The sequence below is a fragment of the Malus domestica genome, chromosome 02 (genome assembly GCF_042453785.1).
Source record: "Malus domestica chromosome 02, GDT2T_hap1".
NCBI classification, from domain to species: domain Eukaryota; kingdom Viridiplantae; phylum Streptophyta; class Magnoliopsida; order Rosales; family Rosaceae; genus Malus; species Malus domestica.
This window is the reverse complement of record NC_091662.1, coordinates 13,352,649-13,424,737: the sequence shown is the minus strand read 5'-3', so window position 1 is coordinate 13,424,737 and position 72,089 is coordinate 13,352,649. Positions and strand designations below refer to the sequence as shown.

The window sequence follows — 72,089 nt, the reverse complement described above, 5'->3', positions numbered from 1 at the left end:
GTCTAATTATAAAAATACGCACACACACACATTTTTGTATGTGTGTATATATACACACATTTTGAATCAAATAACATTTTTGTACATGGTAGGTAAATTACGTTTTTTTTTATGTATTATTACATATCTTAGTTTTTTTTTTTTTTTTGTAAAATATATATATATATATATATATATATATATATATATATATATGAACTCATAATGCCAAATGCATAGAATTAAGCCAATAATTCTCATATTTGATATTAATATGAAATTGTTGCAGTCATATTTAGAATAGGAATGTGATTGTGTAAATCCTAGGGAATCTGGGAATGTATCTTATATTCCTATTAGGACTAGATTACCTATTAAATGTTGTAATCCTAAAGGGAAATGTTTTACCCTTTGTACTACTATAAATAAAGGCACAATGGGGTGAATCAAACACACCTCACAATTAAATCATTCTCTCTTCTCCCTAAAGCTTGCCGCACCCCTCTATCTCTAACCCTAGATCTCTCAATCAAATAGGCCTACAACACGTTATCAGCACGCTCTTGCCAGAAGTTAAGGAATTGATGCATTGTTGGAGGAGGCTATCATCCACCACATTCAAAGGCTTATTAGTTTTCTGCTAATTAGGTATGCTTAAAATAAAAGGAGATATTTGAAACGTCCACGAAGCATGAAAACATTCCCCATGATGCATGAACCCCTCTATGTTTCCTTTCGATGTATATATTGTATATGTTCATATATTTGTCAATATATATATATATATATATATATATATATATATATATATATATTTGCTTCATGCATCGCACAATTAAATTGTTATGTGGAATTTGTGAGTCAAAGCATAAAATTAAATTAGAAGCATGTTTAGGGTTTTCCTAAACCCTAAAGGGAATTGAAAAATAGAAAAAAAAAGGGGAATGTATTTGGTGCGGCACCGCAGCATCCCTGTGCAACCAGGACACTAGGCTTCGGCCTGGAACGTCTCTGTTGGGCCTGCAGCTCACGGCCCTCTTGGCCAGCACCCATATTTCTATGGGCCATGCCTTTTACTCAAGGTACCCCATGCCCTTTAACCCACGGCACCCATGCCCAAATTATTTTAGGGCAAATGCTATTATTTTAGCATTCTAAATAATTTAACCGGTATGTTAATATTATTTTGCTTCTACAATCCACCCCATATGGCCCGATTTATTGAATTAATTAAAAGTGACCCGCAGTTCATTAATCTGATAATGAATCCAAAATTATTGACCTGAATATCACTTTTGGACATTAACGATTCAATAATTTATTTTTATACTTGGAACCGTCACATACTTTCGTAGTAACGAAGCTCTCACACTTGAGTTCCCGCATACAACTCAAATCTAGTACACTTAGTTAGTATATTGCATTATGTGTTTCTTGCAGGAACTTGCCATTATGAACTGATTGTTCATAAAACTAAATTGAACCTGTAGTTTCAAATTTAGTGCCTTTGAAACCCGAAGTTTTCATTCAAAACATACCACATGAAACCTGTAGTTTTCATGCATAAATTAAACCACTACATGTCTATAGAACCTGTATGTTCTACGATACATGTCTATGGTTTACCATATGACTAATCATGTTTTCTCCCTCCGTTTTAGGGACATGTCGAACTTGAACAAACTCGATTTCTCCGCTCTAGAAGTCTCTGGAAGAAACTATCTGAAGTGGGTTCAAGACGTGAAGCTCCATCTCACTGCAAAAGGTATTAGAGCCACCATCGAGACACCTATCACTGACAAACCTGTTGACGAAGCTCAGAAGGCTACTGCAATGATCTTCATCCGAAGACACATTCATGATGCATTGCAGACTGAGTATCTCGTTGAGGAGGGCCCACGCACCCTCTGGCTTACTTTGGCCGACTGTTTTGATCACCAGAAAGATATATACTTGCCTGAAGCAAGACACGACTGGCAGCATCTTCGCTTTTAGGACTTTAAGTCCGTGAATGAATACAACTCTAAAGTTTGTAGAATTCGTTCTCTGTTGAAATTATGCAAAGTGGAACTAGCCTAATCAGATCTCCTGGAAAAGACCTATTCGACCTTCCATGCCACTAATATTGTCCTGTAGCAACAATATAGGGCATAGAAATTCACCAAGTTTTTGGATTTGATCTCTGTTTTACTTTTCACTGAAAAGTAGAACCAGCTTTTGATGAAGAATCATCAAGCTCGACCCATTGGCTCAAACGCCGCGCTTGAAGCGCATACGACCTATTCTAGTAGCCATAAACGATGAAAGAACCATCATGGCAGTGGCAATGGGCGGCAAGCCTAACCACGGGCTCATGGTCAACAGAGTGCCGCACCTAAGGGAAGAATTATGAGCCAGCAGCGTCCACCACTTACCCTTAAGGTCCCAAACTTCAAGAACAAGGGCAAAACTCTCGTTCAAGCTGCTTCTACTAAACTGGACATGTGCTATCGCTGTGGATCAAGGGATCATTGGTCACACGTATGCCGAGCTTCCCCTGAGGTTATTGCCAAGTATCATTCCTGTTGTGAGTCTAAGTTTGCACATGTGGATCATCCGGAAGATGCAACTACATCAATGGAGATATCGAATTTCCAGGAGGCGTCAACACTTATGGATGAATAAAATAGACATGTATTTAGGGCGTTTACCCCTAGTGGCCAAACCCACTAGGAGTGGCCGGCCCCTACCCCCCTATTTTGCTAGGATTATGGTTTAATTTTGAACAATTTTTCTAAGTATTTGGAATAATTTGTTTGGTTTTGGTTTGTTTTGAATTATGGATTGTTATTTGAATGGATATTATTTTCTCGAATTGCTTAATTAATGAATGGACTTATATTTATACATGTGACCAATTCAATCAATTTATTTCTAGGTATGTCTAGTGGGGAAGTTAGTTGTCCACGCACACCATCTTCCGTGAACGCCACTATTTTACTAACATCATACCCAAGAAAGCTCATTTGACAACTCTCTTAGGCTCATCCAACTTGATTGAAGGATATGGAAAGGCACGTATCATGTTGTCTAATGGTACAATTTTGACCATTAAGGAGGCACTCTATTCTCCACGTTCCGGAAGAACGTTACTAAGTTTTAAAGATATTCGAGATAATAAATATCATCTTGAAACTACTGAAGATCATGGTTTTGAATTTCTTTGTATCACTTCGTATGAATATGGCCAGAAGCATATTCACGAGAAGTTGGAATGCTTGCCGAGTAGGTTGTACACCACAACCATTTGCGGCATAGAAGCCCACAGTGTGGCCGGCCCTATGCCTGAGTTCCCGGACACTTTGTTGCTTTGGCATGATCATTTGGGACATCCTGGACGTGACATGATGCTCCGTATCCTCAAATCTTCACACGGGCATAAGTTACATCCCTATGTTGGACTCCCATCATGGTAAGCGTGTTCTTTAGGGAAGTTGAATACTCAACCCTCGTATACAAAGATTATTCACGACCCCCTTAAATTTCTTCAGAGGATTCAAGGGTACATTTGTGGACCTATCCAACCAACCTGTGAACCATTTAGATACTTTAAGGTGTTGGTTGATGCATCGACAAAATGGTCACATGTTTGCTTGTTGTCCACACGCAACGCTGCGTTTGCTAAACTCTTAGCTCATATCATTAAGCTAAGGGCTAACCACCCTGATTATCTGATCAAGTCAATTCGACTAGATAATGCTGGAGAGTTTACGTCACAGACTTTTGATGATTATTGCATGTCAGTAGGGATAAATGTGGAACATCCTATACCCTATGTTCACACCTAAAATGGCCTGGCAGAAGCTTTCATAAAGGGCCTTCAATTGATAGCTCAGACTTTGGTTATGTGAACCAAATTGCCGGTATCTGCCTAGGGCTATGCAATATTGCACACAGCTATGTTGGTCCGCCTGAGGCCTATCGCTACCCAACCACATTCATCGTTACAGTTGGTCACTGGATACGAGCCTAACGTCTAGCATTTACGGGTGTTTGGGTGTGCCATTTATATGCCAATAGCGCCGCCGCTACGTACCAAAATGGGTCCTTAAAGAAAAATAGGAATCTATGTCGGTTATGATTCGCCATCAATTGGTCGATACTTAGAACCCTTGATAGATCTCTTTACCGCACATTTTGTGGATTGTCACTTTGATCAGACAGTCTTCCCATCGTAGGGGGAGATAAGCATGCTAACTTTCCCATAAAACACTGCGAATTATCGTGGTATGCTCCCACTATGTCTCATTTAGATCCCTGCACTACCCGGTCTGAAACTGAAGTGCGTCGAATTATAGATCTTCAGAGTATTGCTTAAAGCATGTCAAATGCTTTTAATGATCTAGCAAAGGTAACAAGATCACATATACCCGCTTCAAACACACCTGTAAGGATAGATGTACCCCATGTACGTCAACAACCTGCTTGGGAAGGCTGGATCGTCCTCGAAGGAGGGGAGGCTGCACCTTCTATACGGCAAGGTACATTGGTGGCTAGCCAATCATCTGTTCCGACCCTGAAGCGTGGCAGACCCCTTGGTTCAAAGGATTCACAACCTTGGAAGAGGAAAATGGCACCAACTAGTGACCCTAGTTTGAATCCGACCATTGCTCACTCATCCGTTCCAACGCATTAGGTTATTTTGGATTACGATGATGCTTCAGATGAAACATGCTAGCCTCTCTAAAATCACGAGATTTCGGTCCATTACACAATATTGGATGAGGTTTGGAATAGGAATGAGATGATCGTCGACGATACATTCTCGAACTCAGTAGCTACTGACCTCATGCTTAGCGATGACATTGAACCACGTTCCGTCGATGAATGCCGACGTAGAACCGATTGGTCAAACTGGAAACAAGCAACCCAGGTCGAACTCGATTCGCTCGCGAAACATAAGGTATTTGGACCTATCATTCCTACACCACCACTCGTGAAGCCCGTTGGCTACAAGAGGGTTTTCGTGAGGAAGCGTAATGAGCAGAATGAAATAGTACGATACAAAGAACACCTCGTAGCGCAAGGTTTCTCTCAACGCCCAGGGATTGATTATAAGGAGACGTATTATCCCGTAATGGACGTTATAACGTTCCGCTACCTAATCAGTTTGGTAGTTTCCAAAAAACTGAATATGCAACTTATGGATGTGGTAACCGCGTATCTCTATGGGGATATAGATACGGAAATTTATATGAAAGTTCCAGAAGGACTTCCATTGACTGGCTCAAATAGTTCTAGACCACGGAACACTCTCTCAATTAGGTTGAGAAGGTCACTCTACGGATTAAAACAATCTGGGCGGATGTTGTATAACCGTCTGAGTGAATATTTGACAAGTCAGGGTTATGTGAACAATGAACTATGCCCATGCGTGTTCATAAAGAAGTCACATTCCGGATTTGCAATCGTTGCAGTGTATGTCGATGACATGAACCTCATTGGGACTCCCGTAGAGCTTGAGGAAATTGCTACACTTAAAATCGGAATTTGAGATGAAAGATCTTGGGAAAACTCGATACTGTCTCGGCCTGGAGATCGGGCATTGTTCGGATGGAATCCTAGTACATCAATCGAACTACACCCAAAAGGTGTTGCGATGTTTTAATGAGGATAAAGCAAAGCCTTCGAGTACACCTGTGGTCGTTTGAACTCTAGATGCTAAACGAGATCCCTTCCGTCCAAATAAGGATGAGGAAAAGATTTTGGAACCCAAAGTTCCTTACCTAAGTGCAATTGGGGCTTTATTGTACTTGGCTCAGTGCACTAGACCCAACATCTCCTTCGCTGTGAATTTATTGGCTAGATACAGCAATGCGCCCACACGTAGGCACTGGATTGGTGTTAAAGATATTTTCTGCTACCTCAAAGGTACTACGGATTCGGCTTATTCTATACCCGTGAATCTCCAAGTGTTGCCGCCCTTTATGGCCCTCGGATTGATTCTCGCCTTGTTGGTTACGCAGATGCTGAATATCTGTCTGACCCACATAGAGCACATTCTCAAATGGTTTATGTCTTTACCGTTGGAGACACCGCTATATCTTAGAGGTCTACCAAGCAAACGCTAGTTGCGACTTCATCTAACCATGCTGAGATTCTCACCCTACATGAAGCATCGCGTGAGTGCTTTTAGTTGAGAGAAGATATGGAATATATTCGAAGCACTAGTGGTCTTACATCAGTCGTTAATCTTCCTACGACAGACAATGCAGTATGTATCAAGCAGCTGAAGAAGGGATACATCAAGGGAGACAAGACCAAGCACATAGCGCCGAAGTTCTTTTACTCACACCAGCAACAGCAGCATCAAAACATTGAAGTCAAGCAAATCCGTTCCCAGGACAACCTGGCTGATCTCTTTACCAAGTCATTGCCCAAGTCTACATTTCAGAAGCTTGTCCAAGGAATCGATATGCGTAAATTATTTGAGTTGAATCGCTTGTAGTTCTTTTATTTAGAAGTTATGTCTAACTCAAGGGGAGTATCTAGAAGCATATTCACATTATCTTAATGTACTCTTTTTCCTACGATTAGGAGCATTTTTTCCACTGAGTTTTTGCTACCTAACGAGGTTTTAATGAGGCACCCATCCTGGGATGATCATACTCCGATAAGTTCACTACCTTTGTCCAATTTGACGAATGTTTAGACATTATGCATATTTTCTTATTTTTCTCCTTAGTCTATGGGTTTTCCCCATTCCTTGGGTTTTACCATAGCAAGGTTTTTGTGAGATTTTACAAATGCATACTTGAAAGTAAATTTGAGACTCGAGATCACCTGTTGTGCCGATGACTTCATCAACTATTCTACTTTATCTGCTGAAGATCTGATGCGATGGTTTGTTGAGTATTTACACACTCAAGGGAGAGTGTTGCAGTTATATTTAGAATAGGAATGTAATTGTGTAAATCCTAGGGAATATGGGAATGTATCTTATATTCCTATTAGGACTAGATTACCTATTAAATGTTGTAATCCTAAAGGGAAAGGTTTTACCCTTTCTACTACTATAAATAAAGGCACAATGGGGTGAATCAAACACACCTCACAATTAAATCATTCTCTCTTCTCCCTAAAGCTTGCCGTACCCCTTTCTCTCTCTAACCCTAGATCGCTCAATCAAATAGGCCTACAACAGAAATGAATTTTTTAACATTAATGTCATATTTTTCTTTTTGCAAAATCATTAACTCTTTCCTTACAATCTATATAGAATTATTTGTGCACATCAAATATGCAATAAGGGTATTTTAGGCATCTAAAAAAGTAAAATGTGTAAAGTAATATGTAATTAATGAATTCACTTAGGTGGATCCTAGTCACTTGGTTTTTTATGAGTAAAAAAATTATGTCGGGTTTTATATGGAAAAAATTGAATTTGAGGGATTAAAGTCATATTTTCAGTTTTTATGCTCTTAATCCTTATAACATTCCTCGACAAATTCCGATAACGAAGGGAGTTGCTCTACCTGAATCGGGTTGATCCCGGATGCTCCCAAGTCTAGAGCTGTGACCCGGTGACCTGAGTCATTCAAGAGAGTGGCCACCTGATACCAGCTCCATGCTCCATGACAGCCTCCATGTATCAACACAAAATGTTTTGGACGTTGAGTTTGGTTGTGAATGTTGGGGAGCGGGGATGGCGTTGAGGTACTAGCTTTTGCTAAGCAAATAAATAAAAGGAAAAACGAAAGGAGCATTTCTGTCATGTTCTCCATTTTCTGTATCATTAACTCTCAATTTCCTTGATTTGGTTTCCAGCTCTCGTCTCGTCTTGCTTTTATATGTAGAAATCAGTAAGAGAACAAAGCATTGACTCAAAAGTCAAGAATCTCGATTAGAGAATAAATAATTGGCTCAAACGTCTATTTGGTCAAGAACAAAAGTTAAAAGTCTATATGTATTTGTTTGTACCCAATTTTACGTCATTAGCTCGAGTAATTGAGGCCGTTGATTGAGGAAGGTTCTAGACCATTGGACGATAAAGTAGTTGAGATAATTTTCGATTATTATTGTGGGATAATATTGTGTTAATCATAATAATTATCTTTCAGCAATATATTAAATTATTTAAACCTAATATTTGTCTAAATCCCAATTGATTTGAATGATGATGGAATATGGGGATATGCATTAAGGCACGTCATTGGATAATGAAGCATGCAAGATGAGATGGTTATCATTGAAGAAAATTGAGATTCTTGTAATATAGTTAATTGCAGAAATAAGCAAATCACAAATACAATTAACCACTAACCTTGTGAAGCCATTGTAGTAGAAAAACTAGAGCTCTTCTAGACTCAACAATACTATATGCAATTAACAAACAATGGGGCTTGTTCTCTCTATTTTTCATAAATAGTGTGAATCCAGGGACCTCTATTATATATCCTTAGTGGTGGTATTTGATTAGGTTACTTCCCATCATGTAATCCAAATCAAATTGTATAAACAAATAACCTTATCACCACAAACCAAAGTTATCATATCAGAATAGTTAAACCTATTCATACTAGGATTACTTTCAGCTTTATATCCGATCAAATGCATTCTCTGATAGCTTTACAAGTCTAGTCTATCCCAATCTCTTATGACTTCAATCCCTTAAGCACGTGATAAACTTAGTGTGCATCTCTAATTAGATTACATTCTCCCACTAGAGCTAACACTTGTTTTTCACACATGCCACCATATAAGGAATCATACTTCAGTGGCCAAGAGAATAAGAGCGACAAAATTCCAGTAACAAGTTTCTGTCATATGCCAGCATTCATGAAGAATAAAAGGGAGTCATGTCCTTAAAACATAAACAATATCCCCTGAATCACTATCATGAAACTATCATACACATGAAACTCCAACAAGACATGAAAAATTAATACAACATGCATGCTTGAATGTTTCTATAATGCACCTCGTATTATAGTCCACCTTTAATAAAACTAGTAAACTAGTCTTCTTCATTGTCTCACATTTGCCTTCTGTAATAACAATTAAATATAAATTGTTTTCCAAATAACACATTAAAAAATGTATTGTATCATAACTATAAACTGCAAACATGGGAAACTTCTGCAACCAGTAGTTTATTACTTTATTAGCTCAGATAAACTGTAAACTTTAATGCATGTATCAAATAACTAAGGCTAAAAAGTAGAACATAATGTAATCAAACCATAGGCTCCCAATAGTCCACGATATCAAGGCTCTCTAAAACCCCCATCTTCTATATGTGCTTCTTAAAGACCACCACTGGAACTGGCTTGGTTAATGGATCAGCAATCATGGAATGTTTCCATGTAATCTATTTTAACCAAACCCTCTACCACCTTCTCACGAGCAACAAGGAACTTAATATCCAAATTTTTGGTAGCATTGGACCTTTTGTTATTCTTGGTAAAGAATATGGCTGCATTGCATTGTTGTCACAATAAAGTTGTATTGGTCTTGAGATCAAGTTGACTATTTTGAGACCTGTGATAAAATTCTTCAACCAGACACCTTAATTAATTACATCACAACATGACAAGTACTCAGCCACCATTGTTGACGATGTCACTATATCTTGTTTAACACTCATCCAAAAGATAGCTCAACCACCCATCATGAACACATAACCATAAGTTGACTTCAAATCATCGGGACAACCTGCAAAATCTGCATCACTGTATCCTTCTAGAACCAGTTGATCATCAGTTCTTTTGTAGACTAACATGTGTGATTTAGTCTTCTGAAGGCACCTTAATACTCTTTTACCTGCATTTCAATGTGCCTCACCAACGTTGGACTGAAACCTCCCCAAAACACTAATTGTAAAAGCAAGATCAGGTCTTGTACATACCTTTGCATACATCATGCTCCTAACTAGTGATGTATATGGCTTGTCTTGCATGACTTCTTTCTCTAAGTTATTTGTAGGACACCGTTCTTTACTCAATTTGTCTCCCTTGGATATTGGCATTTCTGTAGTTCCACACATTGACATATTGAATCTTTTCAACACTTTTTCTATATATCCCTTCTGCGACAACCCTAGTAACCCTCTCTTCCTGTCCCTTTTAATCTCGATACCCAAAACATATATAGCCTCACCCAAATCTTTCATTTCAAAATGGTTTTGCATGAAAGACTTAGTGTCATCTAAGAGACTCATACTGTTCGTGGCCAATAAAATGTCATCTACGTAGAGCACCAAAATAACAAAGTTTCTCCCAATAATTTTCAAGTAAATGCATGCATAAAAGGGATTCTCAACAAAACCATGCTCCCTTATAACTCGATGGAATTTTAAATACCCCCGCCTCGACGCTTGCTTTAATCCATAAATGGATTTCTTCAATTTACAAAATACTAGTGTTCTTTCCTTTCCTCCATAAAACCCTCTGGTTGAGCCATGTATATGTCTTCTTCTAAATGACCATTCAAGAACTATTTTTACATCCATTTGATGTAAAAGCAAGTCAAAATGCGCCACCATTGCCATAATAACTCTGAATGCATCATTCGTCGATACCGAACTGAATGTGTCTTTATAATCAACCCTTTCTCTTTAAGTAAATCCCTTTGCAACTAGCCTTACCTTATGCCTTTCGATGCTTCATTTCGAATCTCTTTTTGTCTTAAACACCCACTTACACCCTATCAGTTTGATGCCTTGAAATGGTTTTACTAATTCCCAAACATTGTTGCTTTCCATGGAACTCAATTCATTTTTCACTGCCTCAATCCACTTGTCGGAGTTGCCACTAGCCATGGCTTCCTTGAATGAGTTAGGATCTTTGAATTCTGACAAGTGTGATTCACTTTCAGCAAAATAAACAAAATCTTCCAGAGTGTTAGACTTTCTTACCCTAGTTGATTTTCTCAATGAAATAATAGGTTGCTACATTAATATGTATGCATGCTGCATGATTGGTTGCGCATTATTGGTGACATCTGCATGCACTTCAATCTCATTTTGAACCTCTACATTTTCACTTTCTTCATAATTATTGTGTAGTTGATCTTCATGGTTGTCATCAACATCAATATCAGTCATTTGCCCAGGAATATCAACCATGGTAGTCACTTTATTATGATCATCAATCTTTGCCCCATTCTCGATAACCACATCTTCTCCTTCCTCGAACACGAAATTGTTTGGATTGGAAGTGAAGTCATCATCACCTTGAGTGTGTTCCAAGAAGATTGCCCTTGCAGTCTCAACGATTTTCATGCTGTAATTAGGGCAATAAAATCTATAGCCCTTGGATCTGTCTACATAAGCCACGAAGTAATAGCTGATGATCTTGGAATCTAATTTCTTACTATTAGGATTGTAGACTTATGCTTTTGCTTGGCAACCCTAAACATGAATGTGTTTTAAACTAGGCTTTCTCCCAGCCCATAACTCAAAAAGACTCCCTTCCACAACTTTGCTAGGAACCCTATTAAGAATGTAACTCGCTGTCTTCAGTGCCTCACCCCACAAAAAAAATTTGGAAGTTTTACCTTGCTTATCATGCTTTGAACCATGTCAAGAAGTATTCAATTTCTTCTTTCTGCCACCCCGTTTTGCTCGGGAGTTCCTGGAGTGGTATATTGAGCAACAATACCATGATTTTGCAAGAAAGAAGCAAAAGGACCTGGATGTCTACCTGTTTGATCATACTTTCCATAGTACTCACCTCCCCTATCAGACCTAACAACCTTAATTTTTCTTTCCAATTGGATTTCAACTTCCTTTTTGTAAATTTCAAAAACTTCTAGGGCTTTCGATTTTTCAAAAATTAAATAAACATAACAAAATCTTGAAAAATTATCAATAAAGGTGATAAAATATTTATTTCCTTCAATAGTTTGAGTGGGAAAAAGACCACAAATGTCCGTATGAATGAGTTCCAAAAGTTGTTTGCTTCATGTGGAACCTTCCTTCCTAGACTTAGTTAATTTTCCTTTGATGCACTCCACACAAAAATCAAAATCATTAAAATTTAATGGAGGCAAGATTTCATCCTTCACTAAGAGTTCCATCCTTGGTTTTGAAATATGACAAAGCCTTTTATACAACAATTTTTATGAATGAAGTGACTTTGTTTCTTTGCTATCAGTACTAAAGAAAACTTGATTATTCTTAAGTGAAAACCGAAACATTCCATCAACCAAAAATCTGGTACCAATATGGGAATGGTTATAAAAAATATTGAAGCCAATCTTATTCATAGTAAAATAAAACCCTAACAAAACTAATCTTGAAACTAAAACTGAAACAAGTTTCCTTCTCATCCAAGGTACATAAACGACATTTTCCAAATCTAATTGAAAACCATAATCCAAATTAAGCCTAACTGTGCCTAGAACCTTGACTTCAACCCTTCTTCCATTGCCAACAGATACCTTGACTTCATCTTTATTTAGAATTCTTCTTGTTATGAAGTCCTACAATGAGTTCGTAACATGAACATAAGAGCCAGAGTTAAGCCACCAAGCATTACTAGGTATATCAATCAAGGGACATTTTGGATGCGGTCCCTATCTATCAATATTCTTTGATTGAAACCTTATTAGTTTTTAGTTTTTAATTGAGGTCCCTGACATTAATTTAATAATGTAAGTTACTATATTTTTTAAATTAAATATTAAAAATTGAAATTTGTAATTGTTTATATTAATGAGATTTTAAATAAAACCCATAATTTATGGGATTAAAAATAAGAAAATATAAATTATACTCTCTATTATATTGTGTGTGTGTGTGTGTGTATACATATATGTATGGGTACATTAACCAAAATTAACAAAAAAAGTTATTGTACCAAAACATGGATACATTCTCAAATCAACTAAAAAGAATGTACCCATATAAGTTTAAACATGGATTAAAAATTTTGAATGGATTTTATATTAAAAAAAGGGTACATTTTACATATAACAAGTTGATATATTTGAGAATGGGTACATTTAAGATTAAAAAAATTGAAAAATTATATGAATGGGTACATTTAAGATTAAAAAATTGAGAATCTTTTAATATATAAAAAAAAACTAATAGGTACAAACTTAATTTAATTTAATTTTTTATTATTTTGGAAATGTTTGAATTGAAAATTAATTAGAAGTTTAATAGAGGTGTGAGTATTAAACCCTAAATTAATTACTAATTTTTTTATTAAAAAATTATATAATAAACATGTAAATTCAATATCACATTAATGCTAGGGACTTGAATCAAAATTTGAGAAGTAATAAGGTCTTAGTCAATGAACAGTAAGAACTAGGGACCGGATACTAATTTTTCCATCAATCAAATTACTTTCAAAACAAGCAAAAATCTTTTTACCTTTTTTAGCTTCTTGTTTAGCAAGCCATGCTTTATATTTAGGACAATTTCTCTTCATATGGCCGACCTTTTTACAAAAGTAACATTTGAAAACCAAAGGTTTGTTAGGTTTAAAAACCCTCTTGGAAGATGAGTGAACATTTCTAGTATGATCTTTCCTGATGGCATCTGAGTTTGATGCCTTGACATCCTTATTGCTGCTTTGAACAAAATTAACCATTTCACCCTTTTTTTTGTCCATTTTCTCATTTTTCATCCCAACCTCCTCACTGACATAGATGGAGATTAACTCATTGACATCCCGTTTCTCACGTAAAGCATTGTAAGACACTTTGATTTGAGTATATGTATCAGGGAGTGAATTCATAATAACATGCACAAGGAAAGTTTCAGATATACACCTCTAGTGTTTTCAGTTTTCCAGCAACATCGATCATTTTCAAAATATACTCACGCACACTCTCAACACCATCATGCCTCATGGTTGTCAATAAATTCTTAAGGTTCCCAGTTTCACTCTTGTCTGACTCCTTGTACTTTTCTTCAATGGATTTTAAGAAGTCCTTTGCATTTGATGTCTCTGGAAAACCACCCTGCACCACATCAGTCATTGATCTCTTAATAATCATCAGCAAATTCTGTTGGACCTTTCCCATTTCTCATACTTCGATCTCTGTGCTTCCATCAGTAGGCACCGATGGTTCCTCAGTTCTCAATGCTAGATCCTAGTCCATCACACCAGTCACCATCTCCAAATCTTGTTTCCACTTTTTGTAATTAACTCCAGTTAGGGGTTCCATTGTATTCAGGCTCATGGAGTTGGGGTTCATCACTGAATACACAACATGAAAAAAAAACTTTAATCTTTATGCCCCAATATCTTATGTCACAAGTCTGTACATTTTTTAATTGAAGAGAACTCGTGAACCTTTTTTTTAATCATAATACTATCATAGTTTTGTTTGAATTTCTTTAACCATATCAACATGCCTTTGTGGTTAGTAAACATGGTTGGATTCTAATGAGAACGTATAACATATTATGCCACTTGAAAACCAAAAATACGAAAGATAAGTTTCTTTAGATAATTATCGGTCATGTTTCCAATATTCAGTGCAAGTACTAGTGTTCCAGTCCTTTTTACAACATATGAGCAAGAAAAGCTTTAGCTAATACATGCTGATAATTTATTTCTTTATGGACTGGAACCTGTCCGTATTTTGCAAAAGAAAGAAGACAATTTCTTGTGCTTTCCACATAGGGTTAAAAGATATGAGGAAGGCTCTGATACCAAATGTAATATAGTTAATAGCGGAAATAAGCAAATCACAAATACAATTAACCACTAACCTTGTGAAGCCATTGTAGCAGAAAAACTAGAACTCTTATATACTCAACACTACTGTATGCAATTAACAAACAATGGGGCTTGTTCTCTCTGTTTTGTGTAAACAGTGTGAATGCAGGGACCTCTATTATATATCCTTAGTGGTGGTATTTGATTAGGTTACGTCCCATCATGTAATCCTAATCAAATTGTATAAACAAATAACCTTATCACCACAAACCAAAGTTATCATATTAGAACAGTTAAACCTATTTATACCAGGATTACTTTCAACTTTATATCCGATCAAATACATTTCCTGATAGCTTTACAAGTCTAGTCTATCCCAATTTCTTATGACTTCAATCCCTTAAGCATGTGATTAACTTACCGTGCAGATTTAATTAGATTACAGTTCCACCATAGAACCAATTGGTTATATAAGGAGTAGCCCAACTTACTTATAAAAATTTCCCTCCTCCCATCAATGTTGTGTTAGAGTATGAGCGTGATTCTTATAACACTTGTGATAATTATGGATGCAAATTTCTTTCTCCTTGATCTTGAACAAAATTGCACCTACAAAACAACTAACACCTTTGGTTAAGGCCAAAAGCCTCACGCGCTCACATTGAATGGGGAGGCTTTGGCTGAAGAACCTCCGATGCTAAAGTTAGAATTTAGAGAGAAAAGTGTTTACAGAGTTTTTGGGAGCTTTGCAAGAGTGTTGGAACTAGGCTTTTAGAGAAAATGGGGTTCAATATATAGAGCATGGCCGGTGCTCTTGGGAGAGAGAGGGGCCGGCCATTTGGGTAATTTTTTAGTGTAATGGGTGATTTATTTGGCAATTAATGGATTAATAATTGGCCAATTAACTCAATTTATAAGGAATGTTTTGAAGGTTATGGAATAATTACCTTGTAGGGAATATAAAATGAGGATGGATGAAATAATTTTGAATTTGTTACCCCTTTTAGGCACTTTTGATTTGATTGAGGGATGATTGTCCGCTGCTCGCGTGTAGGAAATCCGATGTGCCTCAAGTGTAATTTTGTCCTTTTAACCCAAAAATCCACGTGTCACCTTGTGATTATTTTTGGCTCCACAAATGCCCCCACACCTATTAGGCTGCTCACAGGAAATGGCAGCAGGTGTAGAGATCTCCTTGCTTTAGGAAGCATATGATTGCTTCCTATTTTGATGTAAATTCCTTCTTTAATTGGAAATTAGATCCTTCTAGGAAAGGGAAATAAATTTCTCTCAAATCTTATTTAAGTCCACCTTAAGTGGATTATTAAATCAACTTTGGAGAGCAATTTATTCTACCCTACATGAGAGAGAAAGCTAGAGAATATTTGTTCCCCCTCCCCTAGCAATCTTCTACACTTGCCCATGCAAAGGACCGTCTTTCGTTGCTTTCTTTGTCTTTTCCGCACCGCACCAAGATAAGAAAAAAAATTAATTTTCCTTATCTTCTTCTTGGATAGCGCTACCACGGGGCAGCCCTCAGGGTGGTACGGCATGTCGACTAGACATGGGTTGAGGAAATGTTGTGGCAGAGACCACTGTTTAAGCTGCTTGGTTTGGCTAAAGCCAAGGGCAGTTGTTCGGCTAAGGTCGCAGATTGAGGCACTAGGGCCCAGTGCTAGGTAAGCCGCATGACTCATGTCATTTGAGATAAACGAGGAGGTCGCGGGCCTAATAGGCTGCTGAAATGCTGGGCATATAGGCCTCCTGCCTGCTAGTCCGAGAGAAAAATGAGGGAAAAGTCGGTATGGGTAAGCCCCCTATTGAGTACTGTGAATGGCATTGGCTACTTAATATTATTCGCTGGGAGAAAGGTAGGCTTTTCCCTAGAGATGAGGTAAAGAAGATCAAGGCAAATGCATTGGCTCATCTGAATGCTGTCGTGGACCCTAATATGAATGAAGGTGGAAAGAAGAGATTTTCCCCACCTGCTTAAGAGATGCCAGTTGAGAAAAACTGAAGACTTCATCCGCTGCTTGTGAAGGTTCGCCTGCTGCCGAAAGGCCTATGATTGACATAACTTCTTCCAATGGGAAGAAAAATAAGGTGCTAGATTTGAGTATATGGTGCCTGCCATGTCGAGAATGGCTTGTACAATTACTGATAGTATTGCTTAGTGTAGAGGTCTTGTCATGCCCCTAGTGTCGAAGTTTGTGCCAAGACGTCCATTGGGCGCTAAGTCTGGTACTCTTTCAGAAAGGCTTGCTATTATAAAGAGCAATAAGGTGGACTCTGCTGCTAAAATGGCGCTAAGGCCCACTCCCTTTGCTGCTGAGACTATTTGCCTGTTGGGAAGAAGGAGACTACTTATGTGGGCAGCTATGAGAAATCCATTAAGCCTGCTTTTAGGAAGGCTACTGAGATCTGTGTGCTCTTGAAACTCTGCTTGAGGACATAGATGCTTGTGCCAAGTTTATTGATGGCGTTTAGAAAGGTTTGTTTGCCCAAGTTCCTTTGTGAAGCATACGAACCAATATAGAATGATTGATTTGCATGCTATGATGCATATATAGCAAGGTTGCCAAGGAGGTGGCAAAGATTATGGCAGTTAAAGCTTATTACTCGACCGAGGAGATCAAAAGGTTAGATTATGAGCTTATTGCTTTGAAGGGGTCTAATATTTCTTCCCCCACTTCTCTCATATTCAAGATCTTGAGTTTATAGTTTACGAGCTTCATTTCGTTGCTTATGCAAAGGATGAAGAGTCGATTACAGCTTATAATTAAGTGATCCACTTCAAGAAGGTCGTTGATAGGCTTAAACCCCAAGTTTTCAAACTTCAAGGTTTACTGAAGATCAACAAAAGTCTGAAGAAGGAAGTGTATGAGTTGTAGCGCGTCCGTGTTGGTCTGCTGGAGGAGGATGAACAGTTAAAGTGTGAGAATGATGGGCTCGAGGTTTCGAGACCTTCTCTATTTCTCCCGAATACTTGCTTGCTTTTACTTTTGAGGCTTCCATTGGTGAAGTAGTTATAGAAGTTGGTGCCCAGGCTGGGGCAGCCAGAGGTGAAGCGGTGGATGATGCCACTACTAAGAGCGTCGTGGCTACTGAAGGTGTGGTGACCAAGTAGTCATGGGATGTCCAAGCTACTGAAGTGTAGTCTTTAGATAGCCTTTAGGATTTTCTTTGTTTTTCCTTATAGCTCATTTTTTGCATAAACTCCTTCGGCCTTTGCTAGTTGTTTATAAACATGTTTACTTCGTTTTTCTTCATCTTCACTTCTTTTGTTCATGCCCTAACCTTTAGACTTTATATACCAATGGTAAGCATGCTACTTTTCTATAAGCAGATAGGCCCGCGTAGCCTATGCAGCTGTAGGTGTTGGTGTAGAACTTTGCAAAGTTGCTAGTCATAGGGTTAGCAGCCGGATGCCTTACTTACAGAAGTAGATAAGTCCGCATAACCACTAGGCTGTTAACCTTGGCTTTCTCCAATTCTGTAGGTTACGTAGCAAGTATCATAACACTTTAAGACTTGGTGTAGGTTGTTCTGCGTTTGGCAGAGGTGAAGCATATCAACTAAGTAGCATGTAGGCAGTGGATAAAGCTTCGTATATGCATGTTAGCTTGTTTAACATTTCAAAAGAATGTGCGGTTGTATAAGTCTAGCGTGATTTTACTGCTCGAAGAGCAAGCCGTAGGCAGTCTTCCAGAAATCGTAGGCTATTTTAGTGCACTCGGTCGTAGCTTTAGAGTTCCAGGGCAGCTGTTTGTAGGGCATACTGCATAATGTGCCCCCTCCGTTTCTAGGGCTCGGTTCCCCACAGATTAGGCCAAGAGACCCAAAATCCTTATGTTAGCTAAGCTTTGAAAAAGACCATTGTGGCTACTTCTAGGAATCCCAACGCAAGCCATCATGCATCTAGTTATACTAAGGCATATAGGCTTATCCACGTCTGGATATTCAGAGTGTAGAGTTTATTCTCCCGTCTTGGAAAGCTTACCCATGTGGGTCTCGAGGAATTGGTTTACCCTCTCACACTGAAGAGCAATTAGTTTACCCTTTTACACTAGAGAGCATGGTCTTTCGGGGGGCGCAATTCCTCGATGAGTCCCTAAGAAAGGCCCGGTCTTCTTTTGAAGTGCAAAAGTGATCAGTTGTTGTAAGTATGCAGCTGAGCCAAGTTGTGATTACTTCTGAATTCCTCATTAAAAAACGAGTAAAACAAATGAGAACTTAGTTGTAAGGTAGGAACTGCATAACAATTGGATAGTCATCGGCTTATGATGCGGTGCCCATCGAGCTGCTTGAGTCTTCAGGTTTTGATGTAGCGGGATGTCACACATGGTACTTCTTCAAATTATAGGTGTTCCATTGCTTTTCGATCTTTTTATCGTTTCATGGTGGCGAGGGTGTCCGCCTACTCTGCTGATCTTGTACGGACCTTCCCAGATGAGATCCATCTTTTTGGAGCATTCTCTGCAGGCAGTGACGAAGGCTTTTCTTAGGACTAGATCTTTGGGCTGGAATTGCCTGATCTTGGCCCTTTTGTTGTAGCTGGAGAGGAGCTGCTACTAGTAGGCTGCGATACGGGTGATGGTCTGCTCGCGCTTCTCCTCTACCAGATCTAAACTTGTGGCCATGTCCTTACTGTTGTACTTAATGCTTGGAAGTAGAACGGTGATACTTGGCTTGATGACATTGGGATGAATGATTGCTTTTGAGCCAAATGCCAAAGAGAAAGAGGTCTAACCGATTGCTCGTCTTGTGGTGGTGCGATATGCCCATAGACATCCGGAGAGTTTGTCTGGCCATTTTCCCTTCTTGTTGCTGAGGGATTTCTTGAGGCAGTCGAGGATCATCTTGTTGGATGCTTCGGCTCGCCTATTACCTTGAGGATATCTTGGCATGGACATGTGCTGCTTGATGCCAAATTTTTTAAAGAGCTTCGCCAAATCTTTGCCCAAGAATTACGGGTCGTTGTCAGTGACGATGGATTAAATGATGCCAAATCGACAAATGATATTCCTTCATATAGAGCGCTCTATGTTCGTCTGAGTTGTAGTTGTCATAGGCTTTGCCTCTAACCATTTGGTGAAGTAGTCGGTTGCCACGATCATAATGCCTCTACCTCTAGTAGCAGGTGATATAGGTCCTACCAGGTTGATTGCCCATTGCGTGAATGCCCAAGGATTCGTCTGCGAGTGTAGCTCCCTGGCAGACAGTGATCGTATTGACTTGTAACGTTGGCAACGGTCGCACTTTATACTAACTCATTAGCATCTTGGTGTATGGTAAGCCAGCAGTAGCCTGCGTTAAGAGCCTTCTATGCTAAGGATTGACCTCTAAAGTGATTTCCATAAACGTCTTCGTGGATTGAGCTTAGAACCTTCAGGTTATTGGGAAGTGCTAGGCAGCAGAGATCTGTGACACCTCGGCTGCTGGCTTCGCCTCTATACTTGGCTTATCTCGATACTCCATCGAAATAACACGTTTGAGTTGGTGGTCGAAGGCGGAGCCTAGGCTGGCTAGTGCTTCCACGTGAGCATTGTTTGGTTGTGGAACTTGAGTGATGGTGTAAGTTTGAAACGCTTCAAGTAATTTGGCTAGTGATTAGTTGGGAATCATAATGAATTGTGAGCTTTTTCACTGCCAAGTCCTTTTCTATTCAGATGACTGCTAGTAGGGTCTCGTACTCTGCTTCATTGTTGGATGCTTTAAAGCCTAAAGTGATTGCCTGTTCGAGTATTGAATCGTTTGGGGTGACAAGGACTATGCATGCTTTCGAACCTTTGTAGTTGGTTGCGTCGTCGACATGCAAATGCCAGAAGTCTCTATTGGGTGGAGCAAGTGCAGCTAGGGTGTGCTTAACTACTTTCGGGGAGTCGTTGGGCCACTTTATTGCATCATGAATGCTTGGTAGAGAGTTGTGGAGCTAGGACCATGTTACAGGTAGCAGGAAATGCTTAACTACTGGTATTGGACCACTCTAGAGCTAAATTATGGAGCAAGGGTCAGCTAGGGTTGTGTGACGTGCAACAGGAGGTGGTGGTCAATTGACGATACATATTGCTCCTATGTAGAATCTTTTCGGGAGACGAAGATAAAACTTGCTTTCAAATGTGTCCTTCCAGTGTTTGTCTGCCTTTGACGTGTCTTTTGGGCTAAGTTGTTGAGTTCGTCAGAAAATTTTGCATCCACCAGGGTCTACATCTTTATCGTCGAATGTCTAGATTAGGCGGAATAATACGTCATGAGGATGATTGAGTGTGTTTGAAGGCAAAACTTGAGCTTCCGGGTTGTAACAACTATCGCCAAAGTTAGCTTTTGAATTTCTGATAGCATCAAGGAGAGCTTTTGAATTGTGGAATAAAGGTAGTCGGGCCCCCAGCTCTTCTCGTATGATGGTAGAGCTTATTGCTGCTTTAGATACCGTTAAACATGCGAAAAAGTCATCCGCTGCTTCCGGTTTGGATAGTACGGAGGTGATGTCGAGTACTTCTTCAAGTTCTTGAGTTAGATCTTTTTTCACCAAAGTGCATGCTTTTCTGCAAGAGCAAAAAAGTCTGCTAGAGTTAGATCTTCGTTCATGATCAATTTTTCGAATAGCGGGTGGTCTATTGGAAGTCATTTTTGGAAGACTGCTATAACTATCGAGTCATTGCACCTAACTATCCTTGCCTTCTCTGCTTTAAACCTCTTCACATAGTCGCAAGGTGACTCATTTGGGTACTTCTTGACGTTGAACAAATGGTCGGACTTCTTCTTGATTTAGTGATAGGATGAATATTCTTTGGTGAAAATCAAATAAAGTTCGTCGAAACTCCGGATGGATTGTGGAGGCAAGGTGTTGAACCAATCTTGCGCCTCGCCTTGTAAAGTGGTGGCAAATATCTTGCACATGAGATCGTCGTTGTTTCGATAGAGGATCATTGTGCTTCGGTAGTGCTTTAAGTGTCTCTCCAGTTCCTCATCCCCTTTGAAAGATGTGAAATGTGGCATGCTGAACTCACATGAAGGTTTTGCCTGCTCCATCTCGTCCTTGAAGGGTGACCTGCTTATGTTGGTCATGTTCCGTCGTAGTGCCTTGTTGGTGACCTCGTTGCGTTGGAAATTGCACAATCACTTGGTCAAGAGTCTTTCTATTTCTTCCTGAATTTGCCTTTGTTAAGGTAGTGAAGCTCTTAGCTGCCCCTAATCGTGGCTTGTTGGTCTAGGCTGCTCTTCCATATGTTTGGCTCGTCTATGTCGTGGATGCGGTGCGTGTAGCGTGTTCCTAGCAGGTAAACGAGTTATTCACAGGCTTCCGATTGAACTTGAGCCGGATTGAGTGACCGCTTCTCTCCATCCGTCGTGTTGCCTACTTCGATGTGAGGTGGATGATGCTCCTTGCGGGCTTAGCCGCGAATGAACACTTTGCCTGGAAGGTTGCTCATGTTAACATTCGGAGTGTGACCCCAACCGTGAATATATGCTCGTCTATGGGCCTAATCGAGAGTGCACGCTCATCCGCCTTCTAAGACGGGAATATACGCTATCTCAGGGGCCCAATTGGGAGTGTATATTACCTGAACGCTTGATTCGTGGCTGGTCGAGTGGTTGCTTGCTAGGACGTTGCTAGAGAGGTTCTTTGTCTGCCCTTGTCCTACTTCGGGACACCTCATCTGGGGCACGTTGCATCTCGGTGCGCTGCAAAAGCTGGTTCACCAAGGTCATCTGCTGTGCGAGGGCGCTCGTCAATTCTATGACTTGTTGTGACAAGTGTTATTCTCCATTTGGGTTGGAATAGCTTGGAAGGAATGCATTTTCTTGAGCAATGGAAGTGTGGTAGACTCCAGGCGTAAGATTTGAGTTGGAAAATGCCAAATTTACAGAAAAATATGGTGAAAATACTCCTGGTTTGATCGTCAGTATGGAAATTTAGAGCCGGGATAGTTGAATTAATCTTGGATCAATTTGGGATGCTTGGAATGCCATGGGAGTAGGCTGGGCCATGAGAACAAATTGGGCCACGAAAGTGGGCTGCTCGGCGGAAGCAAGCTAGTTCACTAGAGTGGGCCGCTCAGCTGAAGCAGGCTGGGCTATGAGAGCAGGCTGGGCCACAATAGTGGACTACTCGGCTAGAGCAGGCTTGGCCATTAGAGTGGGCTGCTCGATTGGAGCAGGCTGGGCCACAAGAATACGCTGCTCGGCATGTGGTGCACGTGGGTGCGAGGCCAGGGCTCGGCTTGGCAACACATTGGGCTCGCGTTGAGCTTAGGGTGACATGGCTTGGGCCATGGCTTAGGTGTCGTGGGCCTTGGATGACATGGCTTGGGCTTGCTTAGATGGCACGGCTCGGGCTGTGGTGGTGGTGCCATGGACCTCGCAGTGGGTTGTTACCGTGGTGGTCACCGCGGTGGTTGCCATGGTGGAGCCTTGTAGTGGTGGTGTCGCTCCACTTATTCTCATATTTAGCCTCATGGATCGCCACGGTCCCAACTCTTAAATATTGAAATTTTCACTTGTGGAATTTTCTAAATTTCTAGCCATTGTATTTCTCTTTTACATTTTATCAAAGAATCATTGCAAATAAAAATTCTAATAATAAGAACGTACAAAAAATATACAAATGGACAAGAAAAAATAGAGAAAAACGTTTTATGCGAGAGTCTTCTACGAGTGTGTATACTTCAACTCTCAATGAAAGCACCAATTTGTGGATGCAAATTTCTTCCTCCTTGATCTTGGACAAAATTGCACCTACAAGACAACTAACACCTTTGGTTAAGGCCAAAAGCCTTACGCGCCCACGATGAATTGGGGGGGGCTTTGGCCGAAGAAGCTCCGATGCCAAAGTTAGAATTTAGAGAGAAAAGTGTTTAGAGAGTTTTTGGGAGTTTTGCACGAGTGTTGGAAGTAGGTTTTTAGAGAAAATGGGGTTCAATATATAGAGCATGGCCGGCGCTCTTGGGAGAGAGAGTGACTGGCCATTTGGGTAATTTTTTAGTGTAATGGGTGATTTATTTGGCAATTAATGGATTAATAATTGGCCAATTAACTCAATTTATAAGGAATGTTTTGAACGTTATGGAATAATTACCTTGTAGGGAATATAAGATGAGGATGAATGAAATAATTTTGAATTTATTACCTTTTCTGGGCACTTTTGACTTGATTGAGTGATGATTGTCCGCTGCTCGCGCATAGGAAATCCGATGTGCCTCAAGGGTAGTGTTGTCATTTTTACCAAAAAATCCACGTGTTGCCTTGTGATTATTTTTGGCTCCACAATAATCATTAAGTGAATCGAATTAGTATGAAGTAGTCTGTACAAAGTGTTGGAGTTGTTCTAGTCATTATAGATTGAAACTTATTTTTGCTCGGAATAGATCTCATACTTGGACAGGGATTACAGTTTGGTATTCCTGATAAGACTGTAATAGGGCAATCTAATTGTTTTAGTACATATAGCATGGGCTGCTGCTCTCACAATTACAAACTCTTTTGAGAATCATATACCTATTATTTGATTGAGTATTGAGATCTTACCAGAGAGGAGAAGTTTTTGTGTTTTCAAGATCAAATGGCTTCTGCATCATCCTTCTCATCTACAGGTCAGTTTGTATTTTTCTTGTTTTTAATTAAACAAATGGGTTGTGGTTTAATAGCTTGAACGATCTCAACTTATGAACTTGGTGTATAATCTTAATATGTCAAGTCTCATCTAAAATGCAGGACTCATTCTCAACATGCCCTTTGTTCATGGCTAGAATTTCCATCGGGGATGTCTCCTAGCCGACGAGCACACAGCTCCCCGAGAGGTTGGCGCCGGTTGATGCTTTCTGTCGGGCTTCTGCTTCACTGGCGGGCTTATCGGGCAAGGCTTGTTGGGCAAAGCTGAAAGAGAAGGACAAAGTTAACGTTGAAATGTGCCTTCGTGGGGCCTTAGGTGTAGGCCTTGAGGCTCACAATCAAGATTAACTTTTAAGTGCTCAGGCGTGCCACTGCCATCTTCAGCATGGCATATGTAAAACGGATATTGAGTTTTAGTTGTATATATATATCCGAGAGACTATGTTAGTTATGACATGTGCCTTTGTGGGGCTTTAGGTGTAGGCCTTGAGGCTTCCAGTCAGTAACTGACTCAGTATTCGCACATATAATGTTCGTTTCATTGATTGTATGAGTCTTATAACCATTATACTTCTGATTACCTGAGCTCGAAGAGCAGAATGAATCCAAATAGGTGCCTTTGTAGGGCTTTGGGTGTAGGCTTTGAGGCTTCTTATCAGAATTCATTCCATACTCAAACGTTCTAGCCCGATGAATAGAATGAATCCAAATAGGTGCCTTTGTAGGGCCTTAGGTGTAGGCCTTGAGGCTTCCTATCAGAATTCATTCCATACTCAAACGTTATATGGTAATCATAATATAATAGAAATAAAACTAAGGGATAGGTCGATTACTTGCACCCCAAGTAACTTCGGACTTCTGTTATCAAAGCTTGTCGTGGATGGGTTAAGTCCACATAAGGTTCTTTTTTATGCCTTGAGGCCAAGGACATTTAAATGATCAATCTTACATGCCCGAGAGCTTAGAACTTAGATCTGGTTTGAACTGTGAGGACATATTTAAATCGGATTCAAGAGTTGAGAGAGTCTTTTAATAGTTATCTTACTAGAAATAACTTAAATACAACTTGACGTATACAATATATTGCTAGGTTAATGAATGAAAAAACAGAAACAAAGAGGGTCGGGCAAAGTTTAACCTTGTCGGGCAAGGCTGATCGTCTTGCAACTTCCTATCTTTGTGGTTTATCGAGGGAGTTGAGAGCTTATAGAAAAGGGGTAGGGAGATGAGTTTACAAAAAGAAATCGATACTACATCAGGTTGTTGACAAGGTAGCAAAGCTATTACAAAGGGTTTATCCCGAGATGAATGAAGGCTTGGGCTGACTACAGCTTCGTTTTGAAGGCAAATCTGGCTTTGAGCAGAGTTTGTGCTTGTATTTGTTTGTTTGATTGAGTGTCCTCAACTCTGATTTCTCTTTCTTCTTTTATAGACACTTTGGCTTGGCCTCCTGTAGCAGTAATCTTGCCCGAATGCAGTTTGAAGGATAGTGACTCATCAGCTATTTACTTGTACTGCCACTGTAAAGTACTTTTGGGCTGATTAATTGGCTAGTCTACACCACTTGGTCTTTGGGTAGGTGGGCAAGTGGTGCAAATGATCTGCACCTAGTCGAGAAAGGCCTTTTCTGCCTTCTGGGCTTGGGTTGGACTTCGGGCTTCTCTCCTCCTTTTGGGCCAACTCCCTTTTGAGCCCAAAGTTGAAGTTTTAACCCAAACAGTGCCCCCTTCAATCAATATTCAGATTGGAATTCCAGGCACCAGTATTGATTGAATATCCGCATGCTTGTATACCTACCCTTGGAACTTGTGTTTTCTAGACAGGATATCTACGATCTTGTGTCTCTTGCTCTTCTCACAATCTTTGGGCTATCCTATGAGGTTTCTATAAATTCAGGCTTGAAATTGCTTCTGTTCAGCCAATAGACCTCCCTCAGCCTTCGCTTTTATTAACCCTGAGTACTTCTGCCTTTTTAGTTTTCTTCCCAAAACTATGAAATGAGTTCTTCAGGATTCAAGTGGGGTTTCCTAAAACTTCCTTTTCGTGAGAAAAAGAGTTTTCATCAGATAACCACTATCTCCAACACCTTTGGTCAAACACCCCATTATCTCCAACACCCTTGGTCAGGGGTTTTCCTCATAAAGACTTGCCTTCCTGCTCGTCGTCATGATAAATCAGGCTTCACCATCATATATGGTGATGACTCTGCCTGAGGATCCTTTACCAAGCTCATCTTGGCTACACAACCTGATCACCTGATCGGATTCTATCCATGAAGACATCGGAAAACCAGCTGAGACGTCATTGCAACTGGAAGGAATAGAACGTAGTACATTGGAATTGAATATGTTGTAAACTTCACCAATTTGTCGAAACGAAATAAACATTATCTTAGCAGCTTTATGTCTTTCTATCTTCTCGAATAATAGATGAACATAAACTGCACTTTAATATCTCGAAGCCTGCTTTACTGTGCATCTTCTTCAATATAACAATCTCTAACATCCCATAATTTAGGACAATACTTTTTCAAGATTTTAACATTAATAGGATGTTTCTGCCAATTTCCTTCGAGGTCCGCTAAGTAATATCCTCCTTTGTCTAATACTCGACTAATCATGAAATGACCTTTCCATGTCGGGCTCCATTTTCCAAAGCCCCTAAGCTGAGCTCCTAGAGGAAGGACTGTCTTCCACACCAAATCTCATTCCTTGAAAGACTTTATCTTCACCTTTTTGTTATAAGCTCGGGCAACAACTTTCTTCCCTTCCTGAATCTGGTTCAAGGCTTCAATTCGGGCTACATCTAGTTCTTCAATCCCTTGACACATGGCTTCGATATACTCCTCACTGTGTAACCTAAACTGATTTTGAATTCTGACAGAACTTACATTGATTTCCATGGGAAGCACTGCATCTTGCCTGAAAGTTAAAGCATAAGGAGTTGCCCTTGTTCCTGCCCTTTTGGAAGTTCTGTATGCCCACAAAGTATTCCCCAGCTTTTCATGCCACTTTTTTCGGACTATCTATCACCATTCTTTTGATAATGTTTACCAAAATCTTGTTGCTGGATTCTGCCTGGCCATTTGACTGCGGGTAGTAAGGACTGGACTGGATCATCTTTATTTTGTATTTGCTTGCAAACTCTTCAACTTCTTTTGAAATAAAAGATGGCCTACGATCCGTTACTATGGTTTCGGGCACTCCAAATCTATACAGAATCTTGGTCTCAATAAAAATTTTAACTGCAGCCGAAGTTATGGATTTCACGGCCGAGGCCTCTACCCATTTGGTAAATTAATCTGTTGCTACAATGATAAAAGTGTGCCCCTTGCTAGAAGCTGGATAGATCTGGCCGATGAAGTTCATTGCCCATCATCTGAAGGGCCAAGGCTTGACCACTAGATTTAAAGGTACTGAGGGTACATGTTGGAGAAGACCATGCCTCTGACATTCTTCACAGCCTCGGGCATAAGATTTGCAATATTTTTCCAAATCGAGCCAGAAATAACCATACCTTCTAAGCAACCACCTCATCTTCGTTCCAGCCTGATGTGCTCCGCAAATTCCTTCATGTACTTCGGCCATTACTCTCATAGATTCCTCTTGGCCTAAGCATTTCAATAATAACCCGTCTGGAGTTTTCCTTAGCACGTCATTCGCCCATAAGACATACTTAGTTGCTTGCTGTCTATCCTTCTTGCTTGTGGGTGAAGAGGGATCTCTTAAATAATGAATGATGGGCGACCTCCAATCTTCTATCTTCGTTTCTAGAACCATTACATCCAGACTAAATCCTTTTTCCAGGACAAAAGGAAGGTTTCTTCTTTGAATCTCGACATCCAACCCATATTTTCTTTCCTGTATTAGCATGCCTGAAGCTAATTGCGCCATCTCGTTGGCTGCTAGGTTGGATCCTCTGGGAACATAACTAACTGATATCTCAGAATCCCAATAACTCAGCAATTACGTGGCCGCCAAGTAATATTCAGCCATAGTGATATGTCTACACTTGAACTCCCCATTTAGCTGGTTTATTACTAACTCTGAATCGCCAAAGACCTCTACCTCCATTTCCCCCAGATCCATCAAGATTTCCAAACCAATTATTAAGGCCTCATACTCTGCCCGATTATTGGTATTCCCTTGGTAATCTAAGAAAAATGAGTAATAATGATAAACCCCTTGAGGGTTGATAATTATAATCCCAGCTTCTGAAGCCTTATGAGTGTGGGAACCATCAAAATATAGCTTCCAAGGAGTAATCCATAGACCAGCCACTATTTTTATCTCTTGCTGGACCTACTCCTCTTTGCCCGAGACACCTTTGCTTGGCGGGATCCAAACACTAGTAACTTCCAGGGTTCCCGGGATATTGATTATCTCATCTTGAGACTCTTGATGCTCCACCAAGAAGTCAGCAATTGCTTGGCCTTTGACTGCCCTTTGGGGTACATACTGAAAGCTGAATTCTGATAATGTTAGAATCCACTTCCCAATCCTTCCTGTTAGCATTGGCTTTGATAACATGTACTTTATCACATCTGTCTTGGCGATGATGTGCACGTGACAAGGTAACATGTAATGCCTCAGCTTATTGGCAGTAAAATACAGAGCTAAGCATAATCTTTCTACTGAAGAATATCTTGTTTCTACCTCGGTCAGAATTCTACTGAGGTAGTACATTGCCTGCTCTTTCCTGCCTTCATTATTTTAAGCTAGCAAACTTCCGATTGATTTATCTGAAGCGGAGATATATAGCTTTAAGGGTTTTCCCCTTTGAGGTGGTACCAACACTGGCGGAGAAGTCAAATAAGCTTTGATACTGTCGAAAGCCTTCTGGTGTGGTGGTCCCCACTCGAAATTCTCCTTATCCTTCAGTCTTAGCAAAGGAGTCAGCGGCTGGATCTTGCCTGCTAAATTGGCAATGAATCTTCTCAAGAAATTAATTTTGCCTAGCAGCTTCTGGAGTTTCACCTTGTTGGTGGGTGAAGGCGACTCCATTATTGCCCGCGATTTGTTCTTGTCCACTTCTACACCTCTTTGATGAACCAGGAATCCCAAAAAGTTGCTCGCTCTCACTCCAAACGCGTACTTCTTTTTATTCATCTTCAATTTGTGGACCCTCATTCTTGTCAATGCCTGCCTGAGGTCTATCAGATGCTGCTCTTCTGTCTTGGATTTCACCACGATGTCATCAATATACACCTCCATATTATGGCCAATCAGATCATGAAAGATGGCATTCATCGCCCTTTGGTAGGTCTCACCAGCATTCTTGAGCCCGAATGGCATGACCAGATATTCATATGCCCCCACATGCCCAGGACACCTAAAAGTTGTTTTATGTATATCTTATGGAGCCATCTTTATCTGATTATACCCGGCATTTCCATCCATAAAAGATAAGACTTTGTGTTTTGCTATTGCATCTATGGATAGATCTGCCATGGGCATAGGATACTCATCTTTCGGTGTAGCGCCATTAATATTTCTGTAATCAACACAACATCATAATGCTTTTGTTATGGCCTTTAAAACGGGTACAATGTTGGCTAACCACTCCACATATTTGGTTGGCCTGATGAATCCGGCTTTTACTAGCCTCCCAATCTCTTCTTTGACCTTCTCTTCTATCTTCTTCGACATCCTTCGCGGTGTTTGCTTAACAGGTTTATATCCTTCCTTGATGGGCATTCTGTGTTCCACCAAGGTTGCATCTAAACCTAGCATCTCAGTATAATGCCAAGTAAAACAATCTTTGAATTCTTGCAAAAGACAGATAATTTTTGCCCGATCATCAATCTCCAATAAACCACTAATTTGTATTGGTCTTGGATCTTCCTCTGTCCCTAGATCAATAACTTCCAGATGATCTTGGACCTCTGGTTGTGGCTTATCAGGTTTTGCACACAAAAATTCGACTAGCTCCGGGTTCTCGGGCAGGTCATCGGGCCCATCTAGGTCATATATGCACTCGTCCATTTGAATGGTCATTTCCAATTCTTCTCGACAAGATTCCTCCCTGCTTTCATCTTGGCTGGTTGAAGCTCCTACCTGCCATTCCTGCTCTTCTCTGTCTAAGAGCTCATTTTCTTGTCTTCTTCCTTTCCCATACACCAATAGTCGTTTAATCAGGGATCTGACTACCATTACATGATCCTTCATTTTTTGTACTGTCATTGATGATGTAGGGGCGTTAGGATAATACAAGGTCTATCCCACTCCTCTCTAGTAAGGAGCATTCCTTGTTCTAGAAGCTTTTGGGCCGTCACCTTGGTAGGGCGGCTGTTCTCATTTGCTCTTGAACATTTCAAAATTCCTACGTTGGGATTGTAGAAACTTGTTTCAGCAACATTGGTTGTGGGAAGAAATGGCCGTGATTCGGCCTCTACTATCTCCCAAAAGCCTGGTCCCTCTGCGCCTGCCTCATGATAAACAGCCACTTGTTGATGTAGAGTGGAGGGTATGGCAAGACTTTGGTGGATCCAATCTCTTTGGAGTAAGGCTCCATAAGTGGAAGTGCAGTCCACCACAAAGAATGCCAGCATGATCTATTTAGACCTCAAATCCACTTCTAAAGGCAATATCCCATAAGTCTTAGTGATAGCGCCCGAGAAGCTAGAAACCGTGAGGTCTGTAGGAATAAGATCTTCTGTGCCTCTCCCCAACTTTTTCATTTGCTTGGCCGGTAATACATTAACAACTGCTCCTCCATCAATTAAAATCCTTTTGAAGGGCACCCTCTCCAAATGAGCTGTAACATATATGGGCTTCAAATGATTGGTAAGCGAAATGTTCGGGTGGCTGAACACCATCTTATCTATATAGATCCGTAAATGACCATCTTTGGATGCTTTAGATGATTCAGCTTTTCCCAATTCTCCCTCTTCAGCTACCTCCACACTGACATGGGCCATCATTGGCTCAGTTGTCACATAGTCTCATTCCATTGTGGCAGGCTGATTAGGTCTGGCACTAAACATGGCGGATAGCACGTACGCCATGTTGATATGAAAGTTGCTAGGCTCTGGTAGTTCTTCTTTCTTACTCCCAATCTGGTCCATGAACTCATCTAACCAAGCCATCGTATCTGTTGGAAGCAGTGGTTCTGGTGCCCCCTCTTGCTGATTCACGCCTGAATACGGTGTTTGCTTTGGAACTTCCCCGAAAGAATCCACTAATGATGGAGAATGTGGTTTTCTTTCAGGTGAAACAGTTCCAAAACAAATAGGCTGTTCTGTCTTCCATCCGGGAGTTAGCACCATGATCATATCTTCTTGAGCTCTCCTCAAAATCCTATACTTCCCAGGGTGTAGGCTTTGTGGCACATGGTTTCCCTCACCTTCAGCCTTGCTATTAGCCTTTTCCACCTTTTTTTTACTCCTCCAACGGAGCTGACTACTCCCTCCAGATGACGTTTTCTCCAACTTTTAATTCTTGGATGCTTCCGACGTCGCAGGGGTTTTTAAGGAGTTCATGTAGGCTTTGTGTTGCCTTTGAACCCTTCTGACCATGGAAACTCCCATTTGTTTAACGGGCTATCCATTTTTCCCAACCACGTACCATTTTCGCCCGAGGCGGGCAGGGTTATCTTTTTTGATAGGATTTGTTATCCTGTCATTTCGCCTGACTTCTCTTCCCATATGGCTGTACTGAGAGTGTTGTACACTCCTCTCCTTCGGCTTCTTGGCATCTTTATCTTCTGCCTCCTCAGAAACTTCATGATTGCGAAATATCTCTGATAAAGCCCTAGGTTGGGAATCGCCTCCTAACCGCTGAAAAACACTTCGGGAGGTATCCCTTCTTGCAGTCCGCCGAGCTTTCTCATGTGCATTTCTTCTCTTTTCTTCTTCATTCCTCCTGATCAGTTCATGATCTATGAGGGCTCCTATGGGTGGTATTTCGAGCTCACACTCGCATTGGCCCTTACTGCACAACACCATCCCTTTAATTATAGCTGCTCTTGGATATTCGGGCAAGTTGACCACCCTTTTTGTGGGTTCATCAACCAATCTTCTTTCTTCCTCCCTTGTGACTTTTTTTCCTCTTCTCAGCCCAGGCCATACTGATCATATTTATTGGGGCCCCTGAGAAGGGATCCGTAGGTTTATCCATCACTGCTTCCTCTGGCTGGTTGGTTTTAAATCCCCTATTCTCCCTATCATCTTTTTCCCCAAGTTGAGGTAAAGATATAGGAATAGTTGGTCTTATATCCGGGTCAGCTTCCTTCCTGGAGCCTGTGGAGGTGTTCTCCAATCTTTGTAGCATTTGCAACAAAGCAATTTGCAAATCTTCTGATCGTTGTGACATATCTCTTTTGATCAAATGGGTCCCACTAGGCGTGCCAAAACTATGTTCGTGGCTAGAATTTTCGTCGAGGATGTCTCATAGCCGACGAACACACAGCTCCCCGAGAGGTTGGTGCCGGTTGATGCTTTCTGTCGGGCTTTTGCTTCACTGGCGGGCTTATCGGGCCAGGCTTATCGGACAAGGCTTGTCGGGCAAAGCTGAAAGAGAAGGACAGAGTTAACGTTGAAATGTGCATTCGTGGGGCCTTAGGTGTAGGCCTTGAGGCTCACAATCAAGATTAACTTTTAAGTGCTCAGGCGTGTCACTGCCATCTTCAGCATGGCAGATGTAAAACGGATGTTGAGTTTTAGTTGTATATATATCCGAGAGACTATGTTAGTTATGATAGGTGCCTTTGTGGGGCCTTAGGCGTAGACCTTGAGGCTTCCAGTCAGTAACTGACTCAGTACTCGCACATATAATGTTCGTTTCATTGATTGTATGAGTCTTATAACCATTATACTTCTGATTACCTGAGCCCGAAGAGCAGAATGAATCCAAATAGGTGCCTTTGTAGGGCCTTAGGTGTAAGCCTTGAGGCTTCCTATCAGAATTCATTCTATACTCAAACGTTCTATGGTAATCATAATATAATAGAAATAAAACTAAGGGATAGGTCGATTACTTGCGCCCCAAGTAACTTCGGACTTCTGTTATCAAAACTTGTCGTGGATGGGTTAAGTCCACATAAGGTTCTTTTTAATGCCTTGAGGCCAAGGACTTTTAAGTGATCAATCTTACATGCCCGAGAGCTTAGAACTTAGATCTGGTTTAAACTGTGAGGACATATTCAAATCGGATTCAAGAGCTGAGAGAGTCTTTTAATAGTCATCTTACTAGAAATAACTTGAATACAACTTGACGTATATAACATATTGCTAGGTTAATGAATGAAAAGACAGAAACAAAGAAGGTCGGACAAGGTTTAACCTTGTCGGGCAAGGCTGATCGTCTTGCAACTTCCTATCTTTGTGGTTTGTCGAGGGGGTTGAGAGCTTTTAGAAAAGGGGTAGGGAGATGAGTTTACATAAAGAAATCGATACTACACCAGGTTCTTGACAAGGTAGCAGAGCTATTACAAAGGGTTTATCCCGAGAGGGATGAAGGCTTGGGCTGACTACAGCTTCGTTTTGAAGGCAAATCTGGCTTAGAGCAGAGTTTGTGCTTGTATTTGTTTGTTTGATTGAGTGTCCTCAACTCTGATTTCTCTTTCTTCTTTTATAGACACTTTGGCTTGGCCTCCTGTAGCAGTAATCTTGCCCGAATGCAGTTTGAAGTATAGTGACTCATCAGTTATTTACTTGTATTGCCACTGTAAAGTACTTTTGGGCTGATTAACTGGCTGGTCTACACCACTTGGTCTTTAGGTAGGTGGGCAAGTGGTGTAAATGATCTGCACCTAGTCGAGAAGGGCCTTTTCTGCCTTCTGGGCTTGGGCTGGACTTCGGGCTTCTCTCATCCTTTTGGGCCAACTCCTTTTTAAGCCCAAAGTTTAAGTTTTAACCCAAACACCCTTCACACGTAGGACAACCTATTTTGATACAATGAAGAAAGTTGAGGTTCCACTATAGAACCAATTGGCTATATGGGGAGTAGCCCAACTTACTTATAAATCCATGCAAGGTCCCTCTTCCCATCAATGTGAGACTCATTCTCAACAATCATATAAGCACAAATGGCATATGCCTTTTAATGTTGTTTTGGTCACGTTGAATGCTTCAGCTGGAGATTTTGACTCCTTATGCAAGTATGGATTTGATGGATATGTTATAGATTGGATTTGATCAAATGTAAACGATGGGATTATATTCCATTTTATTATGCATGCATGGATGCACATGGACCAACGTGGTGGAAATAGAGAAGTTCTAGTTGGAATAGGAAGCACAGTCTGAGGGCACGGTTTCTTTTGAGGCATGCAAAACATAATGAAGGAAACATGGGCTATTTGAATAATGGTGATGATATTGTAGCAGAGTTAGATGATGGCATTCTGTCATATGCTAAAAGATAGGCTCTCGCTTATCTTGAGAAGTCTTTGACTGAAGCTCTAGTTAACGGGTATGGCGGCATAATATCTTAGGTTATCTGCATAGATCAATTCATGAGTTTGAATTGAAATCAAATTCTACACAAGTGTGAAGCCGCGCATAACAACATTTGCTTCTATAAATACAAAGCCGCAAATAACATTCAAAACTCTTGCTCTACGTGAAATCTCTTTTGAGAAAACATTGTTCTAACCTCGTTGAGCACACCTTCAGTTAATCATAACAACACTATAGTTGACAATAGGTGACACCTTCAGTTAGTCTTAACAGCACTGGAGCCGTAGAATTAGGTGATCGAGGAGCATCTTCAGTTAGTCTTAACAGCACTGGAGCCGTAGAATTAGGTGATCGAGGAGCATCTTCAGTTAGTCTTAACAACACTTATTCGAGTTCGGCTAGTTATTTATCTCCATCTCGGCCTGTAAGGGGTCTTTGAGCCCTTATTGGAAGAGGTCACTTCATTAGCCTTCTCAGCAAAGTGAAATGTTACCAGTTTACCTCGCTCAGCACATCGAAAGCCGAGTTTATTTTATGATTGGATATTTGCAAGTGCATTTCAGAGTTCGACATTCAGACGACCGAATCATATTTACAATCAAGACACTTATCTTTTTTAAGTATTTGTGTCCATACAGTCTGGTACTTTGGTGTACTTATATTTGCATAAATATAATTATGGAGACTGAACCCGGCACCGACGATTCATGAATTTCGAAGAAACTAGCATCCTTGTCTTCAGGCTCTAGAACCTAGAGGCCGAGACGGATTCCTTCCTCGGTCGTAGTCGCAAGACATAGAAATCAACAGTGCATTCGACACCACCACCACATTCATTCACTCATTGATCGAGCTCGGCTATCGAGTTCGCACGCCCCGCATTCAACAAAAAACGTAATTAGCTCATTAGTTATTCAGCCTACACATCACGTAGGCTTGTTAGTTTTTAGAGTAAATAGTATTTAAAGTTGAAGAGTATTTCCCAACTCTAATTTGCTAGATAAGTAATTTGCTAACCTAGAGCCACATATTTGGACAAGAACAAAACCACGACATACGTGAAACGATGAATAAAGTTTGTTTAAATTTTAAAGAGACGGATTGAGGTTTACCATTATCGTATTAATATTCTTTTTATTAAATCCTTGTGTAATTAATAAGTGTGAACCTTTTATACAAAAAAACCCTTTGTTGTAATTTAAAATTAAAATAATATAAGTTGTAGTTTGTTTTTTTATGCTCATAATCCTTAGAGCAAGTCCACCCCTAAAAAAATATGCCAGTATCCAGCCCATTTAATCTACTCAGTGAACAGTGATAGACCCCAATGAACAGTAATAGGCCAAATGCATAAAATAATTTCGGATAGGATTTCCGCTAAGATTTTCAACCAATCTTGTCACGCCAATAAATAAGAAATTACATAAAGTACTAAAAATAAATAAGAAATTACATAAAGTACTAAAAATAAATAAGAAATTACATAAAGTACTCAAAAATTAAGACGAAATTAAATAAAGTACTACAAATAAATATGAAATTATATAAAGTCTATGGAGCTAGGATATGTAGTGCTAGGATCTTCGTTGCTAGGATCTATGTAGCTAGAACCCCCTCGACTTGTTTGACTTGTTTCCGCATCTCTTGCACGCCTCCTTCGCACCACATCTCTTTTTTCCGATGTCCATAAATATTTTGAATTTGGAGACAGTCCTACTAAAGGCTTGTTCATAGTGTCATGATCTGCTTAAGCCATTCTTTCTTCTTTTAGCATCTCATTTTCTTGATTAAGTGCTTCTCTAATCATCTTGTTTTCTTGATTAAGTATTTCTCTTTGTCTCTCAGCCACCACATCACGTCTCTCAATAGCTGCTAATATTGCTGTCATAACAACAACTTTTTCCTCATCTCTAACTACTTCTCGGGCCATGTTCAATTCAACTTGACGAGCAAGTTCGTCCATATATTTAGTGTAGTCATTTTTGGAAGAACTACCTTTTTTCTTTGATGCCTTTTTACCTTGAGGCCTGAGGGACTAACGAGTTGGTTAGGTCTCTGACACTTCTTCAGGCGTCCCTTCCATCTCTTCAAATGTGTCGCCTTATTGTTCGACCGTGTCTGCTTCTGGCAAACTGTGTAGACCCATGCTGTGCATGACAACTTCTGGACTGGTTGCCACAATTATGTATCTGGGGCAATCTTTGACAATTTGCCAACATTCCCATTTGCTGAATGATTTGTTGTGGTTCTTCGCATTGTAGAATGCTTGTGCTTGTAGTGTCTATAAAATGCGGGTATAACACAAATAAATAAATTAAAATATTGATGTGGGTGGAATACATATAAATAAATAAAAATATTGTCACCTGATTCGCTAAACTTGTCCCACTATGCAGATTACCGGAAGCATGAGAGATAGCGTTTTTCCAACAAGTAAAGAATGATTTGAGTTTTTTCCAATGACCTTGAAGACCTTGAGAACTTCTGGCGTCTTTTCCATGTACATCACAAAATGGTTTCATAATTTTACTCCACATTTCTTGCTTATCCATCTCATTACCCGTAATCAGGTCTTGAGTAGTGTGAACCCAACATTCACACAATGTAACATCTTCGATGAGCTTCCACGTAGTCATTTTTTTCTCTCAAAAATTATATGAAAGCTTTGCTAGAAATTGTTGAAAATATTGAAATGTGGTGTAAGGTGGAATAGAAGAACAAATATTTAAAATATTTCATAATTTTGATTAATTTTTTATAAATTTTAATTTAGTTAATTAATCTAGATCGTTAGATTTGAAAAAGATTCAAATCTAACAACCTATAAGTTGACACGTGGCCAACTGTCATAATTATGACCGTTGTGCCCTTTTTTTTAAATGTTTGGGGGAAAAACATGGACCGTTGATCTGTGGATCGAACGGTCCAAATCAAGCCACGTCACTAGCCGTTGGATGTCAAATTCAAATTTTTTTTTTTTACTGTTGGAAATCCAACAGTCTAGAAACCTAGCCATTGGAAATCCAACGACGCTTGACGGGCCACGTGGGCTACCCATCTGTTCGCTGAGTGTGCCTACACATGCGGGCCCCAGCTCTGAATTTTTGTCGACCACGCACACCCAGTCGCACATGCTTCCCAAGCGCCTGGCGTAAAAAAAAATTGAAATGCCCTCTGACGCCATGCTAGTGTCAGCATGACGTCAGATGGGCCGTCCCATGGGTCTGTCGATTCTGGGCCGGCCTATGGCCTGGCTTGGGCTGGGTGCCAGCTTATTAGGCTGGGGTGGAGCAAAAAATAGGGAGGCCGGTCCATTTTTCAAGCTGGGTGCCAGCCTAATAGCATGGGGTTGAACTGCTCTTATAACATTCCTTTTACATGGGTCAACCTACATTTAATTATAGGGAACTTTTACGAAAAGCTTTCGGTACTGTTCACTTTAACAAAAAACCACATTTTTACTCTAAAAGTCAATCCTGATGCTATTCACTTACAAAACCTTTTTGTCATTTTCGTTAAAACTCAAAATTTTCAAGCCATTTTCATTAGTTTTCCTTTAATTATATGCAACGGAAATGAAATGAAATAGCCAAATAGCTAGGTCATGCTCCAGCAACACCTAAAGGGAGAGAGGGTAGATAGGGACCTAGGGTTTTAAACCTAACAATTGCTAGGATGGACAAAATTCTTGGTGTTGAGGTAGCGAGAGATTTTTTAGTATGATCAAAACACGGAGTGATACACTATGTGTTATTATACAAATGATGGGATATGTATGCTAAAAAGTTAATAAGTTAAAAAATAAAATTTCCACCACTTATATAAAAACACGTGATGTACATTCCGATCACAATGATAAATTTCTCCTAGCATAGATCACGTCCCTTGATAAAGCTATGCAGGCATGTGGATTGGTGGTTATTGGATAGCAGAAGAACTTACAATAATGAGTGATTAAAGAGCTTTTAGGCAGAATCTCCTCCCCCATCACTGAAAATATTTGAGATTTGAGAGTTGAGACGCCAACTTTCGTTGTTATTCAACAAGATTTTCTTTGTTTTGTTTTTTAAAAGAGAGATAATTTGTGATTAGCCACGATTATTTACTCCGCTCAAACTCGAAGAGGTTATGAGAAATTTCGTCCTGCCTATGGCCTAGAAATTTTTTTGGACCATACACTCGTTTTGTATCACTTGTGATTATTTTGATTAAATAATTATTTTTATATTTTGATTCATTTGTTACAATATACTTCAAAAATGCAGATTGATATTAATTTGGGGTCGTTTTGAAAAACTAAAATGGTTATTAAACAAGCTCTAGTTTTTATTTTGGCTTTCTAAATTTTTTGTGTGATGGAAATCAAAGTTCTTGAAAAGGACCCCGGCGGAGTCGTTATTGGATTGCCAATTTACATTTGGACAAAATAACCCGGAAAATCAGTTGACTTCAATTATGTTTGGTTCACAATATATGGCAGCCAAATTGTACCAGCACTGCAAACCAGAGGCTAGTTTTCTTACCTTAACCCAAATTAAATTCTAGTGTCCCAGTTGTTGATTAAAACACAGTCGTATTTGTTTTACCTTTGCATGCAGGATCTGGAATTAGCTAAAATGTTGATAAGGCCATCTGGGATGTTCTTGGAAGACATGAACAAGGAAGGGTTGCTTACAGAAGCGAAATTCGGGTCGGTAACTAGGATTTTTGTAGTGTGTGAAGAAGATGAGGTGATGAAAGAAGAATTTCAACGGTGGATGATTGAGAATGGTCTGAATGCAGAAGTGAGATTGATTAGAGAAGCTGGCCATATGGTCATGCTAACAAAGCCTATAGAACTTTGCCAATGCTTTTGTGTTGGAAGAATAATGCAAGCTTTTGTCTAGTTTTGATGGATAACAGCTCAGCTTAGGCAGCTTTCGGATAGTCTTAGTGCTAGTGTTAGCTATTTGTTTTAGTCATGGTGTTTAATGCTTACTTTAGGCATACTTAAGTGATAATATTACCTCATCATTGTAAAGCTAGTTAGTGGCTTCAGTTAGAGAGAGTGGAGGTCATCATTATGCTTGCTTAGCTGCCATTGTCCTCTACCTTTTGTCCTCCATTTTTCTTTCCCGTTTCTTCTTCTATATATGTTTGATCTTGTAACTATTTTATATATAAAATATACATAAAAAATTCAATATGGTATCAGAGCAAGAACTCTAAATTCCTGACTCTAGTAATTGTTTCCGCTAAGTTTCTTTTGCTCTAAGCCAAGATGGCTGAAGAACTCTCTGAAACTGAAAGCTCGATGGATGCTCCAGCATTTTATAACGTTGAGGTCAATCCTAATCAACGTCTCAGTTCTGTTTTGTTGAATGAATTCAACTACCTTCCCTGGAGTCGTGCAATATCTCTTGCACTTGGAGGAAGATCAAAGCTTGGCTATGTAAATGGTGCTATTGAAGCTCCAGTAGTCACTTTTTCTACATACGAGTCGTGGCTGTGCAAAGATCAGTTGATCATGTCTTGGTTGCTCAATTCAATGGAGCGAAGGATTGCTAAAATTTTCAGTTATTCCGAGTCATCCATGCATCTCTGGAAGCAAGTAAAAGAGATGTATGGAAATCAAAATAATGCTGCCTGTGTCTTCCAGCTTAAGAAGAATTTGGCAAGTCTACAAAAAGGAAGCAAAGCATTTGTTCAACACCTTGGCAGTCTTACAAACATGTGGAATGAGCTCGATGTTTATCATCCTCATACCACTGATGCCACTGTGTTGATCAAGAGAGCAGAAGAAGACAAGATTTTTCAACTCTTAGCAAGCTTAGGTCCAGAGTTCGAAGACCTTAGAAGTCACATCTTAATGAATGCTGAACTCCCTTCCTTCACTGGTGTGTGTGCCATAATCCAAAGGGAAGAAGTAAGGATGAAAGTCATGAATCAAGAGACTAAAGACAGCGTTTCTGAGACTAGGGCTTATGTCTCTAGCAACAAACATCCTGAAAGCAAAGTTTACAAGGGAAAAAGACCAGATGTAAAGTGCAACTACTGTGATTCTCTTGGCCATATAAAAGATAGATGTTGGATTCTTCATCCGGAATTGAAGTCTAAGTTCTTGAAGGAGACAAAAGGTCCAGAGATAAAGGGTACACAAAAATATCTAAACAACAATAGCTACAAGGCCAACCATGCAGCTACCTTGTCGACAGAAGGAATGGTGAATTTCACTACCAATCCTGCTACATTAATCAATGATTTTGCAGCATATCTCCACAACAAACAGGTGCTTAACAATAGAGATAAAGCTCCCGTAGCTGAAGAGAAGAATCACACAGCTTTACTTGGAAAATTTGCTAGTTTTCTGGCTAAACATGACCATGTTTCACAGAAAGATATCCCAGGTATTTTCAGTGCCTTCTCTACTACCCTAAATGCTAGTAATGAACATGATTATTGGATCATTGACTCAGGAGTCACGGATCACATGACAAATAAATTAATAACTTACATGATTTTACAAAAATGAAAAAAATTTCTCATGTGTCAGTAGCTAATGGGAAGGGTGCCACGGTTGTAGGAAAAATAAAAATCAACTTATTGTCAAAACACATAGAGTCAGCAGCCCTTTACATACCTTCTTTTCCTTTTCAACTTCTATCAGTAGGAGCTATCACCAATTCTCTAAACTGTCTAGTCATTTTCTCCCCTCACAATGTCATTTTCAGGATATCATCACCAAGAGAACGATTGGTGAAGGTTTCTTGTTGAATGGGCTTTACTACTTGGCTAAAGACACTAAGAATCCCAAGTTTTTTCAAGTCAATTCAAGTGTTTTTCAAGACCAACAACTTTGGCATCAACGTTTGGCACATCCTTCTAATAAAGTAATGTCTTTTTTGTTTCCAAAAATATGTAAGGACAAGTTAAAGTGTGATGTTTGTCACTTGTCTAAGTTTTCTAGGTTGCCTTTTGATTCTTCCACTTCTAGAGCTAGCCATCCTTTTGAAATCATTCATTCAGACATTTGGGGTCTAATACTAGAGTCCTTTGATGGATATAAATACTTTGTAACCTTTGTTGATGATTTTACAAGGATGACTTGGTTGTATCTTTTGAAATTTAAGAGTGAACTTTCAAATGTTTTTCAAGATTTTCACAAACTAGTTGGTACTCAATTTGCATAAATATATGTCCCATAACATGTATCAATATCTTAGTATTCATGGCATACTGCACCAAACAACATGTGTTGGCACACCCTAACAAAATGGGATTGCTGAAAGAAGAGAAAGAATAGAGACCTTCTTGAGAAGACAAGATCAATCATGTTTCATATGAATGTGCCAAAGAAATTTTGGTCACAAGGAGTACTTACAGCTGCCTACCTAATCAATAGATTGCCTAGTAAAGTACTTAGTTTCAAGTCTCCATGTGAAATGTTGAAAGACAGACAAAATGATCTCTCACACTTAAGAGTTTTTGGGTCCACTTGCTTTGTTCACAACCAATCTCTCCACCGTGATAAACTGGATCCTCGAGCAACCAAATGTGTTTTCTTTGGTTACTCATCTACCCAAAAGTACTACAAGTGTTACAACCCAATCACAAAGAAAATAATGGTTTCAAGGGATGTGAGATTTGATGAAAACATGCCCTACTTCTCTAAGAAACTAAGTGATGCAGATCAGGGGGAGTTTTTGAGTGACATGTTTCCATTACCTAGTGTTCCTCTCTATCAAGAAAGTCCCATTTCACGTAACCCACCAACTCTATTGCATGAGCTACCTTCATCTCAAACCACAAATATTGAACCTTACGTTCCAACTCGTCGAATCCCTTCTAGGGTTCGACAGCCTCCACTTCGACTACATGATTATGTCACCTACACTTCTAGGTATCCTCTTACAAACTTTGTTTCCTTTAAGCAGTTTTCCCCCTCTCATACTTCTGTTCTTAGTACTTTGGACAATACTCATGAACCACAAACATTTCAAGAAAGCAAATGAACTTAGTACTTTGGACAATACTCATGAACCACAAACATTTCAAGAAGAAAATGAACTTGAAATTTGGCAAAAAGCGATGAGGGATGAACTGCAAGCTCTTCATGACAACCGAACCTGGAGTGTAGTTAAACTTCCCGAAGGGAAGAAATCAGTTGGCAGCCGTTGGGTGTACAAGACTAAGTTCAACTCAGAATGGACGATTGAAAGGCACAAAGCTCGTTTGGTAGCTCGTGGATTTACTCAGACTTATGGCTTGGATTACAAGGAAACATTTGCTCCCGTAGCCAAAATGAACACTGTAAGGGTTCTATTATCAATTGCCGTAAATAAGTCTTGGCCTCTTTATCAAATGGATGTAAAGAATGCTTTTTTGCATGGGGAATTAGAGGAGGAGGTGTACATGAAACTACCACCCGGACATCCTCAATCAGATGACCCCGACATGGTTTGTAAATTGCATAAATCCATTTATGGATTGAAACAGTCTCCACGTGCATGGTATGCAAAACTGAGCTCCATTCTTGAAAAGTTTGGCTTTCAAAGAAATAGTGCTGATTCCTCACTATTTGTTCGTGATGGCTTAGTTGGAAAAGTAATTGTTTTAATCTACGTTGATGATCTTATAGTGACAGGTGACAATGCTGAAGAAATTCACTCTCTCAAGCTCGCTCTTCAAAACAAATCTGCAATCAAAGATTTAGGACGTCTCAAATATTTCCTAGGTATTGAGCTTGCAAATTCACAGGAAGGCCTATTTCTTAATCAAAGGAAATACATTCTTGATCTTTTGAAGGACTCTGGCTTAATAGATAGTAAACCTGCACGTACTCCTTTGGATAGCAAGCTACAACTTAGTACTCACAGTGAAGCTCTCTCTGATATTACTAAGTATCAAAGACTTGTAGGAAAGCTTATTTACCTCACAATCACGCGTCCTGATATCTCTTATGCCGTGAGTATTGTGAGTCAATTTATGCATGCTCCTACATTAGCTCATATGAAAATTGTGAAGAGAATTCTTCGTTATCTAAAAGGGTCTATTGGTCGAGGACTCCTTATGACAAAAAATGATAGCACTGCCCACATGGGATATACAGATGCTGATTGGGCTGAAAATTCTCTTGATCGCAAGTCAACAACAGGTTTTTACACCTTTGTAGGTGGCAATTTGGTAACATGGCGCAACAAGAAGCAAACTGTAGTAGCTCGATCCAGTGCAAAGGCCGAGTATCGAGCTATGGCCTCCACTGCGTGTGAACTTATTTGGCTGAAAAGCCATCTGTTGGATCTAGGCTTTCCCAGCAATGAACCTATGTCTATGTTTTATGACAATCAAGCTGCCATGCACATTGTTTCCAATCCAGTCTTCCACGAGAGAACGAAGCATATTGAAGTGGGTTGTCATTATGTTCAAGCACAAGTTCAATTCAAAATCATAACCACCTACTATACTCGCAGTCATGATCAGTTGGCTAACATTTTTACCAAATCTCTTCCTACGGTTCCGTTTCTGTGCATTCTGTCCAAGCTTGGCTCAAGGGATCCCCTAGATCCAGCTTGAGGGGGGGTGTTGGAAGAATAATGCAAGCTTTTGTCTAGTTTTGATGGATAACAGCTCAGCTTAGGTAGCTTTCGGCTAGTCTTAGTGCTAGTGTTAGCTGTTTGTTTTAGTCATGGTGTTTAATGCTTACTTTAGGCATACTTAAGTGATAATATTCCCTCATCATTGTAAAGCTAGTTAGTGGCTTAAGTTAGAGATAGTGGAGGTCATCATTATGCTTGCTTAGCTGCCATTGTCCTGTACCTTTTGTCCTCCATTTTTCTTTCCTGTTTCTTCTTCTATATATGTTTGATCTTGTAACTGTTTTATATATATAATATACATAAAAAATTCAATATTTTGTAAAGTGGCTATGAAAACACCATAAGATGTTTTCAAATCTTCAATAAACCCAAATCTGTTCCCTTTTTTAACTATTGTAAAGGGCACACTCTTTTGTTTCCAAGTTTTATCACATTGCTACTCAACGTATTATCAATTTCAAACTTCTGGCGTTTTTTATTGTATATTTTTCTATTAAATGCTTATGTAACTTTTCCGTTAACTACTTATGTGCCTCACTTCCAAAAGGCAATCAAACACCACAACATCTCGTTAAGGGGATTTTTTGTAAGAAATTTACTTCCCCTGCACAATTTTGGTCTAACACAAAGCGTAATTGTCAAGGCAATTACCTAGAATATGAAAGATTTACGTCATGGCCATTTTCAAAAATCATTTAAAACATGAAGTATATTTTCAGATATCTCCTTTTTTGTGTGGATGGGGGAAATAACAACTACACACTTTTTAGCTCTTGTACACACTTATCTTTATTTTGGTCATCAAATTGAATAAACAAAAAAAAAATAACACATAAAATTAAATAATGGTGTGTAGAAAGAGAAAAGAGCAGTGTGAATATGATTTTCCTTTCAATATATATTGTAATCTCTACTATGTAGTGTGTTGTTTAGGTACATATAATGAAATTATGAAAATTTGGCAGTTGAAAGATACAGAACAAGAGCATGATCATGTGACAAAATGCTATTTTCATCTTAGTCTCTTTCCAGTGTTGGTGCATGCACCAAATAGCTAGGTTGCATTGAGGCCACTGATTTTATATGGATAACATCATAAGAAAAAAGAAAAAAAAAAAGATAGTGACAAATACATGTGTCACGCACATAATTTTAATAAACGGAAATGGTAAAACATATTGGGTCTACGAAAAGCACTTTAGGTCTATTAATGGATCCAACAATTGTCACATGTATAAAAAGCAATTGTCACATATATAAGCATGTGACTTAGAGTGTTTATTATTCCAATTTAAAGTTGAGAATATTATTCTACGTCAAAAAATAAAGTATTATTTTAATCGTTGTTAATTGATTGGAGTTAAATGCTCACATTTTAATATTAGCGTTCCAAGTCAAATAATGTTTTAAACTTTTTAGTGAAGGATTGTGAAAGTGGGAAGAAAATTAAAACGTGTAGTTTTATTCGGAAGTGCGTCTCTTCTTTGCGATCGTTGATGGGTTGAAGAAGTCACTACGTGGTGTCCAGTAACAACATGACGTAGGAACCATTATTTAGCTGCCAGCACAATGGACAAAGATAATGTGATGGAAAATCTTATCGTCAAAAGAATTGTGAGTTGGAAATTTTTCGTTTGGGTTTGGGACACCGGCCTCATCTTATCAAAAGAAAATTTCAAAGAAAATCAGATGATGCTTGGGTATTTATTGACTACGTAATTTGAAGATGATGTGAGGTTGGGGTTTTCGAAAGGAGCTTAGTTTAAATTGGGCTTTCGAAAAGAGACGTTAATTTCGAGAATTATGATTTGTTAGTCAGGCTTTGGAAAAGAGGGTTTGTCTAGTTGGTCTTTCAAAAAGATTATCGCTAGTTCTAGTTGGGCTCGAAAAGAGGCATTATTACCGACATATTATGATTTGTTAAGCATTCGAAAAGATTAGCGTTAGCATATCAGTGAAGATTTCATGCACATGTGACTCACTAAATGCATGGTACCGGGTGAGGGGGATTTTGAATTTATTGAGTTCGAAATTAGGTTTTATTTCCTTCTTGATAAACTCATGATTCCACATCATGAGTTTGAGGGTGTTGGAAAATATTAAAGGAAAATAGGCTAAATTTTTTTCATGGTCCTTATGGTGAGACCTTAGTTTTAATATGGCCCCAGCTAAGGTGAAAAAACTATTAATCATGACCCAATGGTCAAGTCTTTTAGAAATCGTAGGCCGAATTATAATTTCTTTCAAAACTCTATCCCCATTAAATGGGTTAAAAGGTCAATTCTGTTCATTGTTATAGAAAACTAAAAAGAAAATGCACCCAACCATCTCAGCAACGAAACTGTTGGAGTATGCCCAAAAAGCAATTGACGCTACAACACATAATTGGTTATTTGTGATAACCTAATGTTGAGTCGTCAATGATAAAGGAAAGTGAGAGCATATGTCGGTCAAACACATGACCTTACTGCGGATTAAGAAGGTTCATTAGTGATTGGGGCAAGTCTAAGGAATACCTTAAGTTATAGGGACAAGATTGCAAAGAGGATTCGCACATTGCAGATCTTAAGTCCTAATGACGTTCCCAACCATAACATGGAGATACATGAATGCACGACAAGGAACCTATCACCTTCTAGGTGATAAAGGTAGATATTCCTGGAGCCCATAGAAAATCTACCTCCAGAAGTCTTTGACCAAAGCAATATACTTGAGATAAATCGGAGTGATCATGTCTATATATGTAGAGTTTGACAATTAGTTCCATGCTCTAAATTACACGATCTGAATATAGCAGACAAAAGAATAGAATTGCATTGTAACCATAAGAACCATAACTAAGGTTCAAAATATATGTTGTATGAATTCAAACATATTTTGATTAATCTAGCTACCTCGAAAACCATTACTAGATGTTACTATTTAGTTTGTACATAAAGGTAAATTAGAATGGTTTCTAATTATGTAAAATCTATGAAGAACTTATGAGAAAGATGGTTTTGGAGATGTGTATATATATACATGTTGTGATTATACGCCAAAAGTGAAGAACATTGCGCTTTTTCATGGTCGAAGATTTTTGAAAAATTATGGGACTGGCACTGTAGTAATTCGCGCGGAGCATCTACAACTTTGCATGGGGAAAAGCATGACTGATAATAACAAGTTTATTCAAATATGAATTAGAGAAGCACTTTTGTGCTTTATCTATCAAATTGTCTATGATCCTTGCTTCGAAAAGTCGCAATGTTTAACTTTATAAGGTATGGAAACATCGAAATCCACAGAATTGATGTTGGGATTCTAGTAGGGCTGGTTTCGGTTCAGCAACCGAACCTAAAAGTGGTTATCAAAAATTGAACAAAAATGTCGGAATAAGAGGAACCAAAAAAGATCCCAAATCGAAAATCGGTAATCCTGAATTTTTTTTCTAGGTTTTTTTTGGGTTTGTAAACCAAGATCTCTTAGGCCAAATTCGAAAATCATTCCCCAATTCTGTAATTCATCCCCAAAATCGAAAATTAAAAACCCTGAATCTTAAAATAGAGGGGGAGTGAGTTGCAGAGAGATATAGAGAAGATAGAGAGAGAGACGGACATTGACGATCGAATCGTGAGAATTGACGGAGCTCTACGTTGACGACTGAAATGAAAGGGGTTTTCATTGAGCTGTTGGCGGACGAGAGAGAGGTGGCCGACGATAAATTGATAGAGGAATGGATGGTGGAAGGTCGACAAGGAAAGAGAGTGTGTGCAAGCCGGAGGTGGAAGATGATTTGGTGGGACTGAACAATGAATTTGACGATGCGGTGTCGCTGGAGAAGATGAATTTGGAGGTGTGGCGTAGTGTGGTGTGGATTCGCCGGAGAATAAACAAAGAGAGGGTCAGGACTCAGGGTCGTCGAGGAGTGGGATGGGCAGTGTTATCCATTGATTCATTTTTACTTTTTACATATTTTTCTTAATTTTTTATTGTCAAATTTAAATAATTGAAAAAAAAATCAATAAAAAAATTAAAATGTATACAACAACAACAACAACAACAAAGCCTTTTCCCACTAAGTGGGGTCGGCTATATGAATCCTAGAACGTCATTGCGCTTGGTTTTGTGTCATGTCCTCCGTTAGATCCAAGTACTCAAGTCTTTTCTTAGGGTCTCTTCCAAAGTTTTCCTAGGTCTTCCTCTACCCCTTCGGCCCTGAACCTCTGTCCCGTAGTCACATTTTCGAACCGGAGGGTCAGTAGGCCTTCTTTGCACATGTCCAAACCACCGGAACCGATTTTCTCTCATATTTCCTTCAATTTTGGCTACTCCTACTTTACCTCGGATATCCTCATTCCCAATCTTATCCTTTCTCGTGTGCCCATACATCCCACGAAGCATCCTCATCTCCGCTACACCCATTTTGTGTATGTATTGATGCTTCACCGCCCAACATTCTGTGCCATACAACATCGCTGGCCTTATTGCCGTCCTATAAAATTTTCCCTTGAGCTTCAGTGGCCTACGACGATCACACAACACGCCGGATGCACTCTTACACTTCATCGATCCAGCTTGTATTCTATGGTTGAGATCTCCATCTAATTCTCCGTTCTCTTGCAAGATAGATCCTAGGTAGCGAAAACAGTCACTTTTTGTGATCTTCGCTAGATTGCTCCGGTCATTAGTGTTGATAAGTATATAAATGGATAGAGATAGGAAAGCAAACACAAGATGTACGTGGTTCACCCAGATTGGCTACGTCCACAGAATAGAGGAGTTCTCATTAATTGTGAAGGGTTTACACAAGTACATAGGTTCAAGCTCTTGTTTAGTGAGTACAAGTGAATGATTTAGTACAAATGATGTTTGTGATTAGAATTTTTCTATAAGAATTTGAGTATAGATCCTGAACTCGTGGAAAACAAAAATGACTGGGCTGGGCCAACCTATCCAGTCTCCCACGTAGATCCGTGCTTGGTTGATGTTTGGGTTGTAAAACTTGGGAAGACATGGCCGTGTGGTGGAAAATTATTAGTTTGTAATTAGAGAGGGGCATTTTCGTATAGACATGCATTTAGGATTAGGGCAGCCTAACTTTCTCATCTTTCGTAGGAATTATTTTGCCCTTTGCTTTGATATATCAATTCCCAATTATATGCTATGGTATTCCTTTGTTCTATGACAACGTTTTAGATGCACTGCTTTCTTTTCTTGTCATGCAATATGCAAGGATCATGTTTTATTAAATATGATATTATTCGCATGCTAAACTGAAACCTTAAGTATTATTTTTCCCCCTTTCATAAAAGTATTTTTAAATAGATTGGCGGTGTCTCAATTCGGTGATAGGGGATGGAAAAATATTATGTGAGCTAGCTCACTCGTTTCCTATCAAGGTCTGGATAAATTAGAACTTGTTGATGCACAAAATCAGTGAGGACTTTGGTACAATAGAAAATGTTAAGTTTGTGACCTTCGCTAGATTGCTTCGGTCAGTAGTCTGGATAAGTGTAAATGGATAGGGACAGGGAAGCAAACATAAGATGTATATGGTTCACCCAGATTGGCTACGTCCACGGAATAAAGAAGTTATTATTAATTGTGAAGGGTTTACACAAGTACATAGGTTCAAGCTTTTCTTTAGTGAATACTAGTGAATGATTTAGTACAAATGAAATTAGGAAATATTGTGAGAGAATGATCTCTATTTATAGAAGAGAGTTTCTAGTTTCATTATGACATTGACACGTGTCGTGTTGTGATTGACTTCTGATGTTGACACGTGTCGTGTTGTGATTGGCTTCTGATGTTGACATGTGTCACTGTGTGATTGGCCTCCTGGTTTAAGGGAAACTCTTCTGGGTCCTTGACGGTATAACGTTGATCGGTGCTCAGTAGTTTCGGGATTGGTCAAGTATGGTACAAACAGTGCTCCCCTAAGTTCCCGAGTAAGGGAAGCTCCTAGGTTGAGGACTTGCAAGATCCAAGCCATTGAGTAATCACGAAACTTCTAAGTACCGAAGTGTGGTATCATTTTCACTTGCCTTATCTGTCTCATATGTAGATGTGGCATCTTCTCTAGAAGTACTTTTCCTCCATCCAGGGGTGGTATCTTTAATCGATGAAGATGCACAAGGTAATGTATCAATTTCACTTGAAGCTTACTTGTAGTTTCAGGCTTGGTCAAGTGCAATACAAACCCTATAGTAAGAGTCCTCCAAGTCGTCGAGCTAGGAGATTTGCCGAAGGAGGTAACAGACAAGGTAAGCAATCAGACTTCCAAGCAAGCAATCTGGATCAGAGGTTCAACTTCGGCTTCCGGTTGATTGTTCTTCTTCTCCTTGTGTCGTAAACAGCAACAAGGATAAGGAGAAGCAAATGGAGAAGAGATGATATAAGATACTTTTGATTTTGAAGAAGTAACTTTCCACAGGCTTATTCTTGAACTCGGCTGGAGGGTTTTCTGGTTTCCTCCAGAGTATAAGGCCGACTCAAGAATTTGAGGGTTAAAACAAGTCCATCAAATCTAGAGTACGTTCGACCTTGATGATATGAGATACTTTTTCTGTTGACAAAGTAGTGGATGTATTGGCACGTGTTCTGTTACGCTTGTCTCAACATGCTTTTTTGTATCCTTCTCACTTGCCCTATCTGTTCCTCAGGCAGATGTGGTATCTTCTCTGGAAGCATAAGATGTTTAATATGAGTACCCGAGAGCAATGCCAGGTAAGTAATCAGACAAGGGGTTCTAGGCAATCAATTTCTGACTGGAAGCTTGATTCCAAATGCTAACTGATTACTTTCTTTCTCCTTGTCTTGCAGGTAAGAACAAGGCCAAAGGAAAAGACAAGGAAAAAGCATGATATGGAATACTCTTACTTTTAACTCTGATGATATGAGATATTCTTGCTCTGGTGTGGCTTGTTTGCATAGGTATTATCGGGGGAAAAAAGAAGCTGAGTATTTCGAGAAACTCTGCTGAAAGTGCCCTTTCAGATGTGAAGAAAAGTTGAGCATTTTTTTATTTGCAGGTATGCCTGGCTATGGAGGATGCAGGTCGACATATATAGGAGTCTCCCTAACAACAAGTAGTAGTGTTATTCATTTACCCTTCTTGGTCATAGCAAGATAGTGGGAGTTACAAGCTTCACGTGTTTTAACTTTGTCAGAGCATTGTGAAAACGTGGTCTGTGGTATCTAGAAAGCTGATGTTGCGTGTGAAGATTGCAGACAAGCTTTATCTAAGGAAATCTGGCTCTTGAAGTTCGGAGAGTGGTGCCTCTTTGGTTTTCGAACAAGCAATCTTGTAGGGGATCTGACTCTCGAGATTCAGAGAACGATACCTATTCAATTTTTGAGAAAGCAATCCTGTTAGGAGTCTAACTCTTGAGATTCGGAGAGTAGCGTCTCTTCGATTTTTGAGAAAGTGGTCGGTGGTATCTGGAAAGCTGATGTTGTGTGTGAAGATTGCATACAAGCTTTATCCAAGGAAATCTGGCTTCGAAGTTTGGAGAGCGGTGCCTCTTCGGTTTTTGATCAAGCAATCCTGTCAGGGATCTGGCTCTCAAGATTCAGAGAACGGTGCCTCTTCGATTTTTGAGAAAGCAATCATGTTGGGAGTCTGACTTTTGAGATTCGGAGAGCAGTGTCTCTTCGATTTTTGAGAAAGTAATCCTGTTGTGAGTCTGGCTCTCGAGATTCGAAGGGCGATGCCTCTTCGATTTTTGAGCACGTAACGAGTCTGGCTCTCAAGATTCGAAGAGCAGTGCCTCTTCGATTTTTGAGCAAGCAATCTTGTTGGGAGTGTTTTCTCGAATGTGAGTAAAGGTTGGGCCTTTTTGCCAGTCTACCTTGCCACGGAGCACGGAGGTTGACACACATTGGGACTTTCTAGTTATCAAGCAGTGGTGCTGTTCTTTTGGTGCTATTCTTTTACCCTTGTGGGTAATAGTAGGGTAGCTGAACCTTCAAAATTTATGTGTCTAAACTTTGTCAGAGATCTTTGGCAAAGTTATATATGGTACCCGATGAGCTGATGTTGCATGTGGAGAGTGGTGCTTCTTCAAAATCCGAAGAGTGGTGCATCTTCGATTTTTGAACCAACGGCCCTGTTACCCTTTCTTTTATAAGGGCACCAATTGTGTGCAAGAAGTACATTAAGAGAGTTATTGCTTGTAGGAATTTTCCCCTTATTTTTGTCCTTAAGAGATTTATTGCACCTCATTTCTCCTTCATCATTTCTGAGAATGTCTGGCCCATCCAATCGTCATTTTGACCTAAACTTTGGTGAAGAGGTAGCCATGCTTTCTCAAGACAACATATGGCGCCCATCCTTCTTATCCCCTATTGGTTCTCGTACCGTTGGGGACTCTATGATGAAGAATGATATGACCACTGGGGTGGTGGCCATGAACCTTCTCACTTCTAAAGATAAGAAACTATTTTCCAAACGGTCTGATGAGTTGGCTGTTAAGGATTCTCTGGCTCTTAGTGTTCAATATGCAGGTTTTGTGTCTAATATGACCCAACTCCTATTTGCTCAAACCTGCCAAGTTGAATCATTGGCGGCTGAAGTGATAAGTCTCAAACAGGATATCAGAGGGCTCAAGCATGAGAATAAACAGTTGCACAGGCTTGCACATGACTATGCTACAAACAAGAAGAGGAAGCTTGACCAGCCGCAGGAATCTGATGGTCAGATTTTACATAATCATCAGAGGTTTGTGGGTTTGTTCCAAAGGCATTTATTGCCTTTGTCATCTGAGGCAGTACCGCGTAATGAAGCTCCAAATGATCAACCTTCGGTGCCTCATCCTTCTGGGGTTCTGCCTAGTACTGAGGCTCCGAATGATCACCCTCTGGTGCCTACTCTTTCTGGGGCTCTGCCGACTGTTGAAACTTCTCATGAGCAACCTTTGTGAAGGCTCCCTCTTGTTTGTTTATTTTGATTCATGTATATGTACATATTTGTAACTTATCGAAGATATCAATAAACAAGTTTTGCTTCATTTCAACATATTGTGTTTAATACACCAAGGCCTTCTTCACTAAGTTCTTTGAATGTTTCCTTTGGTTGAAGCTTTGTGAGTGAAGCATGTAAGTTGAGGTAGTGCTCCCTTAATTTCCCGAGTGAGGAAAACTTCTCGGTTGGAGAGTTGAAAAAATCCAAGTTACTAAGTAGTCGTGAGACTTCCGAGTATCAAGGTGCAGTAGCATATGATAGGAGTCCCTCAAGTCTCCAGTCGAGAGAGTTGACGAAAGAGGTGTCTTGCTAGTAGCCAAGTTTCTAAAGTAACAAAACTTCATCATTTTTCTTTCTAAGTGGTAGCTCAAAACTCTTCCTTCATATATATTTGTTATGAAAGTTGTTAAGCCCAAAGAAGATGAGGCCTAGGCATTTTTTTTTAATTTTCGATTTTTTTTTTATTTTTGAATTTTTGAATTTTCAAATTTCTGAATATATATATATATATATATATTTTAAGCTTTATAGGTGAAGTTTTGTAGGTGAAGCTTTGAGGTTGAGGCTTTGTTGGGTACCATGAATTGATTTTGCTTCACACTATCTTGATCAAGATAGTGTGAAACTTTTATAGGTGGAGTTTTTGTGTTGAAGTTTTGTAAGTGAAGCTTTTGTATGGTGGGTGAAGCTTTTGTGGTGGGGGAAGCTTTTTTGGGTGAAACTTTTATGGTGGGGGAAGCTTTTGTGGGTGAATCTTTTGTGGTGAGTGAAGCTTTTGTTGGTGAAGCTTTTATGGGTGAAGCTTTTGTGGGTGAAGCTATTGTGGGTGAAGCTATTGTGGGTGAAGCTTTTGTTGGTGAAGCTTTTATAGGTGAAGCTTTTGTAGGTGAAGCTTTTATAAGCGAAGCTTTTGTAGGTGAAGCTATTGTGGGTGAAGCTTTTGTGGTGGGTGAAGTTTTTGTGGGTGAAGCTTTTGTTGTGGGTGAAGCTTTTATGGGTCAAGCTTTTGTGGGTCAAGCTTTTATGGGTGAAGCTTTTGTGGGTGAACCTTTTATGGGTGAAGCTTTTGTGGGTGAAGCTTTTGTGGGTGAAGCTATTGTGGGTGAAGCTTTTGTAGATAAAGTTTTGGAGTTGAAGCTTTGTAGGTGAAGCTTTGGAGTTGAAGATTTTGTTGGGTACTATGAATTGATTTTGCTTCACACTATCTTGATCAAAATAGTGTGAAGCTTTTGAGAATTTGTAGTTGTCCTCCATTGATGAAGCTTTTGTTGGTGAAGCTTTGTTAGGTACCATGCATTGATTTTGCTTCACACTATCTTGATCAAGATAGTAAGAAGCTTTTGAGAATTTGTAGTTGTCCTCCATTGATGAAGCTTTTGTGGTAAAGCTTCGTAGAATTTCCCAATTTCCTTTTTCTTTTTTTTGGGAAAAGTAGAAATTTGAAAATGTGGGAGCGACAACATATACAAATTTTGCTTCCACACTGTTGAGCAAGAGATTGTGATGCAAGCCACACCTTGTAGTAGTTGAAGGTTTGGATGAACCATATAAATTGAATTTGCTTCGAACGGTCATGATTAAGAGTGTGTGAAGCTTTCTACAAGTTGTAATTGCCCTTCATTGATGAAGCTTTTGTTGGCACCATAAATTGGTTTTGCTTCACACTGTCTTGATCAAAAGTGTGTGAAGCTTTTAAGAATTGTGGTTGAACTCATTTGATGAGGCTTTTGTTGGCACCATAAATTGGTTTTGCTTTACACTATCTTGATCAAGAGTGTGTGAAGCTTTTGAGAATTATGGTTGCCCTTTATTGATGAAGCTCTTGTTGGCACCATACATTGGTTTTGCTTAACACTGTCTTGATCAAGAGTGTGTGAAGCTTTTGAGAATTGTGGTTGCCCTCCTTTGATGAATCTCTTGTTGGCACCTAGTTTTGCTTCACACTGTCTTGATCAAGAGTGTGTGAAGCTTTTGAGAATTGTGGTTACCCTCCATTGATGAAGTTCTTGTTGGCACCATAAATTGGTTTTGCTTCACATTGTCTTGATCAAGAGTGCGTGAAGCTTTTGAGAATTATGGTTGAACTTCTTTAATGAAGCTCTTGTTAGCACCATAAATTGGTTTTGCTTCACACTGTCTTGATCAAAAGTGTGTGAAGCTTTCTACGAGCTGTAGTGTTTGTATTGTTACAGAGGGGAAATGTCTGAAGCAGATGCAAAAGGGCTGAATAGCTTGATCTTCATATGCCATGCATTGAAGTTGTTGTTGGCTTGCAATAAGACTTTGTTGGTGACTATAACTCTTGTTGGGCATAAGTGCTCCCCTAGTTAAGTTGTCAAGCTTGAAGGTTTTTTATTATTTGTGAATGCTAGGAGTTCACATGTACAAGTTGTATCACTCGTCTTCTGGTAGGTGGAATGAATGCTGAGTTGCTTTCATCACTTAGTTGGTGGTACGAAGGTGAGTTCCTTCATCACCTTTCATCACATTTCATCACCTGGTTGGTTGCACGAGGATGAGTTTCTTCTTCACCTGGTTAGTGGCATGAATGTCAAATTGCTAAATGATATTAAAGTACGGGTTGTACATTTCATCACCTAGTTGGTGGCATGAAAAAGATTACAGGTTGTACATTTCATCACCTGGTTGGTAGCATGAAGATGAGTTCCTTCTTCACCTGGTTGGTGGCATGAGTGGCAAGTTGCCAAATGATATTAGAGTACGGGTTGTACATTTCATCACCTGGTTGGTGGCATGAATGAGAGTACGGGTTGCACATTTCATCACCTGGTTGGTGGCATGAATGGCAAGTTGCCAAATGATATTAGAGTACGGGTTGTACATTTCATCACCTGGTTGGTAGCATAAAGGAGAGTACGGGTTGTACATTTCATCACCTGGTTGGTGGCATGAAGATGAGTTCCTTCTTCACCTGGTTGGTGGCATGAAGGAGAGTACGGGTTGTACATTTCATCACCTGGTTGGTGGCATGAAAATGAGTTCCTTCTTTACATTTCATCACCTGGTTGGTGAGAATAAGGGCAATGTGTCTAGGCACATTGTAGTAAGTGTGGAATGACACAAAGTATATTGAACCCTTTCAAAGCATGGTTGGCTTATGTATGAATGTGTTGGAATGTATGATTGAACGAATATACTGTGAAGCTGTTCGTTTATTTGTATAATCTTGTTGACATATACTTAGACTTTGTTTCATGTTAGAAGCATTCATGTTGAAGCTTTGAACCCGAGTGTTTCATTGCTAGGAATGTAAGAGGATTAAGACCGAGTTGTCTAAATCACCTCTTTATTGAATTCATGCCAAATAGTCTTCGTTACATAGGATGCCGAACGGCTGAAGCTTAACATTTGTACAATGTGAGTTTACTTGTAATAGTACTTCAAGTGATCAGCGTTCTATGGATGGCCAAGGGTCTTGCCATCGAAGCTTCTAAGCTTGTAGGAGCCAGGGCGACTGATGCCAACAACTTCAAACGGTCCATCCCAGTTTAGACTAAGTGTTCCTTCACTAGGGACTCTGTCGCAGAGTAATATTTTCTTCAATACCCAGTCCCCCACTTTGAAAGAATTTGGTTTGACTGTTGAGTCATAGTAGTTGGAGATGCGCTGCTTGTAGGCGACATTCCTCAAGTAAGCCTGGTTTTTGTGTTCCTTGACTAGATCTAAGTTGAGGGTAAGTTGTTTGTCATTTTCGCTTTGCACGTAATTCTGAACTCGGAACATTACTTGTTCAAGCTTAACTGGGACAACTGTCTCTGTACCAAAGGCAAGTGAGAATGGGGTTTCTCCTCTTGATGTCCGATACGAGTGCGGTATGACCAAAGAACTTGGGGTACAAATTCTGGCCAACAACCTTTAGCCTTGTCCAAGCTGGTTTTCAAAGTTAACTTGATTATTTTGTTGATGTCTTCAACTTGTCCATTAGACTGAGGATGAGCTGGGGAGGCAAAACATAAATTGATGTTAAACTTAGAGCATAACATCTTGAACTTATTGTTGTCGAATTGTCGCTCGTTGTCAGTGACTATCGCATTGGGAATGACGAATCTGCAAAGGATGTTCTTCCATACGAAGTCTTCTATTTTTGCCTCAGTAATGGTTGCCAAGGGTTCTACTTCGGCCCATTTTGTGAAGTAATCAACTGCAACGATTGCATAGCAAACCTTGCCCTTCCCTGCAGGCATTTGGCCGATCAAATCAAGTCCCTATTGGGCGAAGGGCCAAGGACTGATCATAGAAGTGAGCGGCTCGGGAGGGTAGTGAGGAATAATTGCGTAACGTTGACACTTATCACAAGAGCGGGATATTCTAATGGCATCTTGGTGGGGTGTTGGCCAGTAATATCCTTGGCGAAAAGCCTTGTGTGCTAGGGATCGAGATCCAACATGATCTTCGCAGACTCCTTCATGTATTTCCCAAATGACAGTTTCCGCTCACCGGGTGTAAGGCATCTTAGGTATGGTAGGTTAAAACCCCGCTTGTAGAGTTGGTTATTAACGATCAAGTGACGGGTAACCTTGTATCGAATTTGCTTAGCTTGGACTTTGTCATTTGGAAGGGTGCCATGAGCAAGGAATCTATAAATCGGGGTAATCCAACTATCCCCCTGTTGTAAGTTGCACACTTCCGCAGCCATGGTACTTGGTGCTGCTAACATTTCGACTTGAATTTTTCTCCCAATCTTGTCTTCCACCACTGAGGCGAGGTGAGCCAAAGCATCTACATGACTGTTTGCCGCTCGAGGAATTTGGGTGATCTGGTAGTGGAAGTGCTTGAGCAACAATTGTGTTTGTGCCAGATATGTTGCCATGGAGTTATCATTAGCGTCAAAGTTGTTCGTGACCTGGTTAACCACCAATTGGGAGTCACTGAAGATATCAGTTCGTTTAACCCCAAGGTGTTTGGCCAAACGTAAGCCTGCTAAGAGAGCTTCATATTCGGCCTTATTGTTCGACGCCTTGAATTTGAAACGAAGAGCATACTCCATCACCACTTTGTCAGGTGTCGTAAGGACTAGTCCTGCTCCACAACCCTGTTGGTTGGACGAGCCATCAACATATAGACTCCATGCTAGGGCTGTTGGTTCTATTTTCTGAGATTCCGAGGGTAATGAAACCACTTCTTTAAGCGTAGAAACAATGTCAACAGGATATGTGAAGTCGACGATGAAGTCTGCCACTGCTTGGCCCTTCTCAGCTGGCTTTGGTTGGTAGGAGATGTCAAACTCACCCAATGTTATCGCCAATTTGATCATTCACCCGGAAATGTCAGGACTATGGAGTATCTGTCGAGGAGGATGATTGGTAAGCACGATGGTGGAGTGTGTTTGGAAGTAAGGGCGAAGTTTTCGAGCAGACATGACCAATGCTAAAGCCAATTTCTCAATGTTGGAGTATCGTGTATTTGCATCTTGTAAGGCCTTGCTAGCGTAGTAGACAGGCCGTTCGACATTACCATCATTTCGAATGAGAACGGAACTTACTGCTAAAGCCGATATCGACAGATAAATAATGAGAGTGTCACCAACCTCAAGTTTGGAGAGCAGAGGGGCTTCACTCATGTAGTCTTTGAGGTTCTTGAATGCCTCAGCACATTCATCAGTCCATGTAATGTACTTCTTACTTCCCTTAAGTGCTTTGAAGAAATGAGCACATCTGTCTGTGGCCTTAGAGATGGCTGCTACCTTGCCAGTAAGGCTGTGGATGTCTTTTGAAGTTACCAGTTCCTTCATGTCGAGGATTTCTTTGATCTTCTTGGGATTAGCCTCAATGCCTCGTTGGCTTATCATGAAGCCTAAGAATTTTTCAGAGCCTACGCCGAAGGCACATTTGTTGGGGTTTAACCTCATTCGATACCTCTTCAGAATGGTGAAAGTTTTAGATAGGTTGGTGATGTGTTGGTCAGCATGTTTGCTCTTGACTAGCATATCATCAACGTAAACTTCCATGCTCTTCCCAATCTGTTCGACAAACATTGAATTGACCAATCTCTGATAAGTTGCTCCTGCATTCTTTAGGCCAAAGGGCATGACTTTATAGCAATATAGTCCCCTATTAGTAATGAAGGTTGTATGTTCTTGGTCCGGAGGGTTCATGAGGATTTGGTTGTATCTTGAGTAAGCATCCATGAAGCTAAGAAGTTCACACCCTGCCGTAGAGTCTATAAGTTTGTCTATGAGAGGAAGAGGAAAGCTATCCTTCGGGCATCCTTTGTTTAGGTCGGTGTAATCGACACACATTCTCCACAAGACCTTTTGGAGCAGGAAACTTTCCTTGGTCGGATTCTTCTTAACGAGGACAACATTTGCTACCTACGTTGGATAATTGACTTCACGAACGAAGCCTATGCCTTTGAGTTTTTCAACTTCTGCCTTCATTGCCTCGTACCGTTTAGCGTCATAAGATCTTCGCTTCTGTCTCATTGGCTTGGTCTTGGGGTCAATACTTAAGCAATGACAGATGATATTGGGAGAGATGCCTGGCATGTCCTCGTATGACCAGGCAAAGACCTCAGTGTTCTCTTGCAAAAAAGAGATCAATGCCAACCGAATAGATGGTGACAAGGTGGTGCCAATCTTCATCATGCTATCCGAATAATCTTTTGAGACAAAGACTTTATCCAACTCTTCAGCGAGTTGTGCTTGCTGGGTGAAAGAGTCATCTCGAGGATCGTTGGGTTAACTGTTGCCACCGTGAAGATCCAAGTTGGCTTTGTCTGGACTGGTCTTTATGACTTGGTCATGTATAGAAAGGGTTTCCTTAGGCACATGCAAACTGTTGCTTGACCGAATTGTTGTAACATGATCATGCACTAAGTTGATCTTCTATGATGTAACCATTGCCACAGAGGGTTGGAAATTTCATCAACAACATATACGTGGATACCATGGCCTTGAGATCATTGATGCATGTGCGTCCAAAGATAACATTGTATGTCGTTGGGCAATCAACCACCAGGAAGTTAGTGGTAATGGTAGCTGTGTAAGGGCCTGTACCAATGGTAAAAGGTAAGTGTATGCTTCCTAAAGGTTGCACGATATCACCGGAGAAGCTTATCAGATGAGAAATCGAGCAATCGAGCAAGTGTTCAGCTACATTAAATGCCTTAAAAGCTTCAGCAAACATGATATTGATCGAAGCCCCGTGTCTACCAGGATTCGTTGTACCTCAAAGTTGGCTATGTGAGCTTTCACGATTAATGGGTCATTATGAGGGTAGATGATACCTTTTTCTTCCTTAGGGTAGAAACATATTGGATCCCAGTTAGGCTTTTGACACTTGCCTCCCCTGATGTTTTCCACGTGAAACACTTGGTGACCAGGCCTTAAAGCTCGTTCGCTATTTTTCATGGCTCTGTTGGAAGATTCAGATATAAGTGTGCCGCCGCTTATGGAATATATCACATTCACTTGGCGTTGGTTACGGTTATCCCTTGAAAGGTGAAGGAGGAATCGATCAATTTTTCCTTCACACGCTAAAGCTTCAATACGATTACGAAGGGTGATACACTTCTCGCTATCATGGCCGTTATGCTCGTGGTAATAGCAAAACGTGCTCGTGTTCTTGGTGGGCTTGTAACCTGACTGCCTCGGCATTGGCTTCGGTATCAGGTGTGCTATGCTGGGGTAAATGGATAAACATGTGGCCTGGGCCATGGTATGTCATTGCCTCGGCATAGGCATGGTTATAAGCCTGGGCCATCACCTCAGAGTAAGTCTTCCAAGTGTTGGCATTGATCATATACTTAAAGAAACAGTCACATAGGCCTACCATGAAGGCTTTGAAGGTAATCTTGTCGTCTGCCTCAGCACAACGAGAATACTCATGGCTGAAGCGACCAGCATACATACGTAATGACTCGTCTGGCTTCGGGCGAATATTGTATAAGGCATCCGCAAAGTGAAAGCGATCGGTCTGGAAAATATGTTGAGAAACAAACAGTTTCCTTAATTCCTCAAATGAGTCTAATGTCTTAGGTGGAAGACGACAATACCAGTTTAGAGCTCCGCCAGAGAGGGTGGAGGGAAAGAGAAGATATCGTTCATCATCGGTGTGCATCCGATATGCCATGGTGGACTCAAATAGGTTAAGGTGTTCAATTGGGTCCTCCCTTCCAGTATAGAGTTGTAAACCAAGCTTTTGTTTTGTCTTCACTTGAAAGGGGTGTCGAGAATCCTCTTTGGGAGAGAGCTAGGCCTGGGTTGGTTCCAGTCAGGTATCTCGGCCTAACGTTCGGCCTTCAACTTGTTTACTTCCTCAATGAGCTGTAAGACAAGGGGGTCCTGAGTGGAGTCATGTACCACTGGGATTTTCTTTCGTAAGTCTCCATCGCCTCTTGGAAGTAGGAAAGTTTGAGCAAAGGCGTGTGATTTTTCCTTGGACTCACTGTACTGACTTCTAGGGCAAATCTGTTGGAATATCTCAGAGTCTCTTGTACCTTTATGTTCCTATAGGACCTGTCATTCATTCCCTAGATTGGCAGCTGGCCTGGGTCGTGGAAAGGGACCGAGTCTTCCAGAAACCCTTGAGTCATTGATCTTCGAGCATATGTGAAGAGGATTTTCTCGACGTTGCTTTAGGAAGTCTTAGCAGTCACGATAAACGACTTTCGATCCTTCCAACCCTTCTGCAATGAGGTGTCTTCTTCCACTTCTCCTGCTTCGGGTCGAAGCAGCTCGGTTGGGAGAAGTCTCATGTTGATCAATATTTTGATGATTAGCTCGCTCTTCATCAGGGATACCCAAGTCAAATTAAGGTGACCCTTCGTGTTGTGGGGCACCCAGATGATGGTTGATGTCCACAGGGGCAACGAGCTCGCGTGTTTGAGTACGCCTAGTTTCGTGAAGCGTTTCAAAAAGCTTCTCATACTGCTCTTGGAAGACCTCATTCTTCATTGCTATCTTGTTGTTATGAGCTTCTAGCTCATCGACTTTAGCTCGAAGAGCAACCCTCTTTCCTTCTTTCTTTCGTTGCTTCGCACTAGGTGTAAGAGGGGTGTCATTTTGTGTGTTGTGGCTTCCTTCGCTCCCCATGTTGGAAAGAGATGCCTGGTCAAAAGAGAGTGTACGAATGGTGGAAACCAGCTTGACAAAGCTGAAAAGAGTGGGAATAAGTGTCGTTCCCACAGACGGCGCCAAATGTTGATGCACAAAATCATTAAGGACTTTAGTACAACAGAAAATGTTAAGTTTGTGACCTTCGCTAGATTGCTTCGGTCAGTAGTGTGGATAAGTATGTAAATGGATAGGGACAGGAAAGCAAACATAAGATGTACGTGGTTCACCCAGATTGGCTACATCCACGGAGTAGAGGAGTTCTCATTAATTGTGAAAGGTTTACACAAGTACATAGGTTCAAGTTTTCCTTTAGTGAGTACTAGTGAATGATTTAGTACAAATGACATTAGGAAATATTGTGAGAGAATGATCTCTATTTATAGAAGAGAATTTCTAGTTTCATTCTGACATTGACACGTGTCGTGTTGTGATTGGCTTCTGATGTTGACATGTGTCGCACTATGATTGGCTTTTAATGTTAACACGTGTCGCTCTGTAATCGGCCTCCTGGTTAGAGGGAAACTCTTCTGGATCCTTGACGGTATAACGTTGACTGGTGCTCAGTAGTTTTGGGATTGATCAAGTATGGTACAAACAGAACTGAAGGGTAAGATGCTGGGGGTTGATGCACACTACGGCTGTCTACCTTCAATGCAATTTGTCGAGAAGGAATAAAAGCAAATTGACACATTAATCCATATCCTCAACACCTATGTTATTTCTAGCCTAACTAGGGATTTCAACTAATAAACACACAGTTAATGTCACTTAGAGTTCAGCCGAGAAAGAAGCTATATCACACTTTAATTTACAAACAAATAGCTCAACATGTGAAATTTCCTCCTTTATAAGGAAGAAACCCTAATTCAGGAGACCCAATACTTAAATACCATTATAATTGTCGTTCATAATTAACAATCATGCGACTGTATGAAATAAACTGAAGAGCCAAATCAAGTCGGAGATCAGGTGATAAATCTATAGAAAAAGATGACATCGAGGACCAAGTTGGGAGGTGTTACGATCCGTCCCTGATTTTACACTATTTTAATCTTGAAGATGTAAAATTACCAAAATGCCCCTAGAACGGTACGTGTTGACTTTCGTTGACTGGTATTTGTGACACATATAAACTATTGTTTTAGTGTATTTTCATAGTAATCATTGTTACGAACGTGTAGGTACAAGCGGAATGAGAATCAAAGAATCAGACTTTAAACAGTTTTTACAGGACAATGAATGAAAGGGCATTTTCGTAAATTCACCCCATTTATGGAGAATCCTTTTGGTTTGTTTGGGTTCCAATGGGACTCACATCCCTCTCCCATTTTCCAAAACTCTCTCTCCCTTTCTTCTTTCCTTCACATGTTTTTTTCCTCCCCAGAGCCACACATAACCATCACAGTCCAACGAGTTTTAACCCTTTAAAAACTACCATCTTCATCTCCAGCTCACCACAAGTTCAAAGACCTCATTCTTGCCTGAAAACATGAAGTCGAGCCTCAGACCCTCGACTTCAACAATGCTCGCAAAATTTCGAAGAGGTTTTCTCATTCGAGGTAGATGTGAGTAGTTCCAGAGGCTCTAGAGAACATGCCCAGCTAGAGGAAGACTTCACTGAGTACCAGATTTAGCAGTCGTAACAGTGATCACATCAGACGTTGAGGTACATTCCAGCAGCTCTGACATATTCCTACGAAGTATGGTATTTACTCAACTTATTCATAAGACTTGTATTTAGGTAATTATGCTCTGAACCCATTGTCTTGCATGTAATAAAGGGTCTAAGACCCATTAGGTGTGGCCCTTCGAGGATTTGTTGGAATAAAGGTGGTTGTTTGCAGGTATTTTAATTGGGCTCATCCCTATTTTAAGGGAAGCTCTACCAAAATTTTGATAGATTTTAATAGTTGAAAACTTTAGTTATGACTTCATCACCTATCCAGGTGATGGCCAACACGCCTCAATTTTGGTTTTCACTAGACATGAGGGTTAGGGTGTGTTAGAAGCGCTTACCTTGATGGTGAGGTCAAGATGGTGAGCCTAGTCAAGTTAGAGACAAAGTTTGGCAGGTTAGAGAGGTCACAGTGAAGGAGGTGCTCGTGGACCACGTGAGAGGATGGAGGTGTATCAAGGCCAATCAAGCCAGGGGGTGAGCGCGACGACGAGCAAGGTGAGCGAGGTGTCGGATGTTCGACGTCGAGAGGAGAAGATTCTTGTTTGGAGGGTGATCGATAAGGTTGAGGTATCAAGTTTGAACTTTGGAGTCTAAGGACTGGAGGTAGGGTATGAGTTTGGACTCTGGAGGCAAGATGGGACGAGGGTTGTATTAGTTTGGGTTAGTGTAAAATATAAAACGATGTTGTTTTAAGATTTAGATATTCAGTTCGGTTCGTTGTCCTAAGCTTTGAACACGGAACCAAATTAATAGAGTTCGGTTCAATCTGATTTCTCTAATTTTGTTTGATTTTTCTCGGTTCAGTTTTTTCTACTTTGGTTCGGTTCGATTTATTTTTTATTTTTCGAATCTACCCTACATCTCATGGTATACTCCTTATAAATCGATTTGTAAACGGTATATGCCATGAGATAATACCTTATCATTTCATACCATTGGAATATTTAACATTTATTTTTAGAGTAAATTGTACAAATGGTCCCTCAACTTTAATCAAATTGGAGCAATGGTCCCTCAACTAAAAATCCATTACCATTGGTCCCTCAACTTATCAAAATGTGTAGCTATAGTCCTTTTTATCAATTCTGTCAAAATTTTGTCAAAATAAGCTATGTTGGAATGACCATTTATATAATTAGGGTCCCTCAACTCATCAAAGTGTATAATTATGGTTCTTTTCGTCAACTATGTCAAAAAATTTGTCAAAACGAGTTATATTGTAAGGACCATTGCTACAATTGGATTAAAGTTAAAGGACCATTTCTCCACTTGAATTAAAGTTCAGGGACCAATGGTAATGAATTTTTAGTTGAGGGACCATAGCTACACGTTTTGATAAGTTGAGGGACCAAAGGTAATGGATTTTTAGTTGAGGGACCATTGCTCCAATTGAGTTAAAGTTAAGAGACCATAGCTACAATTTACTCTTATTTTTATTCACACTGAAGTTATCCAAACTCATTCCGGTTTTGAATTTCCTTGCAAGGCAATTTGTTGGTTTATAAGTGATTTCCAATTATATTTAATATTGACTCGACTTTTCAGAAGTTGGAAACTTGTCCTTACGCCAACTTGACCCACCAACCAAATCGATTTCCTTCTTGAAACGGTGCTACCAACTTGACTTGGTGACATTGTTAGGATGAGGAGTCAACTGAATGTTCTTTCCAACAGACTTCTTTGTTTGGCCTCTGTTGGACTATTAGTTCTGGTGTAGCTTGTACGTAGACGCTTCTAGAAAAATTGTTAAATCTCGCCGACATAAAACCTAACCCTTACTAATAAAGGAAGTATCATCGCCAGTGATGGATGTTGTTAGACTGGGCATCACACAAGAGGATTTATATTTTGACTCTCTCTTAGGCAAGTGAATTGGAAATAGAATGAAATGGTTTGATTGCAATCTTATTTATAGACAACCGAAGGGAATCACTCAAGTCAATAGGTATAAGTCTTGTTAAATTGTTGTAACCCTTGTCAAAGGTGTAATCCTTTATTTTAGAGTTATATTTCTTGGTACATTTGTTGTATTCGGTTCACATATTAAAAAGATGCATCTCTTTATTGTGAACCAATACCTTTTTTTCTTGAGTTACACATCTTGACCAATAGGCATATCACATAAAATTACCATATCACCACACTGACCACAAAAAATTTCGACCAAATTTTTTTTGGGGGTACAATAAATAGAGATTTTATGTTATTACTTTAAATTTAGGTTTCCTTGTCCTTGTGAGCTAATGATTATTTTGATTTATTTTCTAATACTCCTTAATTGTATTATATAAATACCTCCTTACGGTGAACAAAAAAATATATTAAAATTGTATTTGAGAATTCTGAGATTGTTGAGTACTTTATACCTCTTTAGCTAAAGTTCATGGACACATATAATTCTTAGTACTTATCCCTTATAAAACAATCTCACTTATTTGGATAATAGTATAATACTTGTTTGCCTAATCTAAACATGTCTGTGTAACTGTGTTTATGAATATTTCTCAGCAGTGTTTTGGAGATGGAAGAACAACTCTACGGGTTTAGAGACCATGACCATGTGATCAGAACCGTTTATCACTTTCACTTCATTTGGCGGATTGCTTTTTATCATGTAATTTTGCACATCCATTACTATAGCATGGTCTTCGCCGGACACGATGAATACTCTAGGAACTGATCCATATTTCTCTTTTGTGAGCTTTATAACATCATAATTGTAGCGAGGAAAAAATCTCACCAACGATAACGCTAGGGTTAAATCCTGCACATTATATAAATCACCAACCAAAAAGAAGAAAAAAAAGCATATTTAGCTAAGTAATTATTATCTTTCCAGTGCGTGTTAAGAGAGCACGAATAGGGTTCCTATCTATTGCAATAGACACACTTTAAGTTTAAGACTTACCTGTGGTGGTGAGAGCTGGTACAAGCTTGTTGCCAAGTCCTTGGGCCCAAAGAGAAAAGATGTTGCTGGGTTATTGGTTCCGTTATCATATCTGAATTGAGAATCCATATAATGGAATCTTTTCTTAATCTATGCATTATTCAGAAAATTATTTGTTAGTTACCCCTTGTATATCTCATTCAGTAGGATTCACACAACAATGAACAAGAGATCAGACATGTGCACACATACATAGTCCCATTTAATTTAGAGATCTCTCAAACAAGTTTATTGAAGGGATCTCTTGTAGGCCTAATTCTCGATATATATAAATGTAGAATTAAATAGTAGTCATTTTATTGTTTTTTTGAAGAATCGTATTTGTCTATTTTTTTCACTCTAATTTGATTTATACTTAATAGTTTTGGAGTGAATTTTTTTTATAAAGATGATTTATGAATGAATTAAAATAAGACGATTCGGATCATTGTAAAAGTTATAAAATTGGCAATACAAAGTGTCTCAAATAAGTTTATTTGAGGGAACCCTCAACGGAGAGATATAGTTATGCCATACTTATTTTTTTGATTCACAAGATACGATGAACAAGGTACAACATATGATCAATTTCAAATGACAGTAGAGCACTATAAAGAAGACATATAGTGCAACTCAATCTTTGTGTATGAAATTCATTACCTCTGATTGTATAGTTGAGAAATTGAGAGTAGGACCAGACATGACAGCCGTAACATATACCGCAGCAGCAATTTTATGCGGAAACCTCTCCATGAAAATAGATATGACGGCTCCACCAAAGCTGTGAGCCACAAGGATAACCTTTTCATTTGGTGGTAGAGACACCATGAGCTTTGTCAAAGGCTCGACGTATTCCGATAACGAAGGCAGTTGCTGTACCTGAATCGGGTTGATCCCGGATGCTCCCAAGTCTAGAGCTGTGACATGATGACCTGAGTCCTTGAGGAGAGTTGCCACCTTATACCAGCTCCATGCTCCATGACAAGCTCCATGTATCAACACAAAACGTTTTGGACTTTGAGTTTGGTTGTGAATGGGGGGCGAGGATGGGGTTGAGGTACTAGCTTTTGCTAAGCAAAGCTTCTCTGTTATGTTCTCCATCTTCTCTATCATTAACGCTCAATTTCCTTGATGGTTTGCATCTCTCGTCTTACTTTCATATGTACACACGATCGGAGAACTAATAATTGATTCAGAAGTCAAAAGTCTCGATCAGAGAATTAATAATTTGCTCAAAAGTCAAAAGTCATTGTATTAAAGTTGAAAAGTATTCCCAACTCAAATTTTTTTTTTTTTTTTTTTTTTTTTGGAATTCCCAACTCAAATTTGCTGGAGAAGTAGTTTCCTATGTAGAGCCACATATTTGGTGCCAACGGGATCCTCTCTGGATTCTTTTGGTGAGGATCATGGAGATCTGTGAATCGTGTCTGTTTATCGTACATTGTGCGGTCAGTTTTGTTAGGTACTGTTTGTGTTTAATTTTAAATAAAAATATTTAAAATGATTTATGACCGCATAATGTATGATGAATAGACACGATTTATGGATCCCTAGAATCCTCACAAAGAGAATCCGAATTCTATTTGGTAAAGAACCAAATGACGACATACGTGAAACGATTCGTACGGTTTGTTTGAGTTTCAGAGGGAAGGATTGCTGTTTATCATTACATTAATATTGTCTTCAATTAAATACTCGTGTAATTAGTAAGTGTGAACGTTTTATATAAAAAAACTTGAATGTAATTTAAAATGAAAGTAATATAAGTTGTGATTGTTTTGCCTGTTCTTAATCCTATAACATTCCTTGTACATGGGTCCGCCTACACTGAATTAAATGTAACGGAAATGAAATGAAATAGCCAAACAGGGCATGCTCAGCAAAACCTAAAGGGAGAAAGGGTAGCTTGGGACTTAGGGTTTCAAACCTGTCAATTGCTAGGATGGACAAAATCCTTGGCTATTGGATAGCACAAGAATTTCCAACAGTGAGTGATAAATGAGCATTTAGGCGGAATTTCTATTGTACTTTCGGATATTTTATACACTGATTAAAATTTTCAAATTATAAAATACTCGGAAACCGTATAAAGTTTTCAAAGTTTAGGCAAGCAAAGAAAATTTATCACGAACAAGTACGACATACAAATCTCGGTAATATGATGGAAGGCTAAATAGACAAAATGATCCTTAAGATTTGCATAACTCATCATTTTGGTCTCTCACATTTCAAATCAATAAAAATGGTCCCTGAGATTGTCCACCATCCATCATTTTGGTCATTCTGTTAAAAACTCTGTTAAGTGTCCCTAAGCTCTTGGCTGGAAGTTTGGGCAATTTTCAAAGTTTTGTAACTCAATCGTTTCTTAACCAAATTTGACCCATAATATATCAAAATGAAGATAGGAAAGTGTAGAATAAGATTATACCTATTTGGAAGACCAATGGCTGCCGGAGATGGCCGGCAAATAGCCTCAAAGTTGAATGGTCCGAGGAAAAACTGGAAAACTCACCAGAAACTGGTAAACTTTAAACGTTCATAACTTCTTCAATACTCAACGAAATCAAGTGATTCAAAAACGAAATCATACTTCTCGATGAGACAAAGAGAATGGTACCTTTCTCGACGGCTAAATCGTCGTGGTTTGGCCGGACAAAGGCTCAAAAGTGGCTAACTCGAGACCAAGACGACCACTTTCGAGCCATTTTCCGGCCAACCCACAGCGAGTTAGCCATTGAAAAAGGTACCATTCTCTTCGTCTTGTCGAGAAGTATAATTTTCGTTTTTGAATTACCTGATTCGTTTATTATTGAAGAAGTTACGAACGTTTAAACTTTACACAGTTTCTAGTGAGTTTTCAAGTTTTCCCTCGAACCAGTCAACTTAAGGCTATTTTCCGACCATCTCCATCAACCTTTGGACTTCCAAATAGGTATAATCTTATTCTACACTTTCCTATCTTCATTTTGATATATTATGGGTCGAATTTGGTGAAGAAACGATTGAGTTACAAAGCTTTGAAAATTGCCCAAACTTTCGACCAAGAGCTCCGGGACACTTAACGGAGTTTTTAACGGAATGACCAAAATGATAGGTGGTGGATAATCTCAGGGACCACTTTTATTGATTTGAAATTTTAGGGACCAAAGTGATGAGTTATGCAAATTTCAGGGACCAGTTTGACTATTTAGCCGAGTTAATGATTATTTGGATAAGTGTCAATAGATACGAGGAATTAGTGGGATATAAGTTCAGAGTTCAAGGAGCTTGTACCGATTAGGTTACTCTTGGTACTTTTCCTTATATTTCTTTTCGGACTTTCTTTTGAGAGCCTACGGGTGTGTCACCCTAGTGAGGGTTGTGCTTTGTTGTACAGCTGTTGTAAGTACTATGACAGACCACACCACCTTACCAAATATTGTCAATTTCAATTTCAGTTCCAGTATTTCTTATTTGTATATCTTGGCACCCCTAGAGTCCAGCATCACATTGATCCTAGATGTATATCGAGATGGGGCATGACATGGAGACTGGAGGTAGGGTATGGACTTGGAGTCTGGAGACAATGTTAGACGATGGATGTATTAGTTAGGGTTAGTGTAAAGCATAAAACGATGTTGTTTCAATGTTTAGGTGTTCGGTTCAGTTCACTATACTAACTTTCGAATCTGAACCCGAATTAATAGAATTCGATTCGATTTGATTTCCCTAATTTTGTTCTGTTTTTTTATGGTTCATTTTTTTTCCGTTTCAGTTTGGTTTTTTCGATTTGTAAACGGTATGTCATGAGATGATACCTGATCGTTTCATACTATTTTTTATTCATACTGAAGTTATCCGAACACATATCCGATTTTGAATTTCCTTGCAAGGTGTTTTGTTGGTTTATAATTGATTTCCAATTTTATTTAATATTGACTTGACTTGTCAGAGGTTGGAAACTTGTTCTCACGCCAACTTGACCCACCAACCAAATCGATTTCTTTTCAGACGTTGGAAACTTGCCCTTCTTTAGACGTACGGTGCTGCCAACTTCACTTGGCGACATTGTTGGGATGAGGAGTCAACTTTAATACTCTTTCCACCACAAACTTCTTTGTTTCTTGGATAACTTTGGAGTCAACTTTAATACTCTTTCCACCACAAACTTCTTTGTTTCTTGGATAACTTTGGCCTCTGTTGGACTATTAGTTCTAGTGTAACTTGTAAGTAGACAGTTCTAGAAAAATTATTAAATCTCCCTGACATAAAACCTAACTCTGTTGAAAATATTAGCTGTTGAAAACATTAGCAGTTGAAAACATTGACAATGCTGAAACCATTGGCAATTTAATGAATGCCCATGTAAGTTTTTCAATACCCACACAAAGTAATGTAGACTTTGGAAATAAAGGTGATCATATTTTTAAAGTCATGTGTTGTAAATTTCAAGCTATAAGAACCTGTTTGTATAGAGCCGCTCTATGAATAGAGCGCTCCGACTGCTATTAAATGACAGAGTGATATACTGAGAAGAAATGAAAGATTAATAACTTCAGTATCCATTCCTCCCTCTTTTATTTGCCATTCTCTTGTGCTATAGTTTCAGTGTGATATTTTACACCAGCTTTTCTCCTGTTATTAGTAAATGTTATCTCTCTAACTTTTATATATTTATAACACATTATCAGCACGAGTCTCTAAAACCTAACCATTTCTCATTTCTCTTCACCGAACGAAAGAAAGAAAAAAAAAAGTTTCCTCTAAGGATTTTATTGTTCATCTTCTTCCTCTGCCTCAACTGCACGATATACCCTCGCGACGAACTGTTTGCTCCATGCTTGCCTTTAGTTCTTAACCTAACAGTTACATACATCTTTGATTTTTTGTTTGGTGTAGATCTTGATTACTAACCCAGTATTTATTTATGTTGATTTTACTGCAATCCAAGATGGTGCGGTACAATTTCCCATCTTGAATTGCAAATTTAATCTTACTGCAATCTAAGATGGTGTGGTATCATCACCTATCTTGGACTGCAGATTTAATTTTACTGCAAATTTTAGGTGGAGCGATATAATCGCCCACCCTACCTTGCATTTAAATTTGCCTGCTATTTAATTTCAGTGCAATTTTAGGTGGTGTGGTATAATCGCCCACCTTGCTATGCGTATTTAAATTTTCCTGCTACTGGAGTGGTGTGGAATAATCGCTCATCCTATGTTATATTATTTCAATGAGAATGGTGTGGTACAATC

General features: G+C 39.6%; 2 protein-coding genes and 1 long non-coding RNA gene across 4 annotated transcripts; 2 read left to right on the top strand and 1 right to left on the bottom strand.

The window, feature by feature from the left end:
• The first annotated feature begins 38,947 nt into the window (after positions 1 to 38,947).
• Positions 38,948 to 39,434, top strand: LOC139190407 (uncharacterized). The gene is made up of 2 exons (XR_011574657.1): positions 38,948 to 39,159; positions 39,249 to 39,434. It is a non-coding gene; the product is annotated as an uncharacterized lncRNA (long non-coding RNA).
• Positions 39,435 to 39,910: 476 nt separating this feature from the next.
• LOC139191156 (uncharacterized) lies at positions 39,911 to 41,161 on the top strand. The gene has a single exon (XM_070811718.1). It carries the CDS (start codon positions 39,911 to 39,913, stop codon positions 41,159 to 41,161), a length of 1,251 nt encoding a protein of 416 aa, XP_070667819.1.
• A 25,064-nt stretch (positions 41,162 to 66,225) lies between these two features.
• On the bottom strand, positions 66,226 to 68,074 carry LOC103407110 (methyl jasmonate esterase 1-like). Of its 2 annotated transcripts, XM_029091643.2 has the most exons (4): positions 67,732 to 68,024; positions 67,513 to 67,653; positions 66,835 to 66,963; positions 66,226 to 66,690 (listed from the first exon to the last, which is right to left on the bottom strand). In XM_029091643.2, the coding sequence occupies exons 1-4, from the start codon at positions 67,963 to 67,965 to the stop codon at positions 66,418 to 66,420; spliced, it is 777 nt and encodes a 258-aa protein (XP_028947476.1). In that variant the 5' UTR covers positions 67,966 to 68,024; the 3' UTR covers positions 66,226 to 66,417. The 2 variants fall into 2 exon arrangements, with proteins under 2 accessions (XP_028947476.1, XP_028947474.2); XM_029091641.2 differs by having other exon boundaries at positions 67,513 to 68,074.
• Positions 68,075 to 72,089: the final 4,015 nt, after the last annotated feature.

Bases quoted from the DNA above. Each gene is read 5' to 3' on its own strand.
- LOC139191156 (XM_070811718.1), top strand. From the start codon at position 39,911: ATGGCTGAAGAACTCTCTGAAACTGAAAGCTCGATGGATGCTCCAGCA.
- LOC103407110 (XM_029091641.2), bottom strand. From the start codon at position 67,965: ATGATAGAGAAGATGGAGAACATAACAGAGAAGCTTTGCTTAGCAAAA. The intron at 66,964-67,512 runs GTAATGAATTTC...AATAATGCATAG, and splicing joins TCTCAACTATACAATCAGAG to ATTAAGAAAAGATTCCATTA. The intron at 66,691-66,834 runs GTAAGTCTTAAA...TATAATGTGCAG, and splicing joins ACCAGCTCTCACCACCACAG to GATTTAACCCTAGCGTTATC.